The sequence below is a fragment of the Symsagittifera roscoffensis genome, chromosome 5 (assembly GCF_963678635.1).
Source record: "Symsagittifera roscoffensis chromosome 5, txSymRosc1.1, whole genome shotgun sequence".
In the NCBI taxonomy this organism is placed as follows: Eukaryota; Metazoa; Xenacoelomorpha; order Acoela; family Convolutidae; genus Symsagittifera; species Symsagittifera roscoffensis.
The window spans coordinates 5927903-5988850 of NC_087066.1; the positions used below are offsets into that span (position 1 = coordinate 5927903).

The 60948-nt window shown below is 35.8% G+C and overlaps 5 protein-coding genes and 1 long non-coding RNA gene across 7 annotated transcripts; 1 reads left to right on the forward strand and 5 right to left on the reverse strand.

The window, feature by feature from the left end:
- Nucleotides 1-2757: 2757 nt before the first annotated feature.
- On the reverse strand, nt 2758-6886 carry LOC134846086 (homeobox protein unc-4-like). Its single transcript, XM_063863291.1, has 4 exons — nt 6326-6886; nt 5559-6021; nt 4854-4977; nt 2758-3238 (listed from the first exon to the last, which is right to left on the reverse strand). The coding sequence occupies exons 1-4, from the start codon at nt 6693-6695 to the stop codon at nt 2858-2860; spliced, it is 1338 nt and encodes a 445-aa protein (XP_063719361.1). The 5' UTR covers nt 6696-6886; the 3' UTR covers nt 2758-2857.
- A 16555-nt stretch (nt 6887-23441) lies between these two features.
- Nucleotides 23442-28332, reverse strand: LOC134845462 (propionyl-CoA carboxylase alpha chain, mitochondrial-like). The gene is made up of 4 exons (XM_063862352.1): nt 27223-28332; nt 25972-26150; nt 25229-25441; nt 23442-24920 (listed from the first exon to the last, which is right to left on the reverse strand). Exons 1-4 carry the CDS (start codon nt 27542-27544, stop codon nt 23490-23492), a joined length of 2145 nt encoding a protein of 714 aa, XP_063718422.1. The 5' UTR covers nt 27545-28332; the 3' UTR covers nt 23442-23489.
- Nucleotides 28333-28397: 65 nt separating this feature from the next.
- LOC134845463 (uncharacterized) lies at nt 28398-32450 on the reverse strand. Its single transcript, XM_063862353.1, has 2 exons — nt 29606-32450; nt 28398-29283 (listed from the first exon to the last, which is right to left on the reverse strand). The coding sequence occupies exons 1-2, from the start codon at nt 32408-32410 to the stop codon at nt 28747-28749; spliced, it is 3342 nt and encodes a 1113-aa protein (XP_063718423.1). The 5' UTR covers nt 32411-32450; the 3' UTR covers nt 28398-28746.
- Nucleotides 32451-34885: 2435 nt separating this feature from the next.
- On the reverse strand, nt 34886-58279 carry LOC134846459 (transmembrane protein 245-like). Of its 2 annotated transcripts, XM_063863826.1 has the most exons (12): nt 57339-58279; nt 47923-48159; nt 47420-47561; nt 46888-46917; nt 44294-44493; nt 43596-43867; nt 43048-43267; nt 39317-39539; nt 38649-38890; nt 36816-36975; nt 36382-36540; nt 34886-35863 (listed from the first exon to the last, which is right to left on the reverse strand). In XM_063863826.1, exons 1-12 carry the CDS (start codon nt 58149-58151, stop codon nt 35544-35546), a joined length of 3018 nt encoding a protein of 1005 aa, XP_063719896.1. In that variant the 5' UTR covers nt 58152-58279; the 3' UTR covers nt 34886-35543. The 2 variants fall into 2 exon arrangements, with proteins under 2 accessions (XP_063719896.1, XP_063719897.1); XM_063863827.1 differs by lacking the exon at nt 46888-46917.
- Nucleotides 48434-54075, forward strand: LOC134846461 (uncharacterized). Its single transcript, XR_010162805.1, has 3 exons — nt 48434-48824; nt 49803-51871; nt 52650-54075. It is a non-coding gene; the product is annotated as an uncharacterized LOC134846461 (long non-coding RNA).
- A 59-nt stretch (nt 58280-58338) lies between the features above and the next one.
- On the reverse strand, nt 58339-60306 carry LOC134846460 (O-phosphoseryl-tRNA(Sec) selenium transferase-like). Its single transcript, XM_063863828.1, has one exon. It carries the CDS (start codon nt 59898-59900, stop codon nt 58413-58415), a length of 1488 nt encoding a protein of 495 aa, XP_063719898.1. The 5' UTR covers nt 59901-60306; the 3' UTR covers nt 58339-58412.
- Between the last annotated feature and the right edge of the window lie 642 nt (nt 60307-60948).

The window sequence follows — 60948 nt, forward strand, 5'->3', positions numbered from 1 at the left end:
ATCCCAAAGACCAATTCTAATTATGTTGTACATCTTATGCGACCGGGTCATCAGTTTCAAGTGGAGAAAGGGCTTGATGAATTCGATTTTCCAGCTTCCTTTGCCTTCAACTTTTTCTCTGAACAACCTGACAAAATTCTACCAGCTACAGCGTTGCTGGAGCACAGAGCTCGTCTTCCGCAGATGATTTTTCTTTAGGTCCTAAAAAGACATTACTTGGTATTTCAAAAATTTAAAAAAAATTAGGCATTTACTACGTAAGTAAATCATAACTTTCCTACAACAGACAGTCCAAACAAGTAAAACCTGAATTTTTGCTTAATTTAATAATCACAAACATTTTTCTATTAAATGAGGTAGTTTTTTGAATCTTCAGTTCCAAAGAAAATGCGTAAGCAGATTAGCTCACACAAAACAAGATGAGATTTATTTGCTTAGGTTGGCCTAATGCATACTAAGATGTTTATTATGCAACCGGGTATTTATAACAAAAGAACTACACAAACGGGTATAAGTTAGTTATTTAGACATTATCGACAATATATATCTCCCAAAAAAATTGACATACAAAAAATTTGAATGAAAAAATTCGAAAAGTGAAAGACATGAATAAAAAAAGTTATAAATTTTTATAAAATTTTTACACCATAATTTTTTTAATTTTTAGCCATTTTTAATTGCCACGGGAGCAATACATGAAATTTTCAATTATATTTGTTTGTTAAAATCAAGTTATCTGAGCCTTACTTTTATATAACCAACGTTTCTTGATCGTTTTACCTGCTCAAAATTAGAATAAAACTCGGTTTTGAGTGGAAAACAAAAATAAAGAAAAAAAAGGTGTTTTGATTTGATATGTAGTAAGAAATACCACACTTGTTTAAAACATTTGATCGAAATTATTGCAAATGTAAGCTATTTATTTAGTTGTGATACACAAAAATTTTTTATTTGCTCAATAATATAATTTTTTTGTGTCATTAATTAGTTTTTGTGGCATGAAATAAAAATGCGAAGTTCGATCGACATGAATTGCGCAAAATTCAGATTTTGTCAGATGAGGTTTGAAATAAATTAGCCACTGTTTCTTTTTTTAGCTGTTTCAAAGGATCAGGGCTACAAAACTTTTGATCTGAGTGGGAATGAAAAATTTTAACACTAAATAAATAGATTAATAATACTAACAGTAGTGAAAAAGTTAAAAAATGAGAGAATTAATTTTGTCATCTTTTTAGTTGCAAAGTGACCTCTAGGCTTAAGCAAAAATATTTCTAAAAGTGCGAAGACAGCATTATCCTTTTTTCAAAATTTCAAAAGTAAAATTGTTGTTTGTGTGTCGAAAAAAATTAGGCCACAAACAATTAGTTTTTTTTCCGTTTTTTAAATTCAATACTTTGAATTAGTTGACGAGTTTTCTAATGAGGCTGGTCTTTGACAGTGTGATTTAATTTGTTGATTAAAAAAACTTAAATCCTTAGTTATTTTTGCTCCTGGACTAAAAAACCAACAATTTTTATAACATGTCCAGGTTCTTTCAAATTTCTCAGATAGTATTCAGTTTCTAGTTGTTTTGCACCCACGCATCTGCGCGATTAAAATTTTGAGCACATACTCCGATTAATACAAAAATTGATAGTTGATTATTTTTGATAACCTTAACATATTTGGTTACCAAATTTTACCTTTTTTAAAAAACAAACACTCATTAATTGAATCGAGAAAAAAGGAAAAATTGAAGAGCCCATGTTCGTTAGCGAACAATCAGAAAATAACATTTCGAACTTGATTTTAAAACAAAACCATTTTTACCGTCGCATCAAATGGTGCTGGAGTATATTATATTTAAACATAATTCCTAAGAAAAAGTATAACTCTGCAGAAGCAAATTTATATTTTACTATGAATTTTTGTAATTGTTCATTCATTGGGATTTTGTTGTATTAATCTTCAAAATACACAGTAGCCTCTGAAAATTTCTTTTAGCAAGTCTTCTCTATTGAAATCTTGTCCAGAAATGACTGTTTTTGAAATTTGATCGATCGGCAAAAACAGAGTGCAATTTTTTCACGCGTCACTCTTTTTAACATTCGCGGATTGGGAGAATTTATTTTTTTTTGCCAAGTGTTGGTATCGCATAAGGTCTTTTTGAAAGTGTTTCAGATTTCCCCTATTCGTTTTTTTCAAGTTTGAGCAGCTCACGCCAGTTTTTATGAAAAATGATTTCTTTAAGCACTTAAAATTTTGCTATTAGAAAAGTTGCACCTTTTTGTCGTATGTTTTCACTTCAAAACAAGGTTGACGGATTTGCATAACAAGACGTCTGTGTGGAAAAATTTAGAATCTTTTTTAGTTGTTTTGATAATTGAAGTTTCATTAGTAACCTGCCGATGGAGAATGGAGTGAGGGTAACTGCCAACCCCCAAAAGTGTTCCTTTGGTTTTATTGTTTGACATTAATTGCAGGTTAATAACGCCTAGAACATTTCTAAAGGTGCGTCCGCCGTCATTGATTATAAACAAATCTTCAGGTGAGACTGCGAGCCGCAAAAACGCATTTTTTTGACCAAAGCTTACTAAAGTACTCAACAAACTGCTAGCGGCGCAGAAAGCTTTGCAAAATATGGTTTCTTTGAGAACTCCGCGGTGCTTGATAACTTCAAAAATGTTAGCTTTCAAATTTTTTTTTAAACTTAAGAACACATTTTGAGAAAATTTACTGAAAGGATCAAATCGAAGTTGAATAAAAATAATTCTTTGGGGATCAAATTTATAAAATTTTGTAATAACAGTTTTGTCAAACTTATAAACTGATAAAAATGATCAACTTTTCTTTCTGTACAGTTTTATTTATTTTTTTTTTAAATCTGAGCAGTCATAGCTCGTGCTTGATTCTGATTGGCTAGTTTCAATTTGTCGTGCAACTTCTCAATTTCTTCGTCGGGTGAGCTTTTCGTTGACTCGTTTTCCGAGTCCTCGTCGTCGACATCTTCGTTATCGTCTTCGGTTTTCAGAGCTTCCTGTGCTTCCAGACTTTTCCGGTGCATTCCGAGGAGCCACGGGGCGACGGAGTTCTTGACGTCTTCTTGGTCCAGTTTCCCGGCACTGTCCAGTATGGCCTCTGGGAGGGGCAGGGAGTGTCGGACCATGGCGCCATAGAGGCCATACTCGGCCATGATGCTGGCACGCCCCCATGTCTTTTCCTTCTTTCGCCATTTGGCTCGTCGGTTTTGGAACCACACCTAGAAGCAAAAATCAGTCAATTAATTTTTAAGCGATGAATTACTTGAATAAGCACATTATTCATAAGCAATTATTTCACTCAAACCCAAGAGTATCAGTCAAAATATATATAAAATTATTCTTCATCAAATCGCCAAACCTTTTGATTAAGTCAATTTTGACCAAAAAAATTTTAACTTCGAAACAGTTTGACTCTAAAGTCCTTTTTTAGCTGATTGTTTCTTCTTTCTTTTTGTGATTTCTCTGCTTTGGTATTCTTTCGAGTGGTTGCTTTTCCTCCTTGTAAGAAAAGAGGCTTTTATTTCTTTTTTTCTTCAATTTGTTTGATTTTTTTGTCTGTTTGTCATTTTTGAGGAAATCGTTATATGATAACTCAAGTAACATATCTATTACAGGTATTTATTGGTTTCTAATTAGTCGTTTTTCACAGTTGAGAAAAAAATGAATAATAGCATCACTTGTGAGCTTAATTGCTATTCAGCTTAATTAGTCTTCACGCATTTTCAGAAGTGCTATTCAATTGTCTGCTAAGTGATCGTTAGCTGATTTGAATTTCATACTTGAAAAAGATCTGTTCATTTGGAATTAAAACGTGAAACAATTATGAGCTAAAATGAACAAAAAAAAAGAAGGAAAATAACGTAAAAAGTGAGAAAAAGCTCTTGAAATTAACGGAACCTAGATAAGCGAATTGCCTGTTTACTCGATAGGAAATACACACAATTTTGTGCTTGTTTTCCGCTAATTTATTAAACGCATATTGGGAAAATTATTTATTAAATAAATAAAAGAAAAACAAGCCAATCATTCAAATTTGAAGTGGTAACACTTACACCTGGTTTAATTAGAGAAAAACAAAAAAGAAGGCAAAAAATGTTGAACCAAGAAAATTGGTTACCAATTGACAATTAATGACTTCGACATTTTTGTCAACAATCAATGTAATCGAATTTATAATAGCTGATATGGGCTACTAATTGAATGATACTGTGGTCTAACAAAACCTTAATTGACAAAGAAATGAAATTAATAAGAAAAAATTAGGTTTTAAGTGAGGTGTCCTTAATTCAAATCGGAATTTTTTTACTTGAAGTTTTTTTATCAGTATCAATTAAAACTGAAGTATTTTTTGAAAAAACGCAAACCAAAAAAAAATCATTTTTTGTAAAACAGCTATGGCACAAAATTCTTCGATCGCATTTTGTTTCGAATATTTTTTTTCGTTCAAAGGTTTGTCGTCGAGAGAACAAATTGAAAAAAACTATATTGTTATTTTCAAAAGATTTTTAAACAGTTGAGAAGACTGCAAAAAAACGATTGCTCCTATAGCCAAACTAGTACGACGTTTTTCAGCATTGCATCTGAAAACATTTTCTACTTTGTTTTCAATCTGTTTTTTAATTGATAATAAGTAACTGCAAGTTTTTTACTTTGTTTTCAATCAGTTTTTTAATTGATAATAAGTATTGTGGGGGTGTGTTATAATATAATGTGGATAAATTGTTTGAATGCTGTATATCAAAACAACGAGTTACTTTAATAGTGTAAGTTTTTTCTATTGTTTATATTTCTGACCAAGTATGAGTTTGGAGCAGGGTAGTGTGTATTGTTTACCTGTATTCTGTCCTCCGGGAGGTCTGTCTTGAGGGAGAGCATCTCTCTGGCATACACATCCGGGTAGTGTGCATCTCCGAATGCTTTTTCCAGCTCCTCTATCTGGTACGAAGTGAAGATGGTCCTACAACATAAGAAAGATAAACACTCATAATGTAAATTATAAACAAATTGGTCCCTACTTGATAAACAGTTTATTAACATAACATGATATGTTGAAAAAATAAATAAATCTTAAAACAATAAAAATAATTTATTCGTTTCCAAGAAAGGAACAGACTCGATTATTATTTACACAACTCATATCAATACAAAAACCTATCTAGGAGAAACGTCAAAAAGGCCAGTTAGCTGCGTATCTAGTGGGGACTTAAAACAATCAAGAAGTAGAAAAAGTTTAAATGATAGAAAATCATGAAAAAATCAATTTTTGCTGTTGTGGCCATATCATCTCGTATTTTTATCAGTATGTTGTTTTCAAACTCTTTCACCCATATAATGTTTTGAAGTCACTTGATTTTTTTTATTTTCAAGGAAAAAAACACGAGAAAAATAAAACGAGGAATAATGAAGTGAACATTTTTTCACTTGAGTTGTAGAAAATTTTCTTTAAATTTAAATTTAAGCATTAACACTACATCATTATATACAATATTTACACTTTTCATGTCTTTTTTTGGCTTTTGAATGAAGTATTTTTTTTACCTGTGTCGCCTTCGCTTCTTTTTCTTCTTGCCCAGCAGAGACAGGGGTCCCCCTCCATTCATTCCCTGACCCCCCATCATACTACCAGCCAGGAGGGAACTCGCACTGGGGTAACATCCACCCCCATTTGAGTTCACCCCTCCCCCCATCACTAGAGACTCAAAGGTCATTCCGCCCGCGGCTGCTGCTGCATTGGATGAAGATATCACGTGCTGAAGGGCGTCTTTGTTGACCTGGGCTAAACTAGTGAGCTGGTTTTGGGCATTGCTAGTCTGAATATTGTTGATGTTTACGTTTCCGTTGTTGGAAGATGAGGGGGTTGATGAGTTGTTGAGGGGGGCTGTGGCTGAATTGAGACTGGTAGGGTTGTTGTTGTGAGGGGGGAGGGGCGGTAGAGTGGGTGGGGCGAACAGATTAATAGGGTGGGTGGGGGAGTCGGAAAGACTGCTGGAGAGAGATGGAACTGAAATAAAAAATGCAAAAATAAGTTTCAGTTCAAGATTTTGAAACTTAATTTTATATACACTCACTCACTACATGAGAAACTAAAATCGCTACAAAATGCAAGAAAAACTAAAAACTTTCAAATGAGGAAGCAAAAATCTGCGTTCCTGCGTGGAATTGCTTATATGATCTTACTTCGACTAACTAATTTCACTAAATGAGATTCATGATTTGAAAGGATTTAAATTGAGCGACCAAAAAATTGTGTTCTTCATAAACCGATTTTGTTCAAAAAACTTGAAGCAATCTATTGTTCAACTTACATGGTTGGTGTGCAGCGCCTGATGAGAAGATCTGGAACGGGGTTGCTTTTCCATACAACCCACCCGAGAAGTACTGCGAAGCATTCTGGGGAATCCTATTGGCTGCCGAGAGGTACCCGCCCGAGTTGGCGAACGTCTGCGAGTTGAACGAGTCGAACAGCTGCTGTTCGGCAGATTGGCTCGTCGGTTGATGGCACGACTGGGTGTAGTTGTTCACGGAGCCCAATTGGTGGGCTACTCGTTGCTGTTGTTGGACTAGGAGGTTCTGAGTAGCCGAATTGTCTAAGCCTAGAAGCTCGTTTATGCCGAAGTGGGTTCGTTGCAGAGTTTGCTGCAACGAGTTTGTCAAGTTAAGCTGACTGCTTAACATTTTAAAGCAACTGTTTTTTTCTCAATTTTACAAATTGATGGAGTTTTCTTAAATCAATTTGTTAATTATGAACCGATATTTGGGTTATTTCAAAATCTGATATATTTTCAAGAAATTTTGAGATTTTTCCAGAAGTTTGCAAAAAATTGGACTTTTCAGGAAACAATTGTTAGCGCCTTTTCAGGAAGCTAGGAAATGTCAATTGATGAACAGGAAAAGAGATAATAGCATCATCAAATTACCTGTGGCAATCAACCAATGGGGATCGAGCAGTCTACTTCTTCGTTTGAATTTGATTGGTTGATGTGGCTGCGCATCTTTATACACTTTAGTCGATACCTTTAATTCGGTTCAATAGATACAAGATTTCTTATTTATTACACCTTTTGAGAGCGATTAATCTAATCGATCACTTTAAAGACTTAAATACTTTTAAATAGACCCCCAAATGAGAAAATTATACCGCTGAGCTGTTAATGAAAGATGGTCCATTAATTATAACCAAGCTAACTCACAATATTCACCAAGCACTATTAGTATTTAGTTAAAAGGTGTTACGTAACACTGAGAGTAGAATGCACTATGATTACATAATGAGTGAGTAATACCTGTCTTGGAGGTGGGCTTCCAGCTCGGTGTGTTGTGACAATTGGCTAATTTGAAGCTCCATTCCGCTGGTTCGCTTCACGGAGTGTCTAAGATGTTTTCACGTGTCTAAGATCTGTTTAGTCTTTAGCTGATGCTGCTTGATACTAGTTTGCATATGTTAGTCTACTTTGCTTGTCGGAAGGAAAGTTCTTAGAAACTCTTTTGGGGATAAACCACAACTGAAGTTCTGAAGTTCCGCTTTAGCCGATAAAAACATTTTGTACGCTACCAATTTTAATCCGAAAGTATGAATGATCACACCTGACTTCCACTGATCTCTAAAGAAACAACAAATTTTCATAATTTTTTTTGCCAAAATAATTAGACTGAGATCCAAAATAAGCTGTGATTGAATGCATTGGTCATTTGGACACGTCATCACTTGGAAGACGTTCTTTTAACGACTAAGAAACCGATAACGTTTTTCTTTTCAGGTAAACGGACCAATTTAAGCGGTGTTCAGCTCTTTAATGGAGAGAGAATCGCTTTTAAAAATAAAACTAAGCGCTTCACTTCACGCAAGCAATGAAAACGGCGAGGACATTTAGATCTTAAATAGCCCAAATCTTCAGAATTCATTAGTATGAATCTTCATGAGTCATTCACCCAACAATCATAAATATCATTTATAACTTGATCATAAAATTCAAGTGGTCTAGCAGCGCAACCTGTAATGCAGACACTTAAAAAAATCCAGACCGTCTTTACTAAGCTCACTTTTGACTGTTGTCCTCCGCTATAACTCGTAATTTCCTCGACAGTGGCAGGCATCAAAATTTTTAATGGTCGAAGTTTTTCTACAATCTTTCTACATTTTTCTGGCAATCATTTAGTAATGAGTGAGTTTTCCAGGATTCACGTCAGGGGCGGATCTAGGATTTTCTCGAGGGGGGAGGGGGCGGATTTTCAAAAACAATTTGAAAATTTTGTCGACCTTTTTTTAGGTCGACCAAATTAATTTTCCGAGCTCTCCTAAAGAACTACAACGACCCTGTTTTGGCCGAAATTTTGAAACTTCTGCACCACAGGCGAAATTTTGAAAAAAAACAGGCCAAAAAAGGGTCGGCAGGGGGTCGAATCCCTGAGGGGAAATTCTGGAAAAACGTCCGGGATTTTCCAGAATTTTGGTCTTTTATAAAATACACTTTTTTCATTGTCAGAAGAAATTGCCAATTTAGAGCTTTTCCAAGCACGGTGAAATTAAATTAAACCACAACTTAGCCAATCCATCCTTTCACACAAAGTGCGGTGCAGAATTGATTGCCTGATGTGTAAAAATTCAATGGCCAAAAATCAGAGCCCAAATTCTCACGAAAATAGCCGCGGGTCTATTTATGCAAATGGCGGCATCACGTGAAGCCCTGTTTAGTAAAAATAAAAAGTACTAACTTCTCTTTATTCTAAACTATAGGGGGCTAAAAATGCATTCTAGAAGTGGGAATTCAGAGTTAAAGGGTTGAAGTAATAGTGGGAGGGGGTTACTTAAAGGGGTTAGGGGGGGGTGTAATTAGGTTAGTTGATTAGCATTTATCTCCATTGAGATAGGTGTTTAACTGGTAACAAAGTGGTAATTGGGAATGTTCTAAATTGAATTTGAGATTGGCTTCTTCTTTTACACTTGAGAATAGAGAGCGCGCTTCAAATTGGGAAAGGGCTAACTAGCATTCATTCTTTTCACGCCAGAAGGCCCCCACTCTCTCAAGAGCCCAAATTAGCACCCTCTTCTCAACCTCCTCTTTCTACAAACAAACCCATTACACTCAAGTTATGCACTTAAGAACCCAACTTATGCTTCTCCAAATCCAAGCTCAAGTTCACCTTCATAATCCAAATCGTCTCCTATCGAAATCATGGAAATGCAAGTTATGCATGAGTTATGAAAATACGAGAAATACTGTTTTTTGTTCTATCAGAGAGAGCATAAAATATGTATCAAGAAACCAAGTTCACAGAGAACTAAACTGTTTGTCCTCTGACACAGAACACCCTTCAGTTTTTTTCTTATATGAAAATCATCGAAATCTTAAGTTTTGTTTGTATGAAAACTTTGTTTTCTGAAAATTTTCTAAAATTGTAACATGTGACATCTCCAGGAAAGAACTTAAACAAGAATTATTATACTTTTAGTGAAGGCGCTAGTTTGAATCAAATGAAAACAGATTTATTCAGACACCTTAACTTATTTTTCCGTAACTAGCTCAAAATCTAGAAGAGAAAAATATTTAACGAGGCCACACTTATTCCAAAAATGTGGCCCGTTAAAAAACAAAGCAAACGCTTGATTTGATCAATAATTCAAAAGTTGTACTTGTTGAACTTGACCAAGAGAAAAATACCCAAATAATCAAAATTGGTCTAATTTTTATGGGAATTAAGTCCGAACTTGTAAAAAGATAACAAATGTATAGCCATTGAAGCAGTAGTAAAACAAGGTGTCATTTCAAGATAAATTAAATGCGTCTCTTTATTCTATACAGTAGTCCCACCCACAATAAATGCCCACGGGGAAGTCAAGTTAGTGTGTGAACAAAAGGGGGAAATTAAATTTGGGTGACTGAAAAATGAACATCCAACTCACAAATCTCAGCCAGTTAATTATCCAAATCAAATAAATTTGGATCATTTGAGTTTGTTCTCTGAAAATATATGATTTTGAATCTAAGTGATCAACCATTACAAGGAAAATGTCAACCATTAAGATGAGCAAGACTGCTCGTATCAAGGCGACGCGTTGAATGTTCCGTCTGCCCTTTAGCGTATATGCACAGGTGTTCGGTTTAAAAAATCGGATTCCAAATTTTCATGAGATATTTTGACTCTATTCCGAACTAGTTGAATAGATAAACGGAGGCTTCCGGTGTATTTTTGTCGCGCAAAATCAAGTTCCACGTAGCCTTGTCGTACCAGTTTGAGTGAGATACCATATTGAAGACTTGTTTATTCAATCGATAGGAATATATGAAACTGAACTAAAAACATATATCAATTTTTGATAAAGCTGTTCTGTAAGCTTTTGTGTTCAAAATTAGCTGTTAGTGACATCTTTAGTTAAACGCCTCTCCCACGTTGAATAATATTTTGAAAATCAGAAAAATAATTTGATATATCTTTGTTTGTTTTTTTTTAAAGAAAAAAACAAAGGAGACTAAATATTTGAGTCTCAATTAACCTTTTTAAGATCTACTCATCTACTTCATGGCCAACCAGTAGGTCAAGCTGTATAGGAATTTCTGCATTAAAAAATTTAAAAAAAAACATTGAAAGAGATTAGTAGTTTTTCTAATGCGTTATGTAATGAGAAGAACTAGAAAAAACATAGAGCGTTATTAAATCCGACTTAAATGACAACGATTCTCTTAGAAAAAATAATAACAAAACAATATACATTTATTTTCTAAACTTAGAAAATATATTTTTTGCAAGTTAATTTGAGTTCTTTCTTATCCAAATGTATTGCAAGAAAAGCGCTAAATGAAGCTTCGAAAACTAAATTTTCTGTAGTTACACCAAATTTTGCATAACTTAGGCAAAAGCTTCTCTAATATTGCACCTCTTCAATCGCTTTACCTGCCAGTTAATAGAAATAACACCCAAAATTTCAAACCGGTTTTTCTCGATACTAGTTGTAACAAAAACTTAAAATTGAAAGTTTTTCAAGCTGTGAGTAGTTAGTTTTTTGATTTATAGACCACAATTTTGTGTCTCAATTAACCACAGTAAAAATTTACGGCAAAAATAACAAGACTGCTCGAATCAGGACGAAGCCCTGAATGTTACGACTGCATTTTAAGGTTTATGGACCAGTAATAACATTAAAAAATTAAATGAAATAGAACAAAATAAAAAAAAATTTTCTAAAGTTTGAATTTTTTTAATGAAAATCATCCACCCCACACGCCATATAAAGCACAAAAGATAAATATTGCTCCTTGTAACAAATCAACTATGGCAACTAAGCTTCTTTTGACCAATTTGGAAAAATTTCTAAGACGGATTAACACTCCGCTTACGCGTTAATAGCGCGAAATATATCGCGCGCTAATTGTCCCAAATTGGCCGAAATGACAATCTTTAAACCCCCGTAACTTCATAGGTGACATATATATGATCACAGGTGAAATATCTTTTCAAATTTGAGCTCAGAACAACAACACTTTTTGAATGATAAAAAATAATTTCCTTAAAAATGGCTATTTAAAAATTCGAAGTTTGTCTGAAGAAAAAAACCACCCCGAGCACAAATATTCCGTTACTTTCGTATCAAAAGTCGGAACAAAAACTTCATTAGAAAATAATTTCCTCACACCAAGTGTCTAGAAAAATGACCCCTCAAAAATCATAAAGAATTAGAAAACTAACATAAAACATGAAAAATTCTTGAGTTATTTAGAGTCTTTTAGACTGATATTATCACAACTTTCTTGAAACTTTCAAATCAATTATAAAAAGCTATTTGAACTAAAACTCGAAAAATATTCAAAGCTAATAGTTTGAAAACAGAGAAACTTGTGGGTAATTATCAAAGATTTATGTAAAACTAATATCCGTCGCTAAAATAATTTTACATTTGCGACCTCAAAATGATATAAAAACGCGGTAAAAAAATACCAAATTTGAGTTTTCTGGATAAGAATCTGACTCAAGCTTCAAAAAAGCATGAATCTTTAATGCAAAGTAATAAGAAAGTGATCTGAATGCTTACCATTTCCAAAGTTGATTATCATTTAGGAATCTCCGATCAACCGTACAGTCCGCCTCCCACCAAAATCGATTTTTTTATCCCCCTAAATCGATTTGGGGGAGGGGGATTTTGAAGGCAAAATTAATTGATCTTATTAGTCAAAAATCAATCGATACTAAATTACGATGAATCTACTACGTTATTGACCGGATAAAATAGTTTTTCGGTATAGGAAAAATCTCCAGCATTATATTCAGCGCGCTTGTTTCAATGAAAGTTTTATGCGGAATTAATTTTTAAAATTATACCACGCTAGAGGAGTTCTTTAACGGTAGGTCACTTAGGGGGGAGGAGATTGTACTGTTGATACAGAATTTCTGAATAACTTGATCTTTTAAACAAATCAAAAGTTTTGTTATTTTATTTTTCTAAATTTAGATTACGATGTGAATTTTATGAAAACAGTCTGGTATTTTCATCAAATAATTGTCACTTTAAAAACTGTAATTATGCTAAAAATCAATTTAAGAATTTTTACGGGCGTAGTTTAATTGTTATAAAATTACCCCAATCAAAAATTTTAAAAATGAATATAAACACAGTGTTTCAAGCAAGATAAATATAAACAACAGAAAATTTGAGTGTTTTTTAAAAAAATTTTCAACTTTCAAGTTTAGGAGTTTTATGCTATTGACAATCTTTTATTTAATGCTATTAACCCAGTCAGCCAAAACTAGGCAAAAGTAATCTATTTATTCCGCAGGCTAAAATAAAAAACTGGAATCTACCATCAAAACTAGTCATTTACGTTTTTTAGAATTTGGAGACCGTAATTTGCTTCTCCTTGGCAATTTAGTTTGAACTGAACTTAAACAAAATCAAAGGTCAAACCGCAAAAAAAAAACAGTTAAGCGTGAGCAATTTTGAGGACTTTTTCAAAAAAACCAACACGACCGGCATAATAGTTTTTACTGCGTTCACTGACATTTAAAAATGCATTTTTTTTATAAAAAAAACTTATTTTGCCAGAACGAGACAGCACAGTTGGACAGTTGTCGTGTCTGGATATTTTATGAATTTATTTAAGTTGAAAACACCGTCTACCTACAACCAACACTATCAATTTTCAGAGGCCCTGTATCAGACACTACATTTGCAAATTCAACCTTTTTCGGTTAATTGTTGCAAATATTCATTTTTTGCAGATTGTTTGAGTGGTACTTGGAATTGTTTTAATTGAAAGTTTCGAAAATCTTTAGTATTTTTTCAAAATATAAAAGCTAAATATGACGACTTTTAGGAGCACTTAAACACTCTAGGGTGCTAACAAATAATCGAAGCTTCAAAAAATACCAAAAAATAACGAACTGTTTTTTTCTTAACGGCAAACGACACTTTACATTTCAATCATCTGACGTTCATTGCTGTGTTACAGTTCACAAGAGACTAGTAGACAGAATTGAAGTCTAGCCGAAACAAAGATTTGTTGACATTTCATCGCGAAAGACATTTCATCGATGAAATTTCATGATTACTATTTTGAATATTGATACCAAAATGGTACCAGTAGCTTTGCCCATGTCACATTCATTATTACTAACCATTTGGCATAAGTGGGGAACTTCGTATAACAGTTCAAATTTCGTATGTTAAAGCGTTGTGGTTTAGTTCGTTATAGGGTGAATATTTGTTACTTGGTCTTCAGGGGGGACTTTCAAAAAAATTATCCAACTTTTTTTGAACGCTTCAAGATTTATTAATTGATAATGAATCTGCTAAGTCAGCAGTCGGTTTGTATTTTGTTTATACAATGCTTTTTTATATATGTCTAATATCTTTTGATTTAACCAGGAAAAAGTCATTAAAAATTTCAATAAGGGAAAATTATTTTTATCGGCTGATTTAGAACAACAGAAAAACTAAGAGGCACTCCAAAATAGAGCTAGTTGAAAGAAATCAAGTAAAATCAAAACAATCATTTCAAGTCACTTCAATGGGGCTCAATTGCAAATCAGCGAGAACGATTTTGTTAATAATTCACTTTGATAATTTCAATTCTCTTCCTCCTTAAAGTTAGATTTAGTTTGTGAACTATGTTCAGGTTTGCTTTCATATTATCAGATTAATGATCTCTAAATCTATTTTCGAGTGAACCGTTTAGGTCATGTCATTAGAAATGGAAAAATATAAGAATTTCAATTTTTTCTACGAGTACAGCCCAAAATGTTGTCAAAAATTGAATTGACTCTGAGGAAGAAACATTTTTTGCGACAAGGCACGCAAATTTGCACGAATGATGTTGGATGTAACTTAGCTATACGGAACACCAATTTTGATGAAGTTGAGTATGCAGTTATGTCAGTCGTTATAGAGAGTTGCGAAAATTTGGAACAGACAGATGTAATCAACAAGAGCAAATGACCTATTTCAGAAAACTTTTGCGTGCAAAAGCTAACTTTTCATACATAAAATGGGACTCAAGGTCAGTTAAAAATTTAAAGTTTGCATATATCGCAATGCAGGCAATGGACTCTACGGAACGTTCCTTAGAATTCATGGAATGCATGATTGCGCCAATGACTGGCATAACTGCATAATCAACTTTATCAAAATTTGATTGTGAGCCCCACGCCAATTCAGGGGTAATTTTGATCCAAAAAACTGAAAGGAACAAGACAAGCTTATAAATATAACAAGACTGCTCGTATCAGGGCGAAGCCTTGAAAGTTCCGATTGCCTTTTACCGTTTATGGAGCAGTAATAACATAAACAACATAAGAAAATTAAATGAAATAAAACAAAATGAATTTTTTTTCTAAAATTTGAAATTGTTTATGGAAATCATCCCCCCACACGCCATATAAAGTACAAAAGGATAGATTTCGCTACTTGTAACAAATCAATTATGGCAAATAAGCTTCGGTAAACCAATTTGGAACAATTTTTAAGACTGATTAACTCTCCGCTTACGCGTTAATAGCGCGAAATATATCGAGCGTTAATTGTCCCAAATTAGCCAAAATGGCAATCTTTAAACCCCCATAACTTTACAAAAAATGGTCACAGGTGAAATATCCTTTCAAATTTGAGCTCAGGACAACAATACCTTTCGAATGATATAAAAAAAAAAATTTCGTCAAAAATGGCTAGTTAAAAAGTCGAAATTTGTCTGAAGAAGTCGGAACAATAATTAGGCACAATCGCAATCAGCTAGGACTAGCAAAACGAAATTATCAAAAAAAACTCAGAACACTAAATTATTTCAAAATTTTATCAATGTTTTTGACTTAGTTAGAAAATTTTTCTTTGCCGAGGAAACGCTAAGTGAAGATTCAAAAATGAGTATTCTTAGGGTAAAAATAAAAGCTTCACCCCTTAAATAAAAAACAAGACTGCTCGTATCAGGGCGAAGCCTTGAAAGTTCCGATTGCCTTTTACCGTTTATGGAGCAGTAATAACATAAACAACATAAGAAAATTAAATGAAATAAAATAAATGAAATTTTTTTTTTAAAATCTGAAAATTTTTCGATGAAAATCATCCCCCCACACGCCATATAAAGTACAAAACAATAGATTTCGCTGCTTGCAACAAATCAATTATGGCAAACAAGCTTCTTTCAACCAATTTGGAACAATTTCTAAGACGGATTAAATCTCCGCTTACGCATTAATGGCGCGAATTATATCGCGCGTTTATTGTCCCAAATTGGCCAAAATGGCCAAAATGGCCAAAGTGGCAATATTTAAAACCTCATAACTTTACGAAAAATGATCACAGGTGAAATATCTTTTCAAATTTACGCTCAAAACAACAATAGCTTTCGAATGATGTAAAAAAAACTACGTCAAAAATGGCTAGTTAAAAAGTCGAATTTTAACTGAAGAAAAAAAACCCACCCCGAGCACAAATATTCCGTTACTTTCGTATCGAAAGTCGGAACAATAACTTCCTCATTATTAAGGGCTATTATTAGATTAGGACCTACTCGCCCGCTCTACTCGCCTGGCAATAAGAAGAGCCAAAAAATTGACACCGCGCAAACTCGTTAATAATAGGTTGTTGGACTCAAGGAAGCAATACCACATTAAATTAATAAATTAACTGAGTTAACAATCACCTAAACTCAAATGGCAAATTTGAAGCGGACAAACGACAAGCAAAATCTGTATTTTGATTGCCAGAGAAAATGCTTTCAACCCAGTGAGCAATCTCCTCCCTACAATGATTTATAAATAGAGAGAAGGTTGTTTCCTTGTTCCGTTTTTTTGAGACATTCGGAGAGGTTAAGAGAAAAATTATACTTTTGGGTCTTACAAAAAAGCAAAAAGTACTGCTTAAGATATTTTTCCATAGTAGAACCTAAAATTTTAGATGCTACATTTTATTGAAAGCTAAAAAATTTGAAGCAAGTAAAAGTATTAAAATTGAAATTGTTGTTAAATGTGAGTCAGCGACTGTTAGAAAACATAAATGTACGGCCTAAGTTTTAGAAAAACTCTCAAATTGAAATTAACCTGTCTATAACAAGTCCAAAAAAACAATGATAGTCATTGAATATGCAATTAGCATAGAATGTTCCGACCACAGTAATTAAGAAAAACTATTTCAAACAAATAAAAAAACTGGAAAAAAAGAAAAAATAATTCAACTTTCCAAATTTTCTGTTGATGTTTTTTTAAGTAAAGGCCCGTACTGAAAATTGAAGTTAAATTCAAATCTGGACATCGAAAAATCATACAAAATTCAGATTTGTATCAGTCTTGTGGCATGTCACTTTTTTCGCTGTACATGTCTGAATCAGACATGTACAGACATGATAACTATGGAAAAAGTCAGGTATGATTATGTCTGCTTGAGGTCTGGCCCAGGTATGATCAGGCCTTTCCTAGGTATAGTCTGCAAATGGCAGAAGAGATCACATGTGAAACAGATATACACAGAGCTGAAAAACAGCTAGTGTCTGACATTTGTATGATCAGACGTGAAATTGGGAGGAAAGTTCGGTACGGGGGGGGGGGGGCAACTGAATAATGTAAATAGCTGCAAGAATTAGAAATATCATCAGCTAAAAAAACATTGAACTGTAGTGGTTAACCTCTCTATAGATCTCTTCCATATCTTTAGTGGACTCGTAGCAAAAAACATGTTGCTTGCATTTTGGTTTGGTGATAAGCAGGGGCTGATCTAGGAATTTCTCGAGGGGGGGGGGGGGGGGGGGGTGGAGGGTGATTTTCAAAAAATTTCAAAAAGTGCTGTTTACTTTTTTTAGGCCGACCGAATTGGTTTTCTGAGCTCTCTGAAAGCCATAAAAAGACCCTGTTTTAGAAGTAAAATTATCTGCGCCGCAGGCAGAATTCAGAAAAAACAGGCCAAAAAAGGCATTTTTAGGCGTTTGTTGGAAGATTTTGACCGTCAAATATGGATATCTCAAAATAGTACAAAGGGGGGACCCTTTGGGTCGGCAGGGGGTCGAATCACAGAAAAATAGGGCCCAAATATCCCCCCCCCCTAAATCAGCCTCTCGTGATAAAAACTTATATTGAGATAGACTTTTTTAACTTCTGTATCAATTGGTACCCAGGAAAACTTGAAAAAAGATATCTAATTTAATATCTTTAATTTAGTTATTTAATAACTTTCAGAAAATACAACTTTTTGCAATACATTAGAAATACAATAGATTTCTGAAATTTAATAGAATTTTTGTCTAGTTTCAGACAGATAGGAAATATATGGAACAATTATTGATATACTTTTAAGCAAGAAAACAGAAGCAATAAAATTACCCTCAGAAAATTTGAGAAAAATTTCTAGTTGTTCTGAGCCATGTGGTGATAAGAACGACATGTGCTGAAGGTCTACCTATCTTTGTACCCCGCACTGTTTCAGCTATGTAAAAGCAAGCTTATGGGCAACTGAAATTCTGATGGGCAACCCTTTAGCACAAATTTTTTAAAAAATATACTTTTGCGATCACTTTTTCTTGACATATTAACAATAATTCAAATTGACGAGCTTATTCAAGGTTTGTTTTACAAAAATAGTACGGAAGCTTTTCTTTTCTGAAAACTTGACTTCCAGCAAAATTTGGTCTGAAAGATCCATGCTTTAAAATTACCCAACTAATGAGGTCGACAAAGAACGGCAGATAAATTTTCGTTTGCTTAAAAAAACTCATATCCTATGCTAGAAATAACCGTTTATTTATGACATCGCAGTTATTTTTCATCAAATTATCATATTGCAGAAGAGGACAATCAATATAAAAACATATCTTATGGGACTTCGCACTTGACACGCATAGGGGTATAATTGATTGAGGGAAAAGACATTTCAAACAAAATTGTTATTGATATCCATCTCTTCACTTTGATTTGAAAATTTGTAAACTCACTCCAAGTTATGATGAAATTACGTCCAAACCAAAAAACAAACTTTCCGCAAACACTTAATTGGAAATTTAGTAAATATCAAATTGCAATTGAGTGCTTTTTAATATTGTGAGAAATAAAAAAAATTTCATAAGTGATTTCACACACTTAATCAAAAAATTTAACCAGTTACAACTTCTAGGAAAATGCAAATTAAACAAAATGTTTAAATTAATGATCATACAATTATCCTAAGATTTTCCGAATCTCCTATCTGATTTGGCTACTTAATGAAAAGTGACAACTTCATTGTTGAAAACTTAAACTGATGCCCCTCTAATTTTCAGCTCGAATTATCCTCGCATTGGCCAAAAAGGGGAAATCATTTCACATGAGAAGTTAAAGAACTCTACACTTAAGTAACAATTAACGAAATTTAGTAGTATTGCGAATTTTTCCATCAAATTGAGGCAATTAACTCAAAACGAATCTAACTGTACAAGTATTTTCTTTACAATTAAGGGGAACTAAAAATAAAAGAGACTTTAACTTACTGTACCTTTAAAAGTACTGGTTTAACTGGCCAGCCTACGGATATATTAAGGATCAGACATTAACCCTAGCTGGTTCTTTGTTTCCAAATGGAACCCATTAACCCGAAAATAATTTTTGGAACTATACAAAAATCAACTTCAGGCTAAACGTCCCTGGTCAATTTCATAATTTTCACCTAAACTGGAACAAAAAGAGGTAGACCTGAAAAAAGTAGGCTAAATGGAAGTTAGGGTAGTTGAACGGCAGCCAGTTAATTTGGAATGAGATTGGATATTAGGGAAAAGTTGGAAAAAGAGATTGGGAAATTAAGAATGCGGATTGTTAATCAGCGAGTTACCGCAGCGAATACTTCCCGCCAAATAAGCTCAATTTCCACTTTTTACTGTTTCTTCGATTTAGCCCAGAATGAAAGCAGCAGCCCAACTGACTTTTCAGCCCACCGGCCCCTCCTGGGCGAATCTGCCTCATTTTCCCCTTCCAACTCTACCCCTAGCTGATCGGGTTCTCAACTTCGCTCGCACTAATTGATTGATTTTGTGGTGAAAGGCCCCAATTAAAATTAAAGCACTTGAACGCCCCCTTGTAAACGCTTCCAAACAGAATCGAACACATGTTTTCACCTGATTATAAAGTTCACAAGATGTACACATTTAATTCTGAAGGGATCAACTTGAACTAAAAACTTTGTCCAACTTTGCGACAATTCCGACTATGAACATTAACAATCATCACATCATTTAAAGACAATCAGGTTTCCATCATTGATTTTTCAAAATTAAGCGCAACAAGGCAGTTCATACCAAGGCAAAGCCCTGAACATTCCCACTGCTCTAGACGTTCCTGATCTAACGAACTATTTTGTTTTACCCCCACGAGCAAAAACTTTCTATATAAACCAGATAAAATCAAAATTTAATAATTTTCATTTTTCATTTTTTTTTGCTAAATTTATTAATTTTTTTAAATTATTGATTGCCAGAATTGCGCTTGAAAAGCTGCAAAAGCTAATTTTATTCTATTGAAACAGTTTTAACCGCTTAAATTAAGCATACACAAGCTATTTTAATTTCCACTGCATAAATTAGCCTGCTCGCCAAACCGGTTTTTCTCGACACTGGAATTTTTTTTTTGGAAATTTCGACTTAAGGGTTTGACTAAATTTCGAATCACGACTAAAAGTGCTTAGCTTCAAAATGATTTATCAATCAATCCAGTTCGATGATCATTTGTGGCATCTGATTTTGCGTGAACAACAGAACCAAAACAAACCCGAATCCGAAAACGAAACTCCTCCCCACTTTTCAAATGGTCGGAACAAATAGAAAATCAATACGTTTCTACTGAACACAGGTGTATTGTCTGCATTATTCAAGCCAGAAACCATATATTATAATCAATGACATGTAGACGTGAAACGAAGCTTTAAAAAACAGCTAATCTGACTAAGATATGAATGACAAAGCTTGTGATATGACTAAAAAAAAAAACTTCGACGCGTTGATTTGCAGAAACTGCATCTGTAGATGTCTAACACTTGATATTTGCAACGGCATTACAATTTTTTGTTCTGAGGGGTCCGAAGCAATATTTGCGTATGGGATTTTTTTCCAACCGATGACCTTGAAAAAAATGCGAATGTGATCTAATTGTGGTACATTTTCGAAGCCTTTTGAATCGGATTCAAATGGCTTTAAAAGCCGTGCTTCGGATTCAAAAAAGTTCTCTCAATTTCGAGAGAAAGGGCATTTGTTCGATTGATTCTAAATAAGATGAAAACTCATGATCTCCAACTTTGTTTCTACTACAGATTTTACATTTAATTACCGCTCATTCGTACAATTCTCTTCGTATTTTCAATTTTTCTTTGTTCAAGGCTTCGTTTTTTAATCAGTGACAATGCAACATTTTCCGCAGTTTGCACAAGAACTGGCTATCCTTGTCAGCAATTGGACTAAAATGTAAGTCAGCAAGCTTTTGGTACTAAAAAAGGATGCTTAGCAGTTTTGCCAGAAAAAACATTTTTTGGCACATAACCTAAAAATTTATTTGAGAACTTCCTTAGAACCGTGCTTCTTGATCAAACGAAGTGTTTAAAAATGTTACAGGAGGAGTACAATTACTGCTAAGCTTTTGATCTTTAATTTCTCACTAAGCTCATTTTCTTGCTTTTGAAGCTATTTATCAAAATTTGGAGACAAATTTGATGAAAAACAAATCGAGTTGAAAAGAAATCGAAAAGATCAAATTCTTTTTCAACAATTATTTTAGCTGATTTTATAGTGAAACAATTTACCTTTTAGAAGAGTCTAACTTCATTATTTGGTATTACTGAACAACGAATGATTATTTTATTATTACACAGTTCAATTTATAACCAGGAGCGAAGCTGCAATTGACAAACAAAAACGAAATCGAAGAAAACTGAGAGATGATGTAAGGGAAAAAAGACTGAACAAACTTTAATTAAAGCAAAAGTTTGCCATGACACAAGTTCTCGCATCTGCGCAATGGTCACTCAAATATATGCAAACACTAGCCGAATGCAAACACTAAATGAATTCAAATAGCCAATGCTATGCAATAAGAATGCCACCAAATGAACTTTTATCTGCACGTTGCGTTACTAAAACACTATTCGGAAAAGCACAAATTTTCCTGGCTTGCTTGAGTTAAAGTAGTGTCTCTTGGGATTCGCGCAAACATGTGAGTTTTCAATTATCTCAGTGTAGGTTGTCAAGCAAATAGTCTTATTTACACTTGAAAACTTTTTACAGCTACTTAATAAAACTAACAGAATTTTATATAAAAGCTAGATAAGAAAACTCAAAAAACTGCAAATTGCTGCGCTGGAAAATATTTGTAATAACTCAAAGTTCTGAGTAAAAAGCACAACACAAATTTGTTAGAAAACTCCAGATAGAAAAACCTTACAATTTTTACAACTTCGTCACATTTTCAAAACATTCTAGATTGACTACGACTTCCGAGGTTTTAAATGAATTTCTTGCGGCCTCCCCAGAAAAAACGCGTTCCATGAGTCACTGAAAATTTTAAGATTCCACTTCTTTTTCAAGTATTTGGAGCAGTTGTGAATCGAAATATAATAAAATAATTAGTCTTTTCTCTATTGTGCATCAAAGTATCCTCTACTGTGCAATTTTTGGATAATTTGTTTGTGGGTATGAAGATTTCAATCAGAGAATTACCAGGTTTTAAGTAAAAAGTTAATTTTTTTATTGATGTTATTTTTAAAAATGAACTACGGGGAAAATTGGTTCTACACAATCCAGGCAGGAGAAGTAAAACTTTTTCATTGATGTAAGTCTAAACGAACTACGGAGAAACTCGGTTTTACACAATCCAGACATGGGAAGCGAGCCAGTGCTATCATTAAATCGGAATTCTGATTTTTTTAGAAACTTTAACGTTGTTCCGACTTCTTTTATGAAGCTATTGTGTTGATCTGTACTTGATTATATCTCTAGCAGAAAAAATGCTAGAATTTTTGCTAGAATGCTTCACAATTCTCTCAATCTCATTTGTTAATGTTTAGCGCAATCCGTTTTACCAGTTTTATTTCTTTTTCCAGCTTCTCTTGAGCACTACCATTCAAAACAATACATCGTTAGTGTAAATGTATTACTACAGAAGCACTGAGTAAAAGAGTTCGTGTTCGCTAAATAGGTAAGAGTAACCCAATTGGAGAAAACTGAATGTTTTGTTTTCTTTTCTATTTTCGAAATCTGAAAATAAGGTTCTAATTTTGAAAACAATTCAAAAGCCAATCTCTGTGCCGGCAGCAGTCTTTGCCTTTTCATCAACTCCCTCCGATGTTGAAATCATGATATTTTTGGTGCATCGAGGGGTTTTACAAAATTTGTCATTAAGACAAAATATTTTCATCTAGCCTAATTAGTCGATATGCCAATTGTTTTGTAATCAGGCATTGTGAGTGCACGTTTTAGATGTAGAAATTGTCCGACGAGGCGAGATAAAAGAGTCCAGTTTTGGTTAATGACGAGCAATTTACTTATCGTTTACAAAATGAATTTGAAGTCATTTAAAAGAAATTAACGACAGAGTGCAAAATATGAATTCGCGACAAGTGACAATAACTTCGTTCTTTTACACTTAAAAACCAGGAAAGCCCGTTGATGTGCAAGTAGCACAGAATGCTCCAACCTTAGTCTCAAAAATACGACAAAAAAAGGAAAACTAGAGATTAGGAAATATTTAACAGTCATAGTAAAATAACCAAATTGAAAACTGTTTTAAACTTTCGAATTTTGAAACTTTTGATTCCAAAAAGGCGCTAAAATACTCAAAAACACTAACACCAGCTGTCGTTAATCTCCGATGATTATTTGTGGTAGTTGGTTTAGCGTGGAAACCAAAAAGAAAAAAGTAAAACACCCGAATACAAAGTTCCTCCCCATTTTTCAAATGGTCTGAAAAAATCTTTTTAAAATTTAAATTAACTACAAAAAAGAATATGCCCTTGGATATGATACTGCAAAATACAATTAAAAGACCAATCTATTCAATCTCGACAATAAGATCATCTTTATTAACAGTGGAACCTGCTTCGAAGTTTACTTTCTTAACAACTCCGTCGGATGATATAGTTAACGAGTTTTGCATCTTCATAGCTTCCAAAACACATGCTTCCTGGCCCGCAGTAACAGTGTCTCCGACTTTCAGTGCAATTTCAACTAGGGTTCCAGCCATAGGCGCTTTCACTAGCTTGGACAAATCTGGCTTTGGTCTAACTGGAAGGATCTGCAACAATTCTGCACTTCTTGGAGTCATGACTGTCAAGACAAACTCAGTTCCAAGGTACTGCAATCTAACTTTGCCTCCCGATTCACGTGACAAAAGTTGAATAATCGGAATTTTAGTTTTGTTCACACTGCAATTTATCAATTCATTTGCATCAAAATTTGATAACGTGAATTGTTCATCGTCTGTTGAAATTTCAAAACCGTCTTCAGATTTCGAAATATCAAGATTTGTATAGACATCGTTACAACAAACCGACAGGGACGTTTGTTTCAGATGCTTAGTTAAATCTTTATTCATAAACATGTACTCCTGATTAAGATTAACCAACGCAGCAATAGCCGAAAGGTAATTGCGATCCGTAGCGCTCAACGAGTGACCTTGAAACCCATCTGGGAATGTTTCGTAGAGGTAGTTAGTAGTTATGTCTCCGGATCGGAACCTCTCCTCGTCAATGCAAGTTCTCAAGAGTGATATATTATGAGTCACCCCTTGAATGACGTAAGAATCTAACGCGTCAGTCATGTTGTTTAGGGCTTCGTTTCTATCATTGCCATATGTAACTAGTTTACAAATCATAGGATCGTAATACATCGATATTTCGGAACCTTCATCAATTCCCGAATCACAACGAACTTTGTCGGTTTTCGGCTCTCGGTATTTGTATAATCGTCCGATAGATGGTAACCCGAAGTTCTTAGTCGGATCCTCGGCGTATACACGACACTCAACTGCATGGCCTTTCAACGCGACTTCGGACTGACTTTTTGTCAACTTGTAGCCTTTGGCGACCCTCAACATTTCCTGTACAATATCGATTCCAGTAATACATTCCGTTATAGGATGTTCAACTTGCAACCTTGTGTTCATTTCTAGAAAGTAGAACTTTTTGTTTTTATCGACTAGAAACTCAACTGTTCCTGCTGAAAAATATCCAACTTCTCTTGCTAAAGACACTGCTTGTTGTCCCATTGCATCACGTGTATTTTGATCTATAAATGGACTAGGAGCTTCTTCGATTACTTTTTGATTTCGTCTCTGAATTGAACATTCTCTCTCGTGTAGGTAGAGGTAGTTTCCATGTTGGTCTCCCAGTACTTGGATCTCGACATGTCGAGGACTTTCAATAAACTTCTCGACCAGGATTCGGTCGTCTCCAAAACTGGATTTGGCCTCCTGCGAGCTCAACTAAAACATTGACCTTATATATTAAGTTTCAATAATTAAATTTTGCCTCGTTTGTGCAATGACGAATCCATTTAGACATTTAGGTTGCCCAACGAACTTTGATTTTACAATTTCAATTTCTGACTTTACATCATGTATCGTCATAAGAAAATTGGCATGCAATTTTTATTGTTTACTGGGCTGAGTATTATTGCCCCACCCTCAAGCAACGAGCACGATTCACGGAGGGCCTAGAGCACTCGACTTTCGATTGAAAAGCGGTCTTTCATACTTCACCTTCACTCTCCTAGACATTGAACCCAACTCACCTGGAACCCCTTGATGCACTCCTCGTCATTATAGGCCACCCGCATACCCTTTCCTCCTCCTCCAGCTGAGGCCTTCAACATCACCGGGTACCCTATATCCTTTGCCACTCTCACCGCTTCCTGTGCATCTGCGACTGCCCCGTCAAATCCAGGAATCAGATTCACTCTCGCACTCTCCGCTATTCGCTTGCTCTCTATCTTGTCACCCATGGCCTGGAAACGAAAAACAGATAACAAAGCATGCGAGTAATTCCTACTTTCTGGTCATTTTTTTATACACAGAGAACCGCAGCTAGGATCTAAATTATGATGAAAATAAAAAAATTAGACAGCTTTCCAGATGGAAAAAGCCTCGTGACAGTAAAATTCCAGGTTTAATAAAATTCCAGGTTTATTGTAATTTTTTCCAATATAGTTAGGAAAGCCTAGAGTTAAAGTGTTCTCTTTAGGAGTAAAATTTTAGTTGAAAAGATTCGAGCATCAATACAGTATTGAGTACACTCATTAAAAAACATCCCCACAAAACACCAAAACTGTATCACCATTTTCTGATCCACTCACATTAATTTATATATTTTTATTTTCCCCCGACCTGCCAACTGCAGGTACTTCCCGGAAGCGTGGAGTGTCAACCTTTTCGCCGAATCAACTCCCTGCTTTGAGGATCCGGGTGACATTAAGAGCCCTTCGACCGGAACCGAAAACGTATTCGAACCAAACCCACGAACTTCCAATTCACTTACTTTAATAGCAGCACTGGGTGGTCCAATGAATGCGATGTCATTCTCCTTCAACAGAGATGCAAAGAGAGTGTTCTCGGACAGGAATCCGAAGCCAGGATGAACCGCCTCTGCACCTGTTCTCTTGCAACTCTCCAGAATCCGATCCATCCTCAAGTAGGAATCCTTCGAAGCAGAGGCTCCTGCAACGAAAAAGAAATGGGTCCATGCTGTTAAATTATGTTACCTCTTTGAAAACAACAGGAAATAAAAGGTCTTTTTATTTGTTGGTTTCCGATTTTATCATAAAAAGCATAATACTAATGCTGCTTTAGGGGCAGCTCGATTTGATCCAACAACAGACTTTTTACAGGTCCAATTTTCCACGGACTTCTCGACTACTTAATTTATTTGAATTTAATTTGATTAAGATACTAAGTGTCCTGTTCAATTTAAAAATGATTCTTTTTTTTTACACAGAGGCCAAGCGGAGCTTCGCACCACTTGCGATACAACATAAAAATAGCAGTGCAAGCTAGCAGACAGGAAACGTTCAAAATGTTGTCTGGAAACACAATCGACGGCAATTAAAGAAAATTCAAAAAATAACAAATAAGCGGAAACTGAGCCGAAGAATCTTAAATAATTTCACGAAAACATAATTGTTGTCATGAAAAACTTTGAACTATAATTGTATTCTAAAAAATTTAGCATTTTGTGGGATTCAGAATGAAGCATAAAACTTATGCTTGCCTCAAAATGACACCAAATTAGGACACTAAACCAATAAAATATAAGCAAAAATCATTTAGGCTGATAATAGTTTTTTGAGCGAAAAAAAAACAGCAATATATACCAAGTCAGGGCTAAAAAAAATTAAAAATTGCAGGAGTAATTCAAAACACAATTCATTGAAAATTTCGTACAAAAAAAATCAATTCTACGATGTGGCAACTAAGCCGACAAAACATAAGCAGACGAACTATAGGCCGACATTTTTTGGACAGGAATAATTCCCGTTTTCAAAAAGTTCCTGGTCAGATTCGAAGCCACGACCTTTGCCTTCCCAGACGTATTCTTCACCTCCATGCTAAGTGCGGGACACGCACAGAAGTTCGCCTTTATTATGAACCAAGATACAAGTGATTCTGTTAAACAAGTTGTAAGCCCAAAAAAAGTCTATATTCCGATTTGATAACGCTTTGCGGCACTTCTATTCGCAAACGTAAAAAGTATCAAAAACTATTTCAAATTTGTTAATTGATTTTCACTGACCTATGTGGATTTTCTCGTCGGCTAAGCGAACATGTAGGCTCTGTGCATCGGAGTCCGAAAACACAGCCACTGTCGGAATTCCCAGTCGCTTGCATGTTGCAATCACCCGACACGCAATCTCTCCTCTGTTCGCGATCAGAACTTTGTTGAAAAGAGGCTCCGAGGGGTTAACTGTTGTGTCAAAATACCAGTCGGGTAAAGCACTTTTTGTCGACACATTTCGACGAGATTCAAAACGCGATGTTAAATACGAATAATAACGAACATTGCGTTTGTTATGTAACGCTCTAATGATGGAAGAGCTTTTGCAAACGAGGATCATTTTCGCTAAGATTACAAATAATTTTGCAAAATTAGTGCAAAGAAATCAAATCAATGGCAGATTTTTTTTGTTTGGGTATAAATGAGCTTTAAACTGGATCCAGGAAAATAAAAATTGACTATCTTAAATTAGGAAGGAAATTAAGTGGGGGAATGTTTTCCGTCAGCAATCACGATTTGGGTTCTCAGGTGAAGGCAATCACATTAGTCGGTATGTATCCGGACCAAACAAAGTGAGTGGGCAGAAAGGTTGAGGTTAAGGCAGGAGTAGGGAGATAAGAGAAAACAAATCAACAATCCACCTGAAAACACAGGGAAGAAAAAGGAAAAAACAAATTGGATTAAATCTGAAATAATCGTGAAACGAGTACTTCAATTCTCACTATAAATTTATATCACTCGGGTAAAATTACTTGCAAAAATCATTTGGTTCACAAATTAGTTACGAAATGCTTTCAAATAGCAGAAATTTCATTCATTCAAAACATATTGTCTCGTTTTTGCAGTTCAGCGAGCAGAACTAACACTATCTGGTTTTAAATAGCACTTTTGCATGTTCTATTCTGAACCTGAGCAAATTCCAAGAAAACTAGATTTCAAAAAAAAACTGATTTCGAACAAAATAAATTAACTTCGATAGAAAATCAGGTCTTCTAGCATTAGTTATAGTTAGCCCATAGAAAAAAAAACAAGCTAATGTATTCATATGATCATATGCAACAAAAATTGCAAATAAATCGATTCAGATGCGTTGTTTTTCCGATTGTCAAAATTAAATTCCGTTCGCACAAATTCCTTTCGAAAAAATGAAATTTTAAATTACCAAAAACATCTGAAAAGAAACTCGTTTTTTGTATTAGCCCCCAGCCCAGCTCCAACCATTCAACCTGGGCATTTTTTCCGCGGGGAGAGAGAGATGTCATCCATTTTGCCGTAGCCACCCTCACCTTGAGGAGGCGAATGACGCTGGGACTCCTCCAACCGTGGTCAAAGCGGGATTAGAACCCACGGCCCAAAAAGAAATTCGTCGGTCAAAGCATATTGAAACTAAGAGAAAAACAATAACCAAGCTGATTTTCACTCTTTCAGTTAATATTTTCCACTTTGAGTGGATGGAAATATGGGCAAAGAATAAGGGCTAACTATAAACTCAGTTCTATGAATCTTTCTAGTTAACAGTCTATTTGCGAATCCTCAAAAGAATTAGGATTCGGTTTCTGCTTCTAAAACCTTGATTTGTGATAACTGACTGATAATGTACTCTTTTATTTCTTCTTTCTCGTTCTCAGCTTCTTCATTTTCATTTTCATCTTCCGTTTCATTTTCATTTGCCCCGTTTATACTTTCCTGTAAAATTGAAGCTCTTTTTGACAGTTTATCGCAATCAAGATCAACGTCTTTTGACTTCACAACTGAAACTTTAATAACATCATTTTCAGTGTCAACTTCTAAAACATTTCCACAAATGTCTATCAACTCCGGCCTGAAGTTTTCGTTCAAGTCGACCACTCGAAAACTTATTTTGGATCCCACAACCGGAACCAGTTTTTGTACCATCTCGAGACTACCTGGTTTCGCAGTCATGTTAATCGAACTTGTTTCAGTAATGTCAACAACTTCAATTTCGGGCTCTGGTTCCTTGGGACCCACTTGTCCGTTGCAGATGAGTTCTTCTCTTAAATGGATCTCTGATCTGTTTGTTTGAGGTTCACGTGCACTCCACGATTTATTCGGCCTGGCCTGAAAAAAAATATGTATTTCAAATAAATATTAACTTTATGATTTAATCTGTTGCGTCAAAAAATGGTACACGAGTTGCGAAAAACTAAAAAAGCTTTTAGAAAATAAGTTAACCGAATACGGAATTCAAATGCGTCCCAATGGATTATGAAAAGTTCACACACATCTAATAGTAGATACAAAACACTTTTTGGGCTCAAAATTTGGACAATAATTGGTGCAAATTAGGTTGAAAAAAAGTGAACTCGTTTAGCAACCATGCATATGCTAGTTTACTTTCTATATTGAAGACCAACAGAATAGAACAGTAAACATCATTTACCTTCGGAAAGGATGTGGGCATAGCTGGGCTTCCCGTCTCAATCATGCTGTTGGTTCTACTCCCGTTCATCATAGTTTTCGGAGACCATACAGCTCCAAACGAACTATTGTGACCTCCTAACGATTTGTTCACAGTCGGCACATTCGTTCGTCTGATGTTCGCTTTGATCTCCGCTTCGTCCTCGCTCGTGCTTTCATCCGAGGAACTATCTTCATTCGGCTTTTTACCAGACTTCGCCCAAAAACCTGAACCTCGGTTAGTAACAGAGGTAGTCGAATGCCCATTTGTAGTCACAATTTTATGAGTTCCATTTGGCAATGAAATCGAAGCGTTGCTGCCTTTAACACTATTGGCTTCATTTGAAGGAGTTTTAATACTTGCAATCACAGGAGGCGATGACCTTTTGATTGCTGCGTTAAGTGATTGTATTGAGACTTTTGTTGCAGTACTGCTTTTTGACGAGCTGCCAATTGAAAAGTTAACCTCTTTTACAGTTTGTCCGGTTGTTTCTTTTTCATCTTCATCACTTGAAGTATCTCCAGAATCAGAATATTCCGACTCTGCTGCATTTTCGTCATCGGAAATATCCAATTTCACCCTCTTGATATCAGACAAGGTTGAACTCGTTTCAGTAACTGGATCTTGAATCTTCGGCTGCACTACCTCAATATCCGAGTCCTCCGAAGCCTTCCGCTTCTTTGATCCCTCTTCGCTTGGTTCTAAACTGAACTGTTTTTGCGGTTTCTGCTGGTGTACAGCGCCATCACTATCATCAGTTGTGCTCAATTGAAGGTTTGATTGTCGTTTAGCAACGAACTCTTTCGACCTTTGCAGCATTTCTTCAACACTTTCAGTTGTGACACTTGAAACATGGGAGGTATTTTCAACGAAATTTACGTCATTTTCATTCAAACTCTCCGCAGATGTCTGACTAATTGACGCTTTATCAATCTGGCTTAATTTTGAGCTCAAATTATCGTTCACATCCCGTTGACCTGGATTAGACTGCGGGACTACTGTCTTTTGCACCGGAGAACTGGCAAAGAGCTCTTTGTTCAGTTGAGAAACTACAGAAACAATGTTCAATCCTGGAGCCGGCTTTAGAAGAGGACTTTTGGTCGGTTTCTGAACACGTTCGTCTTCTGATGAGCTTTCAATGCTTGCTCGCCTGTCTGTTTTCTGGCTGGTTTTAGCTTTGGCAAGTTTATTTTCCAAAACTTTTGAGACAGAATTCGATTTAAGTGCATTTTCGGACACAGTACTTGGTTTAGGTTCAATCGAAGATCGTACTTTCTGATTTCGCAAAGCTAACACTGTTTCATTCGTCTCATTTTCAGCAGTATCATCGTTATCACCATCATCATCTTCGTCTTTGTCTTCATCATTTCCACCAAGCGCCGCGTCCATTTTCTTATTATACGCATCAATCACACTGTCTATAATCTTCGTTCGAGTGAACCTCGCTTTTGATGTCTGACTTTCTCCGACTGTTTTGGTCTTGACATTGTGGATCTCGTAAGTTGCATTCGGGTTCACAAGTAGAGGTGGTTCTACATAAACTGGCTTCTCAATTGGTGTGTAGTCCACTTTAGGTAAAGAAGTTTCCATTGATTGTTCAGTTTCACTACAACCTAAAGAAATTTCAGGTATATCCTCGTCGTCGTCAAACTTAATGTGACCTTTCTTTATTTCCTTGTATTTTGGGTACAATTTAGATGTGGTTCTATCTCTCAAATCGTAATTACTCACATTTTCTCCATTGTTTACAGTTTTTGCATCATCTTTTTGGGGTTGTATTTCATTTTCAGAACAACGACTTGTTTCGACTTCTTTAACAAAATTTATCATTTTTGGCTTAGAATTGTCGGTCGTTTTAGACCTGGTTGAATACGATGACTCATTCACCTCGGCAATTTTAGAAACTTCTTCTGAATTCTTTTGGCTTCTCGTCGCCACCCTTCGCTCGCTTCTCTCGGAAACATTCGCTTTCCTAGTTGGAGAAAAATCCGGATCTTCGTCGTTCAATTTTTCCTGATACCACTTCGTAAAACTATCTGCTCTTCGATTTTTAAACTCACTCGAATAATTATAATTAACTTGTTTCTGGTTTCGCTCATTCCCTCTATCGTAAGGTTTAAGACTACCATCCTCTATTCTATCTTTTCGGCTGTTCAGATCATTCGACGACAATGCCATACTTCCCATGTTTATTTTAGCCCTGGGCGCAACCGGTTTCAGCTGGAACTTCCTGGGAAGAAAAAAGTTAGCCGGTCTGGCTGTTGACGGAGTCGATGATCCAACTGGAACATTAATGGTAATCTGGCTACTTTGACTAACACTATCAATAGTGTTATTCTGATTAAGGCTGATATTATTTTCCTCTTGCGAGTTAGTAACTGCACATTCAGTTGAAACTGCTTTCAAAGTTTCACTATTTTGGTCAAAATTTTCAGTTTCCATCACAGTTTCTTGAGACATGTTTTCCTGCGAACTGATAACCGTATCGTTACAAGCATGACGTTTATCTTTCAATTCCGGGTAGGGACTTATTCTTTCATTTAGCTTCGAAACCCGAACCTGAACAAAGTCGTTATCCTGCAAAACTCGAATGTTTTCACAATCAGCAATGAAGTATTCTTTCAATGTCAGACAGAGGTAGTAATGGTCCTTTAATTTAAACTTTCTCTTCAAGTGGACCAAAAAGTCGTAAACCGTTTTCATGTCTTGAACATCGACATGAATGCAGTGACAGACGTGCTCAAGGCAACGAGATTTCTTGCCCTCAAAAGTGACGAAGACACGCATCTTTGCAAGTCGGTATGGTATGAATTGATCCAAAAACAAACTATCTGAAACACATGCAGTCATAACACTAACCGGCTGCAGTGCAATAATAAAAATTCTTCCGACTAGGCATATCAAAGAAAGGAACGGATGCAAAAGTTAGTTGCAATTTTAGTTTTATTTCTTGAGCACACGAATCTGTAAAAAATGAGCCACGTTCATGGATGGTAAGTCTAAGCAGAAAAAATCTAACAACAACCGTTCTCGGCAATCGATGAAATATTTAGTATCCCAATCACGACTTGAGGGGTACTATTATATAGCAATCATGACTCCTTTTGTAGTTTCTTTGAGATAATTAATTATGCTGGTAAGCTCACGACAAAATTCTTTCCCGTACCTAAGAGCTAATCGAAAAAAGTTATTTACTTTGTTTTAGCGTACATAAATCGGACATTTTTGACTTATTTGCGATCCTTTTTCTTTCAAAATTATACAACTTCAAAATATCTTGTGTTAAAACTGATTGTGCTGATCTAACAATGTTTTTCAAGGAAGAATTGAGCGGCGGCGGTTCTTCTAAACTTCAGTTATCAAGGTGAAAGAATTCAAAAAATCCAAGCACACTTTTCAGTAGCTTAATACTTATGAAGACACACATGCTAAAAGTTTCATAAACTTCCATTCTTCCAAATACGACAAATATGGCGAACGAACAAAATGGTTAAGCAAAGATTGACGTGTCAATGATAGAAGATTGATAACGTTGAAAGACCCTTGTGACAATTTATTCTCTATGAAATAAGAAAAAGAAATGAAATCGATCTTTTTAAATATCTAGTATTGACGTTTTTCCGAATCTCGTTCGTTTGCCATTCTTGTTGTATTTGGAAACATGCAAATGTATGAAGATTTGAGCCAAAAAAATTAGCGAGCGTGTCTTCTTAAAACCTAAGATTATCAATTAATCATTGAGCTACAGAAGGGTTTCAGCTTGCATGTATGTTAATGGTTCTTTGAGCTTAAAAACTGAAGTTCAGAAGAACTGATTGCATTCCATACTTTTTTATGGTACCCTAAAAACATCGTTATCTCGACTCAATCAGTTTGAGCGCAACCTTTAAAATCGTCGTATGATTTTGAGAAAAAAAACAGGATAACAGTTTATTCCGCTCAAAATATCGAGAAAAAAAACAGTAAATGACTAAAAAGCGCAACGCGTTGGCTTGTTCTTTCAAACAATACGGCCAAAAAGAGCGTATTCGCTCACAAAAACTTTAACAATTTAGCCAACAGAAGATTGGAAAGTTCAAGAGAACAAAAAAATACTTAAAAAATTATTGAAAACGTTTTGAACATTTTTCAAATTTCGAAAAAAATATATCAGGTTAACTCTTCGAATTTCAAGATATGCTCAACATTGTCGCTTTTTTCTTCGAAATAACCCAATTTAAGACACCGAGGCGATGCTTCGCTTTGTAAACAGTAGCGTGAACACGACAGAAGCAGCTCTATCAAGTGCAATAAGAAAGTTGAGAAAGCCTCGAATTAGTAAAAAAAAAAATCAGCTACGGCTGAGATTCGAACCTGCAACCTAGATAATAAGAATCTCACACACTAACCACTCAGCCACGGACTCTTACAAGGAACCAAACACTAGCCACAAATAAAGCAGAAAACTTATGATATTTAACTTCCAATGCTACAGTGAAATTTCCAAATAAGTGAACACTTTTAATAAGTTGAGTAAGAAAAAAAGAAGGTTCGTAATATTACATGAAGCTGATCCCTACAGTAAAAACTGGAATAATCGGTAAATTTTTAAATCCGAATAATGGGTAAATTTTTTTAAAAATATAAATCCACTTTCGAATCCAAAAGTCGCGTTTGCCTTTGTTTTGACAATGGAAAAAAAATGCACTGAACTTAAAAAGAAATCACAAGTCAAACCGCAAAAAATCAAAATTCAGCGCGAACAAATGTTAAGACTTTATCCTAAAAAACAAAAAAATCACGAAGACCTATATAAGAGTATTAAAAATCATCTCGTTCATGATCTCACTTAAAAATCATCTCGTTCATGATCTCACTTAAAAATCATCTCGTTCATGATCTCACTTAAAAATCATCTCGTTCATGAACACGTAAGGCTAACGGACACATCGAACTTTCAATTTCCATTCTGCGGTCTTTTGTCTTTAAACTCTCACCAATTTCCAGTGAGAATCAATCATCAGCCAGTAGATACATAATCACCATGACAATTGTGGTTCTAATTCATTTTTCGGGAAAAAAAACACTTCCCAACTGCACGCACGGTAACTAATTCCATCAATTAATTAAATAACTGCATTATCCAATTAATTTAAAGCTTACCGAGTAACCGATCGCTCCTGTAATCAGATCATCTAAACCGTCTTTTTTCTATTGCCTAAGCATAGCGCGCATTTGCAACAATGACTTTGACAAAAAAAGTATAGGTATGTTGTAATCTAAATTCAGATAAATTAGTAGATCTAGACTTGAGACAGCATAAAGAATTACGTTAGTTCTGATTCAATCAAAATATATCGATCTCCTGGATCTGCATTTAACCGACCGTTAATAACATTAAATTGAGGATACAATCCACGAAACAACAGAGAAACTAGCACAGCAGAAACATTAGCTTGCTAAGCGCCAGAATATAGAAACACTATATGTGTTAAATTCACCCAGGCAAAGAAGGGTTGTCGCAAATAGAATTTAAAATAAAAATTAATCATTTTTGAATAAACTGCATGAAAAATTACCGGTAATCTAGGTATCATTACTAGAGCGCCTGATAACCGGAATTGATTTTAAACCCATTGACACACATAGCTATTGCTTACAGCTGACTTCTAGGATATCAAAACCAAAATCGAGGAAATATTGGTTAAGAACATTTAATGTGTTAACTAGATGTCCTTAATATCAACAGTTTTAAAACGCCCAAAAAGAAACCAGAACGTTTTTTTTTAGCTCATTTAGTTTGATTTAACACATATGCATAAGTTTTACCCTAAATTTACGGAGAAAGCATAAAGTCACAACTGAACGATTGATAAGTTTTTTATGTGCGATGATATCTGTTCATCATGATTGACAAGAACAAAATTTTGATTTCCATTTTTTATTCCATATCCTGACTTGAGAGATCGTTCACATTGGCATCCATGCCCATAAACGAGTGACTCCTGAGCGACTTGCCCGCATGTTTAGTTGCTCTTCGCTCATTTGACACAGACATAGATTCAGCGTAAGGCGATTCAACCGAGGAAGAGGCATTGTTTGCGTTGTTTTCCGATGTGTTTCCGGCTATGACTGAGGAGTAGACGTTTGAGACTACTATGAGGACGCATAAGAGGATGGGTCCCAAGATGGCACCCTCCAGACCCCTGACTGAGATTCCACCCACTACTGCCAGACCAGTTAGATAAGGATGGCCAGCTCCTGAAATGACAATAACCGCTAAAACTTTTTCTCACCGAGAATCACCGAGATAACGCTTAACTCTTTTCTTCGACTAAAATGACAAAACTTAATTCGAAAAGGTGCAGCTAAAATGTTTTCAATTTGGATATCCGAAAACTCATTTCAGGTTTAACATTTAACACAGAGGCGAAGCTTAGCTTCGCAAACACTAGAACGACAAAAAGCAACTGCAATAAGAAAAATTAGAAATAAGCATGAAATAAGTAAAAATTCGACAACGTCTGGGATGCGAACCGGCGACATAGAGGTTAAGAGTCACACATACTAGCCTCTTAGCCACAGACGCTTAACAGGTACCAAACACTAGCTAAGAATAAAGCAGAGAACAGATGCTATGCAATTTCCAATGCTTATGTTAGTTTGGAAAAAAGGCAGGTTCGCAAATATACACTACGCTGATCGCTAGTGTAGTCAATTTAATGTTGAACTTATCAGTAAAAATATCAACCTCAAGTTCACCTAGGTTGGTAGTTCACCTGATATTTGGGCATAAATAGCAGCATCAAATCCTCCATAAGTCGGGAGCATATGGAAAATCATCAGAACGAGAGCTCCAATCCACTCATCATGCAGCAGCCACAATTCTAGCACAGCCGGAATAGCTGCCAGATACGTTCCAAATACCGGAACAGCGCCTGGATACGAAAGATACTTTTCAAATTGATAAGAAGAACTGAGAAAAAGTGTCAACAGATCCACAGTAAAAGTATTTCTTTAGATTCATTAGCATATCTTCAAAACTATGCATAAGAAGCATTCTGATCTACATCTTTACTTCAACTTATTTTAGGGTTTTTCCAATGATGAAATCAATTTATAATGGTTACAAGAATATCACATCACAGAACACTTCGCTTGTATAATTTTTTAGTTTCTGTTTTACAGTGTGATCATAAATCAATGACCTCACCTAGCAGAGCTGCGACTGCAGCCGGGAGAAACACCAGTCTGACTCCTGCCACTGAGTGGGTGACATAAGTGAGAAGTCCATAGAAGGAGGATAGTTTAAGGGATGCCCCGAACACACCCATCACTGCACTGTTCACTGCCTCTGCAAATGTATTGCTGCTCTGAAATTAGACAAACTTCGATCATACACAGTTTATTTGTAAGAAGTAATGACTACTGCAGGTTGTGTATTATTGTTCAGATAACTTTGAGTTACTATATTATTTGCTTAGTTTTGTCGAATTGCTACTATCGTAATATGCTTGGAAGTCGATAAACAAAACTTGAACACAGAGACCGAGCGGATCTTCTCACCACTTGCGATAAAACAAAAATGGCACGGCAGCTAGCCCAAAAAAATAGGACGCAAGCTGAGTCGAAAAAAATGTTTAAAAAATCATTTTAAAAATTGATTTATTTGTTTGTCTGGAATGCGGGTAAATTTAAGGGAAAATACTGAGAAACACAACTTCCAGTGATAAAAAAGCATTAAAAAGTCATTGAGCGGATACAGAGCAGACAAAACTTGCGTAGTCGACTGTTGAGCCGAAAAAAAAATCGAAATTGAAGCTATAAAACATTTTGAGCCAAAAAGATTCCTAAGTCCAAAGTTTTACGCCCCCCACCCTTTCGTAAGCACAGAAGAAATTTAACAATTTTGGTGCCTTAAACAACGAATTATGAGGCAACTAAGGCAGACATGCTTAAACATAATCTGTTGACAGGCATTCTGTTCTGTTGAAATCAGAACAGCCGTGCTAGCTGATTCAACTGATTTTGTTAAACTAGTTGTTAACCCGAAAAAAGTCTATATTACGGATTGAATATACCAAGTAACCACCAAAGTCGTTAAGGTAACTTCCCAAATGACATAATTCAAATTCCAAATGACATTAAAATGAAAAAGGAAAAGCAGATCACAAGAAACTAATCAGTAACAGCAAGCTTATGCTTTTGATAAAAATCGTTTTTTACTGTTTTCAAAACAATTCATTGACAACTTTACTACTTTTCGCACCTAGTTAACAAAACAGTTCACCTAGTTCATCAGAAAATAAAATTTGGGTTTTCAATACAACCAGAAAAACAAGCAGCAGCTGTGTTAATTTTTTACTATACAAATTAGGGGCGGATCTAGGATTTTCTCGAGGGGGGGGGGTCAGATTTTCAAAAAAAAATTCGAAAATTTTGTCGACTTTTTTTAGGTCGACCAAATTGATTTTTCGAGCTCTCCCAAAGCACTGTTTTATTCCTATTTTAGCCAAAATCTGTACGCCGCAGGCAAATTTTTGAAAAAATAGGCCAAAAAAGGCGTTTTTAGGAACTTGGAAAATTTTGACCGAAAAATTGCGTTTTTTCGGCGCGCGCTCCCCCTCAAAATTAGTATATATTTAAGGTTGGTCGGCCAAAACTGGATTTCTTAAAAGTACCAAAGGGGGAACCTTTGGGTCGACAGGGGGTCGAATCCCTAAAGGGGGCGTCCCCCCCCTAAATCCGCCCCTGATACAAATGTCAAAGCACATGAGATAATACTGCCAATGCTGCCTACAGATTCAAAAGTGGCACCAAAAGTAGCACTATTATTTGCAACTTAGGCTGGAAAAAAAGTTTCATCGCACTATCACACTAGCTACGCTCGTGTAAAAAGCGAGCACCAAGTCAGACGGACGTAACCTCTTACATACATCTTCGAAGAAACATGCAATTTTCATTCTTCAAATACCAATAACTTCTTTCGAAGTTTGCAGAAATTTCCCGTAACGCATATCAACTAAGAAAGACATTAACATCTTACCGCTACACTTGAACTCATACTCTTGGACCCTCCTGAGGTGTTGTTCCCATTGCCCATTCCCACAGCGGCCGGGTCAGCTGGCATGATTGAGGCGACAAACTCCATCGGTTTATATCTGCTGCCACTCAGACTCAACAGGTAGAAGAGGGCTGTGAGGAAGACTACGAAGGAGATGAGGAAGTTCATTATGTGGGAGCCACTGGACAGAATTACCCAGATCAGAGAAGTCAGCACGGAGAACACTGTATTCAGTCAGGTTCATATGTTAGGATAGGTGGTAGATTTGTTAATAAATCAATTTATATTTGCAAAAACGAGAGGATCGTTTATAGTTTCTCCCAAAAATTATATCAAAAATCAAACTCCGAAAAACAAACGTATCACAGTACGTGAAAAGAAACTAGACAATGTGAAACAAACATGAACGGCCATTGAAACAGTAATATCTCGCACGTGTGAAAAGAGGATCTCTTTCACGATTACACCCAGTATTGCAAAGAAGGTATTCGCCGCAGTTACAGAATCCGCATATGCTTAACCATTTTAATGGTTCTTTACAGAGGTTGTTATCTTTACTAGCGAGCACAGTGGATACTTAAAGAGATCTGAACAGAACCAAAAAACGATCTGCAATTTTCAAAAACCTGTCACCTATTCCAACATATGACCTATATTGATATTGCTGTGGAGTATGCTCCAGACCGAAAGAGAGATTGAGCGAAGAGTGTCGAAGTTGCCGTGGATGACGTCATAGACCGAGTAGAACAGATCGGATCCGTGGGACTTGAACGCCTTCAGGAATCCTTCTCCGTTTACTAAGGATGAGTCCATTCCACCCTCTGCTGTTTCTTCGTAGAGAGATTTGACTGAGCTGAACACCTCTGCTATGCTCTGAAATTCATTGATGCGCATCAGTAACGCCATTAATATAACTGTTCGTTTCCAACTGTTTTTATAAAATATAATTCAGTTGTACCTCGTTAACAAGCAAACAATTATTGCGCAAAAAATTATGCCATAATAAAAAGAATTTCAAATTTGACCAGCGAATTTAAAACACAACAGGTGACCAAATTGATCCGTGAAGGTGCAAAAAGCTGCCAAATTATTTTCCAAAATGAATTTTGTGCTATGTTGGCGACATTTGAAAACCTACCAAAACTACTATCAGAGTAATTGTCTAAAACAATCGCAAGCTCATTGAAAAACATTTGTTCAATCCGTCCACCCCTCAGGAGTTGGAAAGTAGCTGATGTTACTCCGACTCTTGAGATATGGACGGAACGAACAAAATCGCGAGGGGTGAAACGAATTTGAAGGGTAACAACGATTTTTCCAGCAGATTAATCCAACGAAAACTGAGCTTTAAAAAGAAACTACGCACACTCCTTTGACTCTAAGCACACTAAGCAATAAATTGACAACCGGTTAAACCATCAGCTGGGTAAGAAACTCAACTCTGGACTCAGCAAGGGCATCTCGTCGCTGTTCAAGTACCGCACAATGCACAGGCTACGTTTATCGCATCGAAAACTCAAAAAATCAAATTAGGCCGGTTGCTGCTCATGTCGAAAAAACTTTGACTATCACAGTTAATTCGATAAAAAAGTAAATAACCAACACGAAAAAGTAGCTTCCAATAAGAAGAAGAAGAAGAATTTATTTCTTCAGACAATTAAATGCAAAAATACAGAAAATGAAGAAACACATTTTTAATAGTCATCATTGAATTTATCTGACATTTTGGTCGACACTTTTTTTTAGGTCGACCGAATTGATTTTTCGAGCTCTCCCTAAGCATAGTTTGGTCCCTTTTTTGGCAAAATTTTCTGCGCCGCAGGCAAAAATGTTAAAAAACAGTCCAAAAAGGCGTTTTTAAGCACTTTTTGGAAAATTTTGACCAAAAAATCGCGTTTTTTCGGCGCGCGTTCCCCCCTTAAATTTAGTATATATTGGCGCCTTTAGAAAAATTTTAGGGTTGGTCGGCCAAAACTGGATTTCTTAAAAGTACCAAAGGGGGTCCTTTGGGTCGGCAGGGTGTCGACTCCCTGAGGGGGGGATTACAAACCCTCCCCCCCCCCCCCCCCCTAAATCCGCCCCTGATCGCAATAAAAATTTTAATTTTTTTTTTAAGTAATTTTGGAAATTTCATTTTTTTCAAAAAATGCGATTATCTCGAAAACTACAAGGATTTAGAGCTTCATATTTTCAGCATGGATTCGCAGCCCATAATTGAAGTCTGATACAGGTTAACCAAAGGGTAAAATTTTTGGCAAATAAAAATATGGTAATATTGATTAGACATTCTGTGATTATTTATCGAAAATAAAATTTGTTAACTCATTATTTCCTAAAACTTATAAATACTTTAATTTGAGCTAGCGTAAGCACCTGGCTTGCATTTAGAGACTGCAAATTAATTGGCATAATTCCGTTTTCCTGAAAAATATTAAAAAGTTTGACTTACAAATGACTTCATCAACATAAATTGAAAAAAACTTATCGCCCTTTAATTACTTCAACTGTATCAGAAATTGACTCTTCACTTCAAATTGGACCAAAGAGCATTGGTATTTCAAACCCAATTTCCTCGAAACTGGTTTTTCTTAATTTTACAACTTCGATCGAATCACAATTGAACAGGCTTTAATATAATCTATCACTTGACCCCAACTGAACATGGTAGAAACTGATTTACCGCCAAAAATTTCCTAAGTTAAACTGCCAAAAAAGCCATGAACCTAAAAAGAGCATGAAAAAACGACTGGTTTTCCGAACATTTTCAAGGGAAAACTATATATGACCTTAAAGCTCTTCGAATTAAAGATTCCTTTATTATTCAAACTTTTTACATTATGTAATTGAAGAAAAATGGACCACAAGATATAAAATTTTCGATTCCACTGAAATTCTAACAACTATAATCCTATTTTAAAGCAGATCCACAGGCAAAATAAAACTGGCAAGTATTTTTATTAATTTTAAGTATTTTAGGTAATTATTTTTCTAATGGAAAATCTTAAACTCTCAAACCCACTTTCGAGACTCAAAGTCAGTCACAAGGTTTGGGCCGCAACATTTGCCCTTTCATTATAGCCTCGTTTGGGCATATAAATTTCAGCTGAATCCAGCAAAAATCAGATGCCAAAATGTGAAAAATCAATTTTAAGCGTGAGAAAATTAATACTTCCAGAAAAAGCGCGTCTAAATTTCAAGACAATTTACAGAAAAAAAACTGACCAACGAACAGCTGAAAAAGTGTCAATGAACTCAAAGAGACTGAAAAAAAAGTTACCAAAATTTTTGAACACTTTTCAAATACTGAGTTTCGAAAAAAAAAGACTCGAATCACCGTTAGTCTTTCAATTTCTATCATTTAGGATTTACACAATTTTTTAAAGAAAATTCTCAATTCGAAAAAACTGGATCAACATCAACAAACAGGTTAGAAATTACAAATCAACACGTTCTTCGCATCATTTGAATTTTGGTTGTTTTAGAGCGGAATATACAATCGTTTAAGCAAATGAACTTGGGTTGAACGTAAAATGAAATCAAAAGTCAACCCGCTTAAAAACATGACCTGTATATGTTTCTTTACTTTATTGACACATGGACAGAAGCTGTCCGAATGCTAAAGTCCTTCACACTTTGTGGTTTGAACAAAAACTTTTGATCACAAATCGTGATCGGGGAAAAAATGATTAAATGGGTTTAAATTACATTTCCGAACCAATTCGGTCTCAATAGCAACCTCCCATCAACGGCATCAAAGACAATCACAATGAAATAATGGCAGAATAATTACCATTATGATAAATTCAGGTTATTCTGATGATTATTTCCACTTTTTGGTTAATTTTGAGCTGTTTCTGCTTTGATGTATACAAACTGTCTTCAAAAAATCAAATTCAATCTTGTGTCTACAGCTTATATGGAAAACTTGGTAAATAGTAGTGGTGCATGCAGCTAAAACGGTTTATAATTGATGCATTTTATATAGGTCAGAAATATATAAGTAGAGAGTTTTAGTTGCACGATAGAGTTAGTTGGGTCTTCTTTCTGTTTATCAAAAAAGAACGAGTCGTTCCTGACGATCATTATAAAACATGTGACTCTAGCCACGAGTCACCGATCAATTCCTAGTAACGAACACTGTTCAATTGCAGTTCGAAAATACCTGATACTATCATAACTTTAAAATTATAACTCATAAATCATTAGCTATTTAGTTTAATTTCATGCCGACTGGCATTCGGCATGAAATTAAACTAGATAGATACTGATTTATGACTTATAATTTTAAAGTTATTATAGTATCAAGTAAGTTCGAACTAAAAATGAGTATCAGCAATAAGTTTCCAACTTCAATGGACCCCAAACCTGAAGATTCTCTGACCTGGTTCGAAGTCTGGTTCCTGTTGACCCACAACTGCAGATACAACTCATCGTAGATCTTGAGCAGTTGATTCGTGATCTCCTCACTCTTCTCGTCACTCTCCCCTCCAGGCACCAAATACGAGGTGATCCAGTTCTCTATCAGACCCCTGCTGTATCCATAGGCTCTCTCCACCACCATCGTTAGACTCGACTGAATGTCTGTGCTGTTAGGTAGGACTCTTCAGAGAACGAAACAATCGTTTATTCAAATAGTTCTTTGCCAGTATCATGTAGTTTAGTTTTACTGACATTTGAAGATTTGCGGTTGCAAAAAACTTGGAAAAATTGAACGAGCAACCCTATTTGTTGTTAATTATGTTCATCAACAACGAGGTACTTCAGTTTTCGAATGCCCTAGGGGGTTCGAAAAGTAATTTAAAAAAAGGAAGTAATTAAATAAAAACTTAAATTTAGCTCACACCATGAATATAAATATGCCTCTTCCTATGAAGCATAGCTTCCAATGTCCATAGACCACTATTACGCAAGTTATCACTATCAACTCACGTTCTGAACTCCGGATACATGGAGGATGCCTCGTGTGCCAGAGTGGTTCCAATCTCCACTATAGCCATTCCCTCCTCTTGGATCTGGGCAGCCAGTAGAAAGGACAGCACTATGGATCCGACCAGCAGTAGACTGACTAGGAGTACTGTGACCACAACCCCGATTGACCCCTTGAGAACTTTGATGACCTTTTTGTCGCCTAACAGGTAGAAGTGGATCATCTGTTTGAGGAAGGATGGCATCAAGATGTGCTGGTTCTCCATCACTTTGTCCTGAATTTGAAAACAAACCACATTTACTCATTTGCGATTAATTTTAAAAGAAAAATTACTTATTCTTCATTATCCAATATGACGGCTGTATAAAGATAACTAATTCATTCAACAACCACACAGGCTCAGCAGACAAAATCGCTGATAAACCAAGAACTTCTCACATCTGGTAACAAGCGGAAACTTCCCAACTGTCTTCTCATCCTACCTTCCCCAGTTCTTGATTGATTGCTTCGGCCGCATTTGCTAAGGCTCTTTTCTCTCATGCACAATACTTCGATCTAATGTTCACAGACTCCTACATCGACTTTTTTATGAATAATAAATTCGCTTCAACTGTTCTCAATGTCGCAAAAACCTACTTATTTCACTAATGCATTGAATAACTGCACCGCATGATAACTCGACTGAAAAGAACCAATTGACCTTTGCGGTGCTGAAGTATGGCTTGAGAAGGTGGTCCAGCTTGAACAGGAAGAAGGACCTCTTGATGACGAAGAGAGTGATGGGAATGAACAACACAGGCAGGATCCAGAGGTGCTTCAGGGTCTGGATCATGAGGATAGACCAGAAGAGAGAGTAGAACCCGAAGGACACTATCAGGTCATTCATGTCACCATGCCCATCTGAACAAGACAATATTTCATATACGCTATGTAACTTTTAAAAAATCGATTTCCCAACACCAAATATTTCTCACCAGGTGTTTAATACGTAGGTAGCTCACTACAAAAAATGATCAAAAAATAACGTTTAGCGGCTTTCACGCAAATATTTTTTTGTTCCGGATAAATAATTAAATCGTTACGCCAACTGCAGGCCGGATTTAAAAACATTATAAACACAGGCGAAGCTGAGCTTCGCACCACTTGCAATACAAAATGCCAAAAATCAAACGATAAGTCTCAAACAGAAGTGAAAAACTTGAATGAATTGTTGTAGGCTAAAAAATTCAACTAAATAGTACATAAAAAGGATTCGGGTTACACAAACTCCATTCCTTTCTTTCTCATAACCAAAGAAAAAGTTTTGATTAAAAAATCGAGATCCAAAAGTTCCTAAATACACTCAAAAACGTAGCTTAAAATTTTGCAACCAACCAACTTGCATAAGCTACAGTAAGAATTGGGGATAAGAAAACACCTTTCTGTTATTTGCTATAAACTAAGATCAAACTGAAAGAAAAAATTGACAAAAATTGCAAAACAAATGAATGCAAACGTTTCAAAGAATTGCCACACAGAACTTGAATTGCCACAAAAAAGAATTTAAGAAAATTTGACAGACAAACTCTGAAAGCCCAAAAAAACCCAATTACATCAAATATGAAAATAGTACGCAACATTTAAGATAGCTGGATCAAACCAAAAAAATAGAAAAAAACGCCCATAAAGAAAGTAAACACAGAGGCGAAGCTGTGCTTCAACAAAACTTGCCAGAACACGGCCAAAAAGCAGCTCTATCGGATAAGCAAAACCTCGGCTACATATAGGATTCGAATCTGCGACCTACTGCAATCAAGAGATTTTGAGTTTCACGCACTATACACTCAGCCACACAAGCTCAACAACCGACAAACACTGATAATCACTAAAAATGCACCTACATATGCTAATAAATTACCAATTCCTTCAGCAAATTGGCATCAAAAACAAATAGACTAAATTTTGCAAGTACAAATTTTGAATATAACAAACTGAAGGCATCCACACTAACTTAGTGTGTAACAAATCGCAAAGTATAACATTATATAAAAATTATGCATTTCGAAAAATTGCGAGATATAAAGAGTTAGAAATTTTCCGAAATCGAGTTTTCATGATTGTTGTTGTATGAAACAAATCAATTTTTTTTGGTTCATTTGATGAATTAAAAATGCATCAACTATGTTAACTTATTAGTATTCGAATGTCAAAGCACATGCTATGAAAACGCTGTAAAGGTGCCCCAAAATTGACACCAATAATTGCGACTTAGGTTGTTAAAAAAGAAGGTTCGTAATAATACACTCGTTTCGCAAGTGTAAAAAACACACAAACTCATTTTGTTACAAACATTTCAGCCAGAATGAATCATCAAATTGAATCGAATTCAAATAACATTGTTCAACTCAAACAATAACAAAAAAAAATAAAACAAACTTTATTTGAACCATTTTAAAAAATAATAGAAGCCATGCCATGCATTGGAAAAAATGAAAATTCAATGCAATTTTTTATCCCGAACTGAAAGTTTTGCGTATAAAAACCAGGAAAACTAAGAGCTATAATTACTCTTTTGAAAATGAAAAAAGAGTACTTTAGGAATCCGACAAAAAATGGGACGAAATCAATAAAGTCGGCAAAAAAATCAATTTGATTTTGAAAATTGTTTCAACTGTAGACCCAGTATCGCTAGACTAGCTGTTAACAATGCAACTTGGCAAATTTGTGCTGACGTGCAATTTGGCGAGAATGGGAAAGGAGATCTTAAAATTAGATCTGTAAACATAAAGTTATTTACGGGAAAAAGTCTAGTACCCGATTGCAATACCCTTGCTATCAGTCGAAAGAATTATCAGGTCGATATCAAGCTTTAGAAATTTTAGAATTGATTTGAAGCAAGCTATTTGTTCAAGTCTCACGAAACGTTATCCACACCAGTGTAATCATGCGTTCATTCCATATTCAATAGAATATCCACTACTCGGATTTTGCAATTTTGAAAAAATAGAGAAAGGCATCCATGAGGCAACAATTCGTAACAGGCGACAATTCGTAACAAACGACAATTCGTAACAAGCGACAATTCGTAACAATCGACAATTCGTAATAGTAGAAGCGGGGAAAACTGATTAACGCGCAATATACCTCTCGTGCCGGATGTAAGCGCAGCGGAGCAAGCGTATTCTACTTGCCAATGCCTGGTTAAGAATTGTCGCTCGTTACGAATTGTCGCCTGTTACGAATTGTCGCCTGTTACGAATTGTCGCCTGTTACGAATTGTCGCCCTACCAAAGGCATCCATCATTCGGTCTTTACCTTGTTTCCTACCACTGCCAGATTGGGCGGCTGCAAATATTTTGTACTGTGTTAATTTGCAATGCGTTTAAAAGATTTCGTGCAGCATTAAGTGCAACGTTCTAGAAAAAACATTATAAGTAATAAGCGAACGTGCATTAAATGAATTACAAGTTATGGTACAATATGGCAACACGAAAAACATTCACCAACACATTCGGCGAGCATTAGATTCGATTCCAAAATTGTCCAGGCTTCTCAAAGTAAAGAGGTTTGGTAACTGATTCTATGTTATAGGATTTTTATTTTCAATAAGATATCATTGCATAACAAAACTGAATATATTATGTACAGAGACCACCCTAATTTTAAAGCATGAAATAATAAAAATAAACCGAGGCTCTCAAATACCATTAAATGAATGCCGATATTTAAGATTAGAGATTGAATCCCTCTGTAATACGGTATTGTGGCGACAAAAAATGTCGGACAAAGAAAAAAAAACAGCCCAAAAATCTGCTGAAAATGAAATGAAAAATGGTGGTAGACTCACTAGTATTTAGATCTTTGCTGGTTGCCCCATCAGTGGAAGCGTGAGTGGAGGCGGGATCTGTGTGTTCGAACACCTGTTGGGAGTACATCCTCAGCCAAGTCACACTCTTCTGCACATAGTCCGTCATTGTGTTCGAGATGTCCTAGAGTTACGAAAATTAGTTGGAGTCATTCAAAAGAGAACAAGTTAATTTAACCTCATAATTGCATAAAATTTGAAAGAAACCGGACCATTCTTGAAAGACTAGGAAGGAAATATAAGCAAGGAAGTAAGGGAAGGGAAGGATTTGAAGTAAAGGGAGAATGATTTTTAGATATAATCTTGTGCTCAAAATTTTTTGCACAACCTAATTGCACAGCAACTTCTACTTCTTTTCCATTTAGAATTTGAAACGACAGTTTTACAAGTTATCAACGAAAATCATTTTTAAAATCAAGCTTAATTCAAAAGCTCACGTCCTAAAAAACTTCAAGCCATCTGGCTTAGTTAGTTATATTGTTTACTTGTAGTGACTCATTGCTGTTGACACTCTGTTGATCTGACACTTCATTTACACTCTCCACACTCTCCGTCACCCTCTGCTCATGGCCACAATCTGCACCTGCTGCATTAGTAGCCCCTCCCCCTCCCCCTCCTCCATCCCCCTCATCTTCTGGCTTGTAGTCTGGCACTTCCTGCGATGACTCGTTCAAAGAAACCAGTGGTACTGGAACTGACTGCCGCTCAAACTTGACCATGGACTGAAACGAAAAGACCGATCAGAAAAGATTTTTAGAACAGCCTAAAAAATTGAGTTTAGAATAGAGTCTAGGAAAACTAGCCGTAAACGGACAAAATGATCGGAATATCTATATCAAGCAAAAAATACATCAATTGAATTGAAGCTCATATCATTTTTAACAGCTGCTATGACCATCAAAGTGCTTATAACGTTGCTATTGTCCTGGTGTTATTGATAGTTTTGTATTTTGTTGCTAGAATAAATTCTGATTTATAACAGTCTTTTCTCGGGTCGTCTAAAACGTTCAGTAGTTACTCCAGATAGTCAAAAAGCAAAAAACTAAAACCAAATCCTGGATACTAATAAAATGATTCAACAACACATTAAAGAATAGCAACAGTTCTTCGAATAGCAACTGGTTTTACTGTGACGAATCAATGGTTCGATCGACCATTTTTAAAAGCGTCTCGTTGCATATATCATAAAAAATATGCGAACCAACGTTTACCAGTTGGTATGGTCACAAGAATGCAAAGTTATTTATCAACGTTATTTACATTTTTCAACGTTTCACCATCGTGTGACAAGTTTTATAAACGTGCTTTTTTAACATTCATCAAAAAACTATTGTACCAACCATAGTTTTCTTGTTCATTCTCAAACTGGTTACAACAGCATCACATGGTGAGTACACATTTGAAAATTTATTTTTCGTCCAGTATTTTTAAAATCAAGATAGAAGAAAAAGCTACTTACAAGATACTTCCGATGTCCCTGATTGTTAGTTATATAGTTTTTGAGAAAGAGAAAAAATCCCAAAAATTAGTCAAAAATCCATCCACTGAAATTAACTTTTGAAGGCCGTAAAACATGAATTAATGTAAAAAAACACTAGCGGAATAGGCAGACACATAGATCGTCCGATTCGTTTTCGAGAAAAAAAAATTTCGCGTAAATTTTAAAACTTTCCAAAGCGCCTGAAAAAATGCCATACACTTTCATGGGAATTTTTATCAAACATGAATATGATAAAGCAGCAACAGTAAAACGGACATTATGCTAATGCCTCAAATGAGCACTTCACTTTTCGACGGAAGTGGATTTCGTATAAGGACACTATCCTTCGCCTGTGTGAAAACGACTGCGACATTTTGTCGACATGAGTTTGGTACTGTTCTCTATTTTCAAAAAAGCTAGAGTTCTAAAATAAAAAGCATCTTCGAGTCTACTGCGAACAGAGCATCGTCTAAACTTAATCATGTGATTCGTCAACCAACCTCAGCGTATCCGAGAATAGAGAAAAGTTTTTCAAGCAACACATCTGTGGCTGGTTGTGTTCAGATATTTCCTTTGATCGCTAAATGATTTCTCTGTCCGAAAGCTGCAATTTTTGTGTGGCATAACAGCTGACTTATCAAAAATTAACTTTTTTTAAAATTCATCATGAAATCTCTTCAAAATCACACATTAAAACGCAAAGTTAACGCAAACAGCCTTACTATAAGAATTTTTTGAATTATTCATGCTTGATAGAAACTCAATTTTCGAGAAAACTTCAAATTAAAACCATTCCCTGTGTTTGCCTGCGTATGAGGCCCGTTGAAAATTCAGTTTTTGATAAAACTTCAAATGAAAACCATTTAGAGTTATGGTTTGTTTTAGTCTCAAATGGAAAAGTTCCATAGCGAGCTAGATAACTTAACAATTCGTTGGCCTGGTGGATCGGATATTCAATTCAGTGATGACCAAAAACTCAAACAGGTAGTCAGAAAACAATATCCAGATTGGAAACTCAAGGGAAAGGTGACTTCAATCCCCGCGGTGAGGGTTCCTTCAATGTTTCTGGGACCAGAGATGATGAGCGAACGACTGAACAAACAATACGAACGAATTCAAAAAGGCGAGGAAGGCGAGTTGAAAGTATACAGAAAAATGCGCGATGGATTTGGACCAGACCAACCTGGCATTATGATTCTACCAAACTTAGATACCAATGGGCTGTTTAAATCGAAATCAGGAGTAGTAGAAATCGACATTATAGTTTTACACCCATCGAAAGGTATCTTTGTCGTGAGTGTTAAAAACCGAAAAATGGGTGATCAAAGACCTGGCATGGACGGTGCAGCAGTGAAAAATTTTGAAGACGAATTCAAAGAAAAACTAAAGAAAGAAATGCTTAAGCACACTGATTTTATCGTGCAGCTCTCGAACTACAAAACATCACCTTGTTCGTCTAGTTCCAGCCTTGATTTTATTCCCGTACACGCTGTTTTCTGCCAACTTTCGTGGAGCTCAGAAAATATGCAAGATCTGGAAACAAACAAGGAATGGTATACTTCCAATGACACTGAACATGTTTTAATGTTTCAACAGCCAGATTTTACAAACTTTCAGAAAAACTGGTCTGAAAAAATGTCACAAATTCGTGACATCGCAATGCACGATCACTTTGAAACCACTATCGCCCGTTTAGTAGCATTGAGTTCGATGGACAGTGCAACTGCACTCATACACGATAAAATGATATCCAATAGCTTGCAGTCAATTCAAGCTAAACAGAAAGATCTGAAGACTAGACTTGATCAACAATTTGCCAATACATCCGGAAACATTAGTGAGGATTCATTGAGAGAACTGAAAAATATTATGCAGAAAGAAATTGTACAATCTAATAGAAATCAGTCGAAAAGAGGAAAAATGAAAGTTATTCTTTGGACCAAGGAACAGCTGGAAATAATTGCAGAAGTCTATGAAACTTTAACATGCAATGACGGTAGACTACTGCGTATGCATGTGAAAGGTCCTAAAGGTTCTGGGAAAACAATGCTTTTAATATACTTGGCCAAACTAGCACAAGCTATTCTCGATGCTAAAAAGCAGAAATCTTGCAAGCAAGTGTTTATCTGTTGTGGGACTTTCGAGCCATCCGCCGTGCTATATGCGCATTTACGAAAAGTTTTGGACGGTTCAAAGGTTGTGATACTTAAGGATGTTTTAAAGGATTTTGCAGAGAAAATAGTTTACTTAGAAGGAATAATTTTTCTTGACGAAACAGATAATCTTTTCCCCAACAAGAAAATCCTCTGTGAAATGAAAAAAAATCATGTGTGTTTATTTACTTCAATGAGGATACCACTTGACTACCAACGGAGTTTTAATCTTCGGACTCTAAGTTACAACCTACGATCCACAATTCAACTATCTCAGTTCTGTACGAGCATGAGATCTGCGTTTCAGTACACTGTGGACATCAAAGGAAAATGCGCTCACAATCTCGAGGGAGAACAGCCAGATATAGTAGTTTCCTCGCCAGGTGAGCTACTTGAGATTTGCCTGGCAATCATTGCTAAGTACTCTCAGGAGTCCTTGGACGCTTATTCAACACTCGTCAGTTCAAGATATCTATCACCAGCTTCTGATATCGCTCTCCACCGCCTGCTTACTCAACATGACATAAAATATTACAGCCAAATCGACTTGAACTGCATCGACGAAAAGCTAATGCAAAGCTCAAATCAAATCTGCTTATTAAATGAAGGAGTTATAGGAGCGGAGTTTGGAACAGTCATTTTGCCATTAGAAGCATCATGCCGTCGCCCAATAGAAGAAGACATCCTTAATATCATTACACGAGCTACTATGCGACTAGTTGTTATAGTTGAACAGCCAGAATGTGCACATCTATCGAGAGAACTTGCAAGATCAGATATAATCGATCATGTAAAAAATAAGTGAGTATGCATTATTTCAATACATTCAAGTTAAGCTCTCCAGAATTGAAAGGATAACAAGACTGCTCGTATCAGGGCGAGGCCCTGAATGTTCCGACTGCCTTTTGAGGTTTATGGAGCAGCAATAACATGGAAAAACTAAATGTATTAAAATGATTTTTTTTTAATTTGATATTTTTTTTGCAAAATTCATCCCCCCACACGCCATATAAAGTACAAGTGATAAAGTTCGCTCCTAGTAACAATTCAATTATGGCAAATAAGAGTCCTAGAGTCCTTCAACCCATTTGCAATGATTTCTAAAACGGATTAAATCTCCGTTTACGCGTTAATAGCGCGAAATATATCGCGCGTTAATTGTCCCAAATTGGTCAAAACGGCTATCTTAAAACCCCCATAAAAAAAATCACAGGTGAAATATCTTTTCAAATTTAAGCTCAGGATAACAATACTTTTTGAATGATATAAAAAACCGTCAAAAATAGCTAGTTAAAAAGTCGAAATTTGTCTGAAGAAAAAAAACTCACCCCGAGCACAAATATTCCGTTACTTTCTTTCCGAAGTCGGAACAATAATCTATTTCTCCCAAAGCAAGAAAAAAATCGCAAAAATGAACGGTCAGCTGATAATTGAAACAATGAGCACAATTTAGCTGTATCAAAAATGTTGGTTGCGAATTTGCAAACAATGTTAGAAAAATTTTATTTTCCCACGAACTCCCTCCCTCTCCCCTTTGCGATAAGACCTATATTTTTTGCCTGATATCAACTAATTTTAGCCCTCAACGCCACTATTATATAAGAGAGCAGGATATACCAGATTACTTTGAAGGACTGCAGAAGATTGGCAGTATTCTTGAACAAGCGCAGAGCGTGATTGTTGTTGGAGATTATCCTTATTTACCAAACTTCTCATTGGTTGAGCCGATACAAAACAAAACATTCCCCAAAACTGTCAAACAATACGTTCACAGAAGTGGTCTAAATATTTTTGCGTTTCCTAACGTGATGGTCTTATGTAAGCATTTTCTGTACCATTTTGAGTCAACCGAAAATAGCTTTATCATAGCCATAGCTATTGTCAAAAACTACACAGATTATTTTCTGATGGATTTCTTTACCCGTAACACAGTGTATCACCACACACTGTTTGAAATAAAATTTATATGCATACCCCCCGACAAAGAAAATTATAAATTACTGTTCGATTTGTTGCTCGCTCAAAAACAGAACCGCTGTGGCCTCCGAAAAACTACAAAACCCATTCATTCAGAAGAACAGAAAATAGCAGAGTTTCATTCTGATCAAAAAAATAATGTACCGTATTCCTGGCAAGACTGGAAAGAGCTGGCCAAAAGTCACAGACTTGAGCAAGCTGATATAGAATTCATTTTATTCTTTCGAATAAGTCACAGTAAACTCACAGCTCTATACGAAAGATTTGATGGCACTTTGGATACGTTAATTAGCTATCGTCAAGAATTGGCTAAATTGTGCACAAATTTTTCAAAAATCAAATACGATTTGGCCGCAACTGAAAAGCTATCTTTGAAAGCAGGTCTTGAACTGATTAAAAGTATCAGTTTTGCGTTAGAAGCAAGTAGGTGGAATCCAAAATGGTCCAAAAGTTATTACAGAATGAAAAAAGCAAGTAAAGTAGAGTTTGACTTAACGTACGATGAAAACGCTAGCGATGCAATGTTTAACACTTTGAAGCAAGACAGCCTATTTAAGTTACATAACATGCTTTCGCTTACTTTGAAGACGAAAAACATGAAGGAAGAAAAACTCAATGAAGAAATTGCCCGAATTTTGAACGATAAAAGTGAAGATGCAATTAACTATAGAAAACAAATTTCCGAGGAAATGTTGAATGCAGCAAGATATTATTTTCAAAGTGAATCACCCAATGATTGTTTAACCACTTACAATTTAGTGCTAGACGCGAAGTTCATGAATCCAGACAGTCCTAATTGCTCAATCTTTTTAAAAGAGCATGTGGAATTTCTGCACTCAAAAGCAACTGAACGAGAATTGTTGTTCAAAAAAGTCCAAGAGGACAAATTGTTGCGAGAACTTGTTCTATTTGACATCGGCTACAACTTAATAACAAAACTAAACAAAAATCCAGACCAAGAGATACCGATACAATCTACCAGATTCCAGGATATGTAGCATTTTGATTCTACTAACACCTTTTCAATATTCCAGTTTTATCTAGATAGTTTAAACTCATTTCAAAAAAGATCCGTTTTGCATTAGAGTGTGACGAGGAAAGTTTTAATCAGTAGCATAAAATATTTCAGCCTTGTTCAAATAGAGGCGAACCGCAGCTTCGCATCCTCTGCGAATCACAAGATAAAAAATTATACGACTTTGAAGTAAGAGCCTATTGCTGTAAAGACAGACCTTATTTATCTTTGCGGAAATCAATTGTTATTTTTCGGGTGGTGCGTCATTGAAAACAACCGGAAATAGTTAATAACAGCTTTAAAAAGTCCCCACTTTTACTTTCTAGCAATTATTCATCAAAAAAAGCCAGAAATCTGCACTCTTATAAAGTTGGCTTTACTACGATAATCCGCTCAAACTAAAAAAAAATTGCGACACTGCACTCGATTCTTTCGAAGTTTTTTAACGTAGTCTTAAATGAGCGGATAAACACACCCTACGTCATAGATCTTTCCCACTCACTTGGTTACCTTTTTAAGTGGTGGAACAGAAAATATGAGTAGTGCAAATTACAAACTAATAGCTTTTAGCTTGTCAAATCGGAAGTAAGCCTTTCTAAATTAGGTAAGCCTTTCTAAATTAATAAATTACAGACTACTTTCACTGGATTTCAACAATTGAAAAACTTTATTTTGAAGTTTTCTGACGACAAAACATCTAATTTGAAGCATAATACAAATCTTTGCCACAAAATTTTTTTGAAAACCAAAAAGAAGAAAACAGAAATAATTTGAAAACAAAGACATCTTTACAGCAACGAAAAGATAAAAATCATTATTCAAAAACCTTTACAAAAAAGAAACTACAAGAGCTACTCAAAAAAATGGTGCCAATGATGCAGAAAAGATGTCGCGCACAATTGTAACAGCGAAATAGTTTAAAAAATTATTTTACACAAGGCTATAAAAAACCAAAAACATTTTCAGTGGCACCAGATGTTTCTTCCAAGTTTATACTATTCATGGTGTGATCGAAAACGCAGTTATACCCTTGGTGCATGCTCTGCTGCCCAACAAGGTTCAAGACACTTATGAAAAAAGCTGTTTTACGGTTTTGGTTTCTAATGGATACATACAGTTTTGTCGAAAGCTATACTTAAAAATTTGGTCTTTTCTGCACTGATTTCCATTCTGAGACGAAGCAAAAATATCTAAGAATCCGTTCTTATTTATATCAGAAAATCGTTGATTACAGGGGATTGGGAAATGATTACATCATGGAGCAACTGAAAGATCTGGAAATCACTGAGCAATTACAACAAACATTTAGCACAGCCAGGACTTTTCTGGACTTAGGCTAATCAGAAATCAAAAACCGCCTGGTGCGAAATGTAATACATACTTAGATTCTATCAAAGTATAAATTTACGTTCTCATAGGCTTGTTTCTACTTTCGTAACGTAAATAACGGAATTTCTGTGCTCGATCGACAAATTTCACCTTTTAAGCTAGCCCTTTATGACAGAATTTTTGTAAATTACCTGTGATCATTTTTCGTAAAGTTATGGGGGTTTAAAGATTGATAATTTGGCACAATGCGGCGAATCAATCCGTCTTAGAAATCGCTCCAAATTAGTTGAAGCAATCTGAATTGCCTTATTTGAATTGTTACTAGAAGCGAAAACGATCACTTTGTACTTCGAATGGTGTGTGGGGGATGACTTTCAATGTTTTTTTCGTTTTATTTTATAACAATTATACTGCTCCATCGACCTTTAAAGGCAGTCGGAATAGTCAGTGTTTCGCCATGGTACGAGAAGTCTTGTTAACATCAGAAGACGAAGTACCCAGCGGAAATAAAGCAGGCAATACTTTAGGAGACAACCGTAAAGCAGAAAAATGTTTTCTTAGCCGGTCCACTCAAAAAACACGCACAAGAAATTTTTTCGCTCATCAAACGACACGAAATAGTTCCACTAAGCCAATAAAACGCGAAGCATTTTAAGATGAATGAATAAAAAAAGAGAAAAAAAAAAGAACTGACACCAAATGGAAATTTACAACCAACACGGATGAAATGCATAATTAAAAAACAGACATTCTCAACAGAGGAATCGGACCTTCAAACTACTTCTCAAATAACAGTCTCCCAAAAAAAAACGTTTTTATCCCATCCCAATCATTCTTCCAAGTTCAAAGACGAACAAAAGAATGCTTAATAAGCGCTGGACAAAAAGTAGCCATACCCAAAAAGACTAAATATCGAAAACTCTACAAGAACATAATCAAAATTATCAGTCGCACCAAGCGAAAGACTGGGTTTTTGAGAGGATATAGTTATGATGTTCTAACATTTACTTTCCTTAGTGCAAATGTTTTCTTTGATTTTTCAAGATTGAGCTAAGTCAATTTAAAACCTCCAAAATGATGTATACCTACCAGGTGGTGATTTCCCTTTCACCTTGCCGAACTGTTTTAGGTCGTGCCCACTTTTGTGCCCGATTCACTCATTTTAATTTTTACCCTAAATGTTTTTCGGATGATTCTATCCTTCGTTCTCTCAAGTTTGAGTCCAACACATTCACCACTATACCATGAGGCCTTTAATTATCTTCTGTTTATTGTTCAATTGCTGGCTGTTTGATCGGTGATTTCGCTCATGCCTGAGGTTTCAATTCTCAAATCAATTCTGTCTGCTCCAAAAAACAGGCCAAAAAATTTAAATTGAAACTTTTAGACTTCTTTGATCTTTCGGACTATTTTGTATATGCAGTATACATTCCATCCTATTTTCAAAGTACAAACCAAATCAGGAATAAAATTTCACGAATAGAAAGCCAAAAAGCGCAACTGAATATAAAAGGATGACTGATTGGGAAGGAATTATATATCCACCCGTTCAATTAGACAATATGTTCAGAGCGAGATTAGTCGCGTAAATTGAACAATGATTTCAAAGCCGAAGAGATTGGTTTGCAAATCGATTAAACATCGCAACTTATGGCTGCTAAAATATGGCACTTTTTTGCTGATACTGAAACTTGATTTATACTGAAACTTAAGCTTTATTTAACTCCGCTCGGTTTTCGAAAAAAAAATCATTTTACTACCCATTTAAATTTTGAAAACTTGAGCTTTTAGAATACACATTTCAGTACACAAAAAAGGTGTGAAATAAACTCCATCGATGATGATGACGAATGTCCAGCGCAACATTTCGGCCATTTGTCACCCGCAAGTACAGTGCAAACTGATTAAACTCCGCAATTCAAATCGGGTGGTTAAAAATTCGCTCACCTTCTTACGCTGTGGGTCCTTCAGCGAGTTCTGTATGTAGCCAGCCACAGCTATTACAGTCAACATCAACAAGCCCAGAACCACCACACTCGATGACGTAATCAACAGGTGATACACTAACAGAGCCCAAACTACAACTGAGATACGCTTCAAAACTGCAGTGTTATCTTGAGTGGAGTAGAAAAAAGCCAGGATGAAATAAGCCACGTAGATGGTCCAAAAGTAAGGCGCTACAAAGCGACACCAAAAAGATGCTATGCCTCCATGTAAACGCAACATAGAGTTTATAAACCAGGCAATCATTTTGCAAAACAACCTAACAGGTGTCCAGGCAAAAACTAAATACAGCAATGGGTAAGAGAGAAAAGCGATGACAAAGAGGTAAAATTTCTTCGAAATGAAAATTCCGATTAAATCTGACAAGTAATTTACAAAATTGAACGGCAGCAGAAGTAAACCAATAAACAGTGGCGTTCCGGACTGGGTCAAAGATTTCAGCCATCTTTGCACAGCACCAGTAGCTGCTTTTTTGAATGGGTAGAGAAACGATCCGGTTAAAGTTGCCCAAAGCAAAGGTCTAAGAAAGACTTCCAGTACAAAAAATACAGCAATTGAAGCTAATATGGCAAGAAGCACGAAAATATTGGCAGCCGCGTTGAAAAACGCCTGTTTGAAAAGTTTCTCATTTCCAGCAAACATTTCAGACGCTAATTTGTAGTCGTGAATGAAAGACAAGGAATTGAAGCGTGCCAGATTTGGTCTGGACTTTCCTGCCGGTGGCTTGCCAGTGTTTGGAGTGTTTCTAGAGTCCATAATTCCGTCAAGTCAAAGCTTCTTGAATTTAAATCCCTCCCACAGGACAGTTAATCGCAGCAGTTTCTTCAGCCGTTAAAGAGAAACATGTCTCGTTTGGCACAATCAACTGAAAAGAAACTAACAGTTGAGTTGACAAGTTTAAAGCTTTATTGGACTTCTTCGATTGATTTCAGGGAAAGCACGATGAAAGCTCATATAATCAAATTTGACAGTAACTGATTGAAACAATATACAATTTATAAAACAAGTCAAATAATTTCATTCACTATCAACATGGTCACCATCATCATTTATAGGACCATTAGTAATTTCTGGTACGAATTTAACACTATGATCTTTGTTGTACTGTTTTGATAGAACTGCTTTAAGTCGTTTCATGAACAAATTAATATCTTCCGATTGCATTCCTATTGACGCTGCTGCTGTCATGTAATCATGCGGATACTCGTCAACATGCGCACCGAATCCTTTAAATTTCACTCCACCTATTTCTTTCGTCGTATCACGAGACACCACGCGAGCACCAGAGACGTAGCGAGTGAACAGCATACTTCCTATTTTGGTCACGCTTTCGGTGACGTCATTACCTTCATCGGGAATTTCAACACTTTGCAATGTTATCCCCATTGATATGTCATTATGTGGCACATTCAGAAGTCTCTCTCCGAAACTTTCAGCAACCTGTTTTAGTTCTATTTGAAGCCTACTATACAATTCTTTCCTTTCAACTAACAGCTCTTTGTATTTTTCAGATCCCATTGAAAGAAAAGAAATAAATAGATCTAAGATGGGCTGAATAGAAGCCCGCCCGGGGTACATTTTACCCAAATTATCAACAAAACTCTGGTCAAAACCCCCAACAATACTTCCTCCGACAGGAACCATAAAATTTTTATCCATACTCTGAACAAACGCATCCAATCTATACTTCAGTCTCACAGTTTCGGATATCAAATGTGAACACTTCGATGATTGTAAGCCATAAGCATTATTGACAACATGAGCTATGTCAAACTGTGAGCATATTTTGCCTATCTCGGGTAAATTATCCGGAACACGAGGAGCAAAACAACTTGTAGTTGACATCACGCATACAATCGACTCCGCTCCTTTTTCGATTATAATCTTTCTCAGTTCATCTAAGTTTGTCTGTATTTCATCTCCATTTTTTAAACCAGTCACAACCAAAGGCTTGAAACCCGCAGTCAAGATTGACTTGAAACAGCTTTTCTGGTCAATTCTGAGAAACACGACATACTCGGCCCGAGGTTTAGTAGGTCTCAATGTCATTAAGCAAAGACTCAAGGCCATACCTGTTGCCACAGGCAACAAAACCAAGTCAGTGCAACCTCTTATACCAGATAATTTAAACAAATCCAGGGTCAAATTGCGACATAGCTTAACCAGCAAGCTAGATCCAGCTGCTTTCGGCTGAATTTCAGTTATGTCACCTGAACGACCAATTCCATGACAGAAACCATAGTTTCTGCGACGAACCATTGAGGCAAAGCAGCGTCCTTCCCGTTCGCCAACTCCTGCATTTCCACTGAAATTGTTACTGTCCATCAAGGAAAGATAATTTAAAAGTACATCAATTTGTTGATCCGTGAGTGGCTTTGACGGCATTTTTCTCTTTTCAATTAATTCATTTAATTGCTTCCCTAAAGCACTCAAGTTTTGAGATCCCTGCTCAATGTACGATTTATGTACAAGCTTTTTAGCATTATCTAACAATTCCGAATTCATTTTCAACTAAAATGGGAAACAAACAGGATTAACCAGTGGCTACAGCACGAACTTTTCCGACCATAACTATCACCGAAAAATTTTTATCTAGTTTTATCAAAATTATATAATTACCCTGACGATAAACAAGGGTATTGCAACCGGGTACTAGACTTGTTTCCCGTAAACATCTTTGTCCACAGGATCTTCAATTCTAGAAGTGAAGATCGTGTGGACATTTCTAGATAGTAGTAGTAGTAGTAGTAGTAGTGTAGGCTTTAGGATTTCTCCATGGGTTTTGAACCCTCGTTTATAAGTTCATAATTTTTCCCGGTGGGTTGCAGTTTCCACACCAGCAAAGAATTCTCCACATACACAAGTTGTTTTCTGCAAAATTTCTGTTGAAGAATTTCCAAAACGTGTTTGTTATGGATATTTTCAGGCTGTCATAATCTTGATTTTCGAAGTCCACAATTTGGCTAAAGTAGTTGTATAGCGTAATAGAACGTATATAATAATTTTCATTTGACTTTTTCAGTCTTGTTGCATGAACAGCAATCTCACCACGTGTTGCTTGTCTCGTTCGTGATTCGTTTTTATGAATAATTGTATTCAAATCAATGTCATGTTTATTTTTTAGTAGTGAAACTAAGTACAATATGTCGTGTAATTCAAAGTACATTGAGAGTGGAAGGAGCTTTAAAAATTTCAGTCTTTCAGTATAACTCATTTTGAAGTTATTTGTAATCCAAGATGTCGCTCGTTTTTGTACTCTTTCTAGTTGTCTTAATTCTGCTTTGTTCGGATACCATGTTTGCGATGCATAGCTTATGATTGGTACGATGTATCCGCAGTATAAGTTTAATTTTGACTTTAAAGATGTTTTTTTCGAGATATTTCGTTTGATTTTGTAAAAAGCTCCCATGGCTTTTGATATGCGATTTTCAGCATTTACTGACCACGAAAGGTTGTGACACATTAAAATACCTAAGTCTTTTTGGGTCTTTGCGGTATCAACATTTGTATTAAATAGTGTAACTTCCATTTTCCCTTTGAGGTTTAACAAATT

What these genes read in the sequence shown, in the direction of transcription:
- LOC134846086 (XM_063863291.1), bottom strand. Translation starts at nt 6,695, where the DNA reads ATGTTAAGCAGTCAGCTTAACTTGACAAACTCGTTGCAGCAAACTCTG. An exon ending in AAGAAGCGAAGGCGACACAG is followed by an intron (nt 4,978 to 5,558) that starts GTAAAAAAAATA and finishes CTTATGTTGTAG; the next exon opens with GACCATCTTCACTTCGTACC. An exon ending in TCCCGGAGGACAGAATACAG is followed by an intron (nt 3,239 to 4,853) that starts GTAAACAATACA and finishes TTTTGCTTCTAG; the next exon opens with GTGTGGTTCCAAAACCGACG.
- LOC134845462 (XM_063862352.1), bottom strand. Translation starts at nt 27,544, where the DNA reads ATGATCCTCGTTTGCAAAAGCTCTTCCATCATTAGAGCGTTACATAAC. An exon ending in CGACGAGAAAATCCACATAG is followed by an intron (nt 26,151 to 27,222) that starts GTCAGTGAAAAT and finishes TTTTCGTTGCAG; the next exon opens with GAGCCTCTGCTTCGAAGGAT. An exon ending in AGTGCATCAAGGGGTTCCAG is followed by an intron (nt 24,921 to 25,228) that starts GTGAGTTGGGTT and finishes TCAATGTTTTAG; the next exon opens with TTGAGCTCGCAGGAGGCCAA.
- LOC134846459 (XM_063863826.1), bottom strand. Translation starts at nt 58,151, where the DNA reads ATGGACTCTAGAAACACTCCAAACACTGGCAAGCCACCGGCAGGAAAG. An exon ending in AGGACCCACAGCGTAAGAAG is followed by an intron (nt 48,160 to 57,338) that starts GTGAGCGAATTT and finishes TTTTCGTTTCAG; the next exon opens with TCCATGGTCAAGTTTGAGCG. An exon ending in CCACAGCAATATCAATATAG is followed by an intron (nt 38,891 to 39,316) that starts GTCATATGTTGG and finishes GACTGAATACAG; the next exon opens with TGTTCTCCGTGCTGACTTCT.
- LOC134846460 (XM_063863828.1), bottom strand. Translation starts at nt 59,900, where the DNA reads ATGAATTCGGAATTGTTAGATAATGCTAAAAAGCTTGTACATAAATCG.
- LOC134845463 (XM_063862353.1), bottom strand. Translation starts at nt 32,410, where the DNA reads ATGCGTGTCTTCGTCACTTTTGAGGGCAAGAAATCTCGTTGCCTTGAG. An exon ending in TGCCCACATCCTTTCCGAAG is followed by an intron (nt 29,284 to 29,605) that starts GTAAATGATGTT and finishes ATTTTTTTTCAG; the next exon opens with GCCAGGCCGAATAAATCGTG.